Source organism: Oncorhynchus nerka, linkage group LG12 (assembly GCF_034236695.1).
Source record: "Oncorhynchus nerka isolate Pitt River linkage group LG12, Oner_Uvic_2.0, whole genome shotgun sequence".
Classification (NCBI taxonomy): domain Eukaryota; kingdom Metazoa; phylum Chordata; class Actinopteri; order Salmoniformes; family Salmonidae; genus Oncorhynchus; species Oncorhynchus nerka.
The window spans coordinates 32,576,672-32,648,760 of record NC_088407.1 but is presented as its reverse complement, the minus strand read 5'-3'; the positions used below and the strand labels follow the sequence as shown (position 1 = coordinate 32,648,760).

General features: G+C 43.3%; 1 protein-coding gene and 2 long non-coding RNA genes across 4 annotated transcripts in view; 1 reads left to right on the top strand and 2 right to left on the bottom strand.

Annotated features, from left to right (window-relative positions):
* The first annotated feature begins 16,923 nt into the window (after positions 1–16,923).
* On the top strand, positions 16,924–28,619 carry LOC135574171 (uncharacterized). 2 transcript variants are annotated; one of them, XR_010465195.1, is made up of 3 exons: positions 16,924–17,014; positions 17,211–17,282; positions 28,325–28,619. It is a non-coding gene; the product is annotated as an uncharacterized LOC135574171 (long non-coding RNA). The 2 variants fall into 2 exon arrangements; XR_010465194.1 differs by having other exon boundaries at positions 16,924–17,069.
* A 3,148-nt stretch (positions 28,620–31,767) lies between these two features.
* Positions 31,768–34,108, bottom strand: LOC115138904 (alpha-2 adrenergic receptor-like). The gene has a single exon (XM_029676090.2). It carries the CDS (start codon positions 33,964–33,966, stop codon positions 32,668–32,670), a length of 1,299 nt encoding a protein of 432 aa, XP_029531950.1. The 5' UTR covers positions 33,967–34,108; the 3' UTR covers positions 31,768–32,667.
* A 23,973-nt stretch (positions 34,109–58,081) lies between these two features.
* The window catches only part of LOC115138902 (uncharacterized), a 21,941-nt gene continuing 7,933 nt past the window's right edge, over positions 58,082–72,089 (bottom strand). Inside the window, exons 2-3 of the long non-coding RNA XR_003865021.2 lie at positions 63,764–63,802; positions 58,082–58,212 (exon numbers count right to left, since the gene is read on the bottom strand). This is a non-coding gene — a long non-coding RNA (uncharacterized LOC115138902). The remainder of the gene's footprint in view (positions 58,213–63,763; positions 63,803–72,089) is intronic.

Below are 72,089 nucleotides of genomic sequence, written 5' to 3'. Positions count from 1 at the left end.
GACGCAACATCTCAGTCAGGAAGTTAAAGCTTGGTCGCAAATTGGTCTTCCAAATGGACAATGACCCCAAGCATACTTCCAAAGTTGTGGCAAATGGCTTAAGGACAACAAAGTCAAGGTATTGGAGTGGCCATCACAAAGCCCTGACCTCAATCCTATAGAAAATTTGTGTGCAGAACTGAAAAAGCGTGTGCAAGCAAGGAGGCCTACAAACCTGACTCGGTTGCAACAGCTCTGTCAGGAGGAATGTGCCAAAATTCACCTAACTTATTGTGGGAAGCTTGTGGAAGGCTACCCGAAATGTGTTGACCCAAGTTAAACAATTTAAAGGCAATGCTACCAAATACTAATTTGAGTGTCTATAAACTTCTGACCCACTCGGAATGTGATGAAAGAAATAAAAGCTGAAATAGATAATTCTCTCTACTATTATTCTGACATTTCACATTCTTAAAATAAAGTGGTGCTTGTAACTGACCTAAGACAGGGAATTGTTACTAGGATTAAATCTCAGGAATTTACAAGTATTTGGTTAAGGTGTATGTAAACTTCCGACTTCAACTGTATACAAAAGTATGTGGAAACCCCTTCAAATGAGTGGAGTTGCCTATTTCAGCTCACCCGTTGCTGACAGGTTTATAAAATCAAGCACACAGGCATGCAATCTCCATAGACGAAAAAAGGCAGTAGAATGACCTTAATGAAACGCTCAGTGACTTTCAACGTGGCACCGTAAGTTTGTCCAATTTCTGCTCTGCTAGAGCTGCCCCAGTCAACTGTAAGTGCTGTTATTGTGAATTGGAAACGTCTAGGAGCAACAAGGGCTCAGCCACAAAGTGGTAGGCCACACAAGCTCACAGAACAGGACCGCCGAGTGCTGAGTCGCGTAAAAATCGTCTGTCCTCGGTTGCAACACTCACTCCCGTGTTCCAAACTGCCTCAGAAAGCAACTTCAGCAGAAGAACTGGGAGCTTCGTGAAATGGGTTTCCATGGCCGAGCAGCCGCACACAAACCTAAGATCACCATGCACAATGTCTAGCGTTGGCTGGAGTGGTGTAAACTCGTCGCCATTGGACTCTGGAGCAGTGGAAATTCATTCTCTGGTGATGAATCACATTTCACCATCTAGCAGTCCGACGGACAAATCTTGGTTTGGCGGATGACAGGACAACACTACCTTTCATGGTTCGGGCTAGGCCCCTTAGTTCCAGTGAAAGGATATCTTAACGGTACAGCATACAATGACATTCTAGATGATTCTGTGCTTCCAACTTTGTGGCAACAGTTTGGGGAAGGCCCATTACTGTTTCAGCTTGACAATGACCCCACCCCGTGCACAAAGTGAGGTCCATATAGAAATAGTTTGTCGAGATCGGTGTGGAAGAACTTGACTGGCCTGCACAGCGCTCTGACCTCAACCCCATCAAACACTTTTGGGGTGAATTGGAGCGCCGACTGCGAGCCAGGCCTAATCGCCCAACATCTGTGCCCGACCTCACGAATGCTCTTGTGTCTGAATGGAAGCAAGTCCCCGTATCAATTTTCCAACATCTAGCGGAAAGCCTTCCCAGAAGAGTGGAGGCTGTTATAGCAGCAAAGGTGGGATCAACTCTATATTAATGCCCATGATTTTGGAATGATATTTTCGAAGAGCAGGTGTCCACATACTTTTGGCCATGTAGTGTATCCGAATGGAAGTTATTTCCCAGCCCTTTGAGTCTCTTCATTGTTCCCCAGTGCAGGCTCTCTCTCTATATAGGTAGTCTTTAAGTAGGCATATTTCATAACTGCAAAACCTATACGCAACTAATATCAGGCTGTGCTCCATTGATTTCCCTGTGCGCCTGGACTGCTGATATGAAAAATAATATTACATTTGCCCCGGAGCAGTTGTTTCAGTGTGGCAATAATTCCTAATGGAAGACTAACACTTAGAAGCTGTGTGCTGCTGGATGAAGACTAGGTACCCCATTAACCAAAAATCCCTGGACCACTCAGGCACAGATTTCCCATTAAAGCAAAGAGCACTGAATTGGCAAAAACGCTATATCAATAATTCTGCTATATTCACACCTGGTTCCTGACCCCTCTGCACTCCATTTCATCAGCAGTTAATTTAGCCTTATCTCAATGGTATTAAAAGCGAGGGTTCAAGCTATGCAATTTTCTCAGGTGAAACTCAAATTGAAAAAGCTAAATCAGAGGAGAAGAATTAACACTAGGTCAGTGGCGGTTTTAGCTTGTACGTCTCCCTGGGCGAACCCCCCCCCCCAATAAAAACACAAATACATAATCAAAACATTTAAAACTATATAAATATACAAATATACGACTCATAAATATCAAAGAGTAGTAACAAAGACAAATAGAAAATATTTGATTTGGCACTCCAGCATTAATACATTACCCATCCCCCAACACTGTTGACCAAGAGTCAAGACTAAACCAATTCCACTTGGTGGTGGGCAGACTGGTTTTATATTATTCTTAACGATTTCGCACAAACCATTAAAAGAATGCAACAATATGTCTGTGAAACTATATATTCACAGTATTATGAATGAATTGTGGTTTATTTGGTAGCATTTCATAGTGTGACTGATTTTACTAATTGCATCAGTACTGTACAAAGTTAGAGGTGTGCTATTTGATAGATTCCCCCGCTCCCCCTACTTCGGGCTTCCAGTGGGGAGACCTAAGGTCAACCTGCCCCCTCCCCATCTCGTACTTCTGAGTGGGAGACCTTCCCAGGCAGTAGCCTGCCTAGCTCACAAACTAGAATCAGGGCGCCCACTCCGACAAGGTTAATTGACCCACAGTCCCACACGGTGACATGATATCATTGACGTGACGTGCAGATGAGCGATAGAAAACCGCTCGCACAAAACGTCACCAATCCCCCCAAAATTATGCGGGCACCCCCCCCCCCCCCCGGCAAGATGCCGCCCTGGGCGGCTGCCCTTGTCGCCTATACCTAAATCCTCCACTGCACTAGTTGCACAAAAGGAGGTCAACATTGGATTAGAAAATGGGAAAGAAAAGATGGCAATAATTGACATGAACTTACAATCAGTGACATTTCCTTTAGGAGACATAAAGGTCAACATTCGGGGAAAGATTGCATCCTGCCAGACTACTGAGACAAACGAGCAGACTAGAGCATACTTTTATGGGAGAAAGTATAATTATCCTGTTTAGAAAAGAATAGACTATAACCACTGGGGCACCAAGGACCTCTCTTAATTCCAGTCCCATAGGCCTACTGTACAACAGCTTGTCCTAAATCCGTCATTTTACTTAGGTGTCAATGATTCGGATGTCTACATGTCTGCTATTTCTCAAGTCGACACATTGTTCCAGCGCTGCAGTCGGCATTCCAATTCATCCCAAAGATGTTCGACTCATCCCAAAGGTGTTCAATGGGGTTGAGGTCAGGGCTCTGTGCAGGGCAGTCAAGTTCTTCCACATCGATCTCGGCAAACCATTTCTGAATGGACGTCACTTTGTGCACGGGGGCATTGTCATACTGAAACAGTAATGGGCCTCCCCAAACTATTACCACAACTTTGGAAGCACAGAATTGTCTAGAATGTCATTGTCTGCTGTAGCGTTAAGATTTCCCAAACCATGAAAAACAGCCCCAGATCGTTATTCATCCTCCACCAAACTTTACAGTTGGCACTATACATTGGGGCAGGTAGCGTTGTCCTGTCATTTGCCAGATGGTGAAGCGTGATTCATTACTCCAAAGAACGTGTTTCCACTGCTCCAGAGTCCAACGGCGGCCAGTTTTACACCACTCCAGCCAACACTTTGTGCATGGTATTTGGTATTTATTAGGATACCCATTAGCCGCTGCAAAAGCATCTGCTACTTTTCCTGGGGTCCACATGAAACATGTCATGGTAAAGAATATTATTAGTCAAGGACTGAAATACATAAATTTCAAACAACACACATAGCCGACATATAAGTACATATACACAACATCTAGGTCTAATGCATAGTACAGTACAAATTACAATACAATATATTTTAAATGGCTGTCTCTTCACAGTCCCCTTTGTGCAGTATAGTGTTCTTTTATGTTTTTTTAAACTGTTTTTATTGCTAGCTTGAGTTACCTTGGATGGCAGAGAGTTTCATGTAGTCATGGCTCTATTTAATACTGTACGTTTCCCAGCCTCTGTTCTGGACCTGGGGACTGTGAAGACACCTCTGGTTGCATGACTTGTGCTGTACCGATGAGTTGTCCGAAATGTGTGCCAACTGCTTCAACATACATTTTGGTACCTTCAACACATCAATACCTCGCACAAAGACGAATAGTGATGCAGTCAATCTCTCCTCAACTTTGAGCGAAGAGAAACTGACATGCATGTTACTGATACTTTCCCTGTGCAATACCTGCTGCTTTGTTCTGGACCAACTGCAATTTACCTATGTCCTTCTTTGCCGCACATGACCACACAGCTAGGCAGTAGTCCAGGTGTGACAAAACTAGGGCCTGTAGGACCTGTCTGGTTGACTGAGATTTTAAGAAGGCAGAGAAACGCCCTATCATAGACAAACCTCTTCCCATTTTAACAACCATTTGACCATGAAAGCTTTCTATCTAGGGTTACACCCAGCAGTTTAGTCTCCTCAAATGACTTAATAGCCACATGATTAAATCATGGATCTAAATTAGGTTTAGCATTGAGCTAGGGATTTGTCCCAAAAATTCAGCACCAGCCTATATTTAGCACCAGCCTATTGCTAGTTACCCATTCTAAAACGGACTGGAGCTCTATGTTGTGTCTCAGTTATTTACTTTAGTGTTGCAGCCGATGTGTATACTGTTGAGTTGTCAGCTTACATAGACACACAGGTTTTATTCAAGGTCAGTGGAAGGTCATTTGTAAAAACAGAAAACAATAATAGCCCTAGCCGACTGCCCTGCGGCACACCACACTCCACACTTGCATGAGAGAGGCTTCCATTACCGAAAAACTCTGTGTTCTATTAGACAGGTAACTGTCAATCCATAATAAGGCAGAGGATGAAAATCGTTTATGATCAATTACATCAAAAGCTGCATGGAAGTCTAACAAAACAGCTCCCACAATCTTCTTACTATTAATTTCTTTCAGCCAAACATCAGTCATTTGTGTCAGTGCTGAGCATGTTGAGTGCCCCTCCCTATAAGCATGATGAAAGTCTGTTGTTAATTAGTTTTCTGTCAAATAAATTTGTGTTTGATCAAACAAAATGTTTTCCAAAAGTTTGCCAAGCACTTGTAACGGGCTAATTGATCGTCTGTCTGTACCATTAAAGGGTGCTCTGATATTCTTGGGTTGCAGAATGATGGTGTGTGCCCTTCATGTCTGAGGAGGCCATCTTCTAGGCTTAAATTGAAGATGTGGCAAACAGGAGTCACAATCTATTCCGCTACCAACCTAAGGAATTTACCATCCATGTTCTCGGTACCAGGTGGTTTGTCCATTGGTTAGCAAAAAATAATCACCTCTTCCACACCCACTTTGTGGACTCAAAACTACAGTGCTTGTCTTTCATTATTTGGACCATTATGCATGAATATGAAGGCTCAACATTTGTTGTTTGCATTTCATACCTAAGTTTGCTAATCTTGTTAACAAAAAAGTTATAAAAGTAGTTGGCAATATCAAAGGGTGTTGTTATGAACAAGCCATCTGGCTCAATGAAAGATGGAGCCGAGTTTGCTTTCTGGCCTAGGATTTAATTGAAAATATTCCAGAGCTTTTTTACTGTCATTCTTCATATAATTTATCTTTGTTCAATAGTATAGTTTCTTCTTCTTTATTTTTTGTTTCGTTACATTATTTCTCTATTTGCTCTATGTTTGCCAGTCTGCTGTGTTGTCAGACTTATTTGCAATTTCCTTTGCCTCATCCCTCTCAGCCATACAGTTTTCCTATTAATCATCTATCCATGGTTGACTTGGCAGTTCTAACAGCCCGTTTCTTGATGGGAGCCTATCAGTAACCAGAAGAAGCAGTTTTATTAATGCTTCAAGTGCAGCATCCGGATGTTCCACATTACACACATCAGACCAACAAATACTTTTCACATCTTCGACATACAAATCATTGCAAAACCTCTTGTATGATCGTTTATACACTATTTTAGGTCCAGTCTTTGGAACTTTGTTTTTTTCTAGATATGCCTATTATATTATGATCACTACATCCGAAGGGTGTGGACACTGCTTTAGAGCAGAAGTCTGCAACATTAGTAAAGATGTGATCAATACAAGTGGATCATTTAGTTCCTGCTCTGTTTGTAAATAACCTGGTAGGTTGACTGACGACTTGAACCAGACTGCAGGCCCTGGCTACAGCTTGGAGCTTCTTTTTGAGTGGGCAGCTTGATGACAACCAATCCATATTTAGGCCACCCAGAATACATACCTCTCTTGATATCACATATATTATCCAACATTTCACACATACAGTATAGTCCAAATACGGACTTTTAGCACTTGGTGGTCTATAGCAACTTCCTATGAGAGTAGGCTTTATGTGAGGCAGAACCTGTAGCCATATTACTTCCACATCATCTAACATGAGATCCTCTTTCAGCCTAACAGGAATATGACATTTTACATTACATTTAAGTCATTTAGCAGACGCTCTTATCCAGAGCGACTTACAAATTGGTGCGTTCACCTTATGACATCCAGTGGAACAGCCACTTTACAATAGTGCATCTAAATCTTTTAAGGGGGGGTGAGAAGGATTACTTTATCCTATCCTAGGTATTCCTTAAAGAGGTGGGGTTTCAGGTGTCTCCGGAAGGTGGTGATTGACTCCGCTGTCCTGGCGTCGTGAGGGAGTTTGTTCCACCATTGGGGGGCCAGAGCAGCGAACAGTTTTGACTGGGCTGAGCGGGAACTGAACTTCCTCAGTGGTAGGGAGGCGAGCAGGCCAGAGGTGGATGAACGCAGTGCCCTTGTTTGGGTGTAGGGCCTGATCAGAGCCTGGAGGTACTGAGGTGCCGTTCCCCTCACAGCTCCTGTAGGCAAGCACCATGGTCTTGTAGCGGATGCGAGCTTCAACTGGAAGCCAGTGGAGGGAGCGGAGGAGCGGGGTGACGTGAGAGAACTTGGGAAGGTTGAACACCAGACGGGCTGCGGCGTTCTGGATGAGTTGTAGGGGTTTAATGGCACAGGCAGGGAGCCCAGCCAACAGCGAGTTGCAGTAATCCAGACGGGAGATGACAAGTGCCTGGATTAGGACCTGCGCCGCTTCCTGTGTGAGGCAGGGTCGTACTCTGCGGATGTTGTAGAGCATGAACCTACAGGAACGGGCCACCACCTTGATGTTGGCTGAGAACGACAGGGTGTTGTCCAGGATCACGCCAAGGTTCTTAGCGCTCTGGGAGGAGGACACAATGGAGTTGTCAACCGTGATGGCGAGATCATGGAACGGGCAGTCCTTCCCCGGGAGGAAGAGCAGCTCCGTCTTGCCGAGGTTCAGCTTGAGGTGGTGATTCGTCATCCACACTGATATGTCTGCCAGACATGCAGAGATGCGATTCGCCACCTGGTCATCAGAAGGGGGAAAGGAGAAGATTAATTGTGTGTCGTCTGCATAGCAATGATAGGAGAGAATAGCACGAGCATGACTCTGGACATACATGGCAACACCTCTCCATTTGCATTTCTATCTTTCCTATATATTCTATAACCATGTATAGTTACTACTGCATCGTCAAATGAATTATCTAAGTGTGTTTCAGAGATACCCAGAATATTAATATTTTCTGATGTTAATAAGTTGTCAATTTCATGAACCTTATTTCTCAGGCTACATATGTTAATATGGGCTATTTTTAGTCCTTTTCTGGGTTGCTTGTTTGTTTTTCGTGCTATTCTGAGAGGCTGATCTGAGGTAGACATGTTAGTGACATTTACATTTGAGTCAATGGTACTGAGTGGGCTTCCCACAGTGGGCTTCTTCCTCAGGCAGACAGTTTCAGTGCAAACAGCGGAATTAAATTCTATGTGCATATGATTATTGCAGATAATACCCTCGGAGCTAACAGTTAAAGGAAAATAGATTACATTAACTGTACTTTTTCTCTGGGGTGCTACCAAACTTTGACCGTTAGTCTCTTAAGCAGTTCACTATGTTGATGGAGATAATCCTGGAACCCCTGCGGCTAGGGTGAATCCCATCTTTTTAAAAGAGTGTTGGTTGCTCCCACAGGAAGTCACAATTGTCACATGAGGAGACATTCCTGTCTTTGCAGAGTTTCTTCAGGAACTTGTTTAGGGCAGTGAGGCGGTTGTAACGTTCCAAACCTCTTATATAGCACGGCAGGGGGCTGTTCTCTTCCCTGTGCAAACAAAGGTGCTCAAAATAATGTTATAAAGCCCTTCATCAGTTCTTCAGCTTGCCTAAGTTCAATGTTGTTAAATCCAACATGAGTGACAACGCTACCAATATTAAAGTAGTTGGCTAGAACTGTGGGCAGGAGGGAGTTTATAGCTTGGACACGGGAGCCTGGGTGACAGTGGACCGTGGTCGGCACACAGGCAGGCCAAAATCTCTCACCATCAGGCTTCCCACGACGATGGTGGTTGTGATGGAATCCGATGGGGAAGGAAGAGGGGGTACAGAACTGGCCTGCCTTGGGCAGGAGGGGAAGAGGTGGGCTTCGACTCATACCAGCATGACTCACCGCACATGTACCAGTAGCAGTGGATGGCGTCGGAATCCTCTGAGCGATGGAGGAGGGCCCAATACCTTGTTTTCTTTAGTCAGCGACCAGCTGAGCTGTGGAGGGTACCCCTGAACGGCAGCTGGCTGTTGGTGTACTCGCAGGATCAGAGCTGACTCCCGGGTCAGGTATGTCTGCCTCCTGCGAGGCAAAGGTATTTAATAGCTGGATCTGATCTTCTAGGACATATGGAGGCTGACCAGACTGCCTCCCACCCGACGTCCTTTGCCTTGCCCGTGTTTAGTCTCCCACTGGCTGCGGAGTTGAGCTTATCATCTGTAGAGTGGATTGTAACAGGTCAGTACTGCCTGACTCATCAACCCCTTGGCTGTAGGAAGCATTCAGAAGTGAAATTATGTGTGCCTGGGCTGCATCAAAGTTCTTAGAACGCACATCTTGTTTCTCCCCGCAGCTGAGCTAGTCTCTTCCCTATGGTGATCTTAGGCTTGTGTGCGGCTGCTCGGCCATGAAAACCCATTTCATGAAGCTCCCAACGAAAGGTATTACGCTGATGTTGCTTTCAGAGGCAGTTTGGAACTCTGTAGTGAGTGTTGCAACCAAAGACAGACGATTTTTACACGCTACGCGCTTCAACACTCGGCGGTCCCATTCTGTGAGCTTGTGTGGCCTACCACTTCTCGGCTGAGTCGTTGTTGTCCGTAGACATTTCGACTTCACAATAACAACACTTACAGTTGACCGGGACAGCTTTAGCAGGGCAGAAATTTGAAAAACCGACTTGTTGGAAAGATGGCATCCTATGACAGTGCCAAGGTGAAAGTCACTGAGCTCTTCAGTAAGGCCATTCCACTGCCAATGTTTGTCTATGGAGATTGTATGGCTGTGTGCTCGATTTTATACACCTGTCAGCAACGGGTGAGGCTGAAATACCCGAATCAACTCATTTAAATTTTGAATATATAGCGTATGCTCGGTAGGACACTAGATACTCTAGTGCAGGGATTGGCAACTTTGGGTGGGGGTCACAAAAGATTTGAACTTATCATGAGGGGCTGTCACGCCCTGATCTGTTTCCCCTGTCCTTGTGCTTGTGTCCACCCCCTCCAGGTGTCGCCCATCTTCCCCACTTACCCTCTGGATATTTATACCTTTGCTCTCTGTCTGTCTGTGCCAGTTTGTCTTGTTTGTCAAGCTTACCAGAGTTCGTACCGTCAGCTCCTGTCTTATCCCAGCCTCTTTTTCTCATCCTCCTTGTTTTTGACCCTTGTCTGTCCTGATCCTGAACCCGCAAGCCTGACCACTCTGCCTGTCCCTGAGTCTGCCTGCCGTCCTATACCTTTGGTCCACCTCTGGATTACTGAACTCTGCGTGTCCCTGACAGCCTGCCTGCCGTCCTGTACCTTTGCTCCTACTCTGGATTATCGACCCCTGCCTGCCTTGACCTGTCGTTTGCCTGCCCTTGTGGTTACAATAAACATTTTTACTTAACACACTTGGGTTTACCTTGATTCCTGATAGGGACTGCAGTGGCTCGGGGGTCTGTGTAGCACACATGCAGTCAGAGCTGGCCCTAGGCTTTTGGGGGCCCTACGCGAAACGTTGTTGTTTTACAGCGAATTTCCTGCAATTCTACACATTTTGCCATAGGGTGGAGAGAAATGTTGGCCGTTTTTAATATGATATCTCAGTGAGAGTGACTAAGAGATAGCTGGCCGCTAGACTCAATCATTCACAGTTATTTATAAAACCCTTTTTACATCAGCAGGTGTCACAAAGTGCTTATACAGAAACCCAGCCTAAAACCCCAAAGAGCAAGCAATGCAGAAGCACGCACCGTGGTTAGGAAAAACTCCCTAGAAAAGTAGGTCGTCCTCCACCCAGTACCCTGCCCTGAACTTAGTCACTGTCACTAATCGGTTACTCAAACATGCAACTTAGAAGCTGCTGCTCTATGTACATAGATATGGAATGATGCACACTTCAATAATATAACAGTGGTCAATTTAATCATTTTTACATACTGTTGTACCCATTTCATATATATATATATATATATATATATATATATATAGTACCAGTCAAAAGCTTGGAAACACCTACTCTTTCCAGGGTTTTTCTTTTGTTGTACTATTTTTTACATTGTAGAATAATAGTAAAGACAAAAACTTTGAAATAACATATGGAATCATGTAGTAACCAAAAAAGTGTTAAACAAATCAAAATATATATTTGATTCTTCAAATTAGTGGTATTTAAAGCATGAGCTGGCGCACATCCAGAGAAAATCATTTTATGTAGAGGTGCTAAGCAACGGCGAATAAACTATAAGCTATGAAAATAAAAATAGTCGCACACTCTATATATAAACTCCCAGTAATTTATTGTGTAAATCACCAAAGCATGGGCATCTGTCACGATCGTCGTATTGAGGAGACCAAAGCGCAGCATGATGTGAATACATCCTTTTAATGATAGATGAAAACAAACATGAAGTACACTGAACAAACAAAATATCAAAACGAATGTGACCGCTATAAATACTGAGTGCAAACATGCAACATCACATAGACAATAATCCACAATGCAAAACAGGCTACCTAAATATGGTTCCCAATCAGAGACAACGACAAACACCTGCCACTGATTGAGAACCATATCAGGCCAAAACACATAGAAACAGACTAACTAGACATGCAACATAGAATGCCCACTCATATCACACCCTGACCAAACAAAACATAGAAACAAACAACTCAAATAATGGTCAGAGTGTGACAGCATCACTGTGCCTTCTTCTGGCTGCCCAATAAATTCTGCGTAGTTTATATATAGGGACTATCTTTATTTTTAGAGATTCTACAAAGTAGACACCCTTTGCCTTGATGACATTGCACACACTTGGCATTCTCTTAACCAGCTTTATCTGGAATGCTTTTCCAACAGTCTTGAAGGAGTTCCCACATATGCTGAGCACTTGTTGCCTGCATTTCCTTCACTCTGCGGTTCAACTCATCCCTAACCATCTCAATTGGATTGAGGTCGGGTGATTGTGGAGGCCAGGTCATTTGATGCAGCACTCCATTACTCTCCTTCTTGGTCAAATAGCCTTTACACAGCCTGGAGGTGTGTTGGGTCATTTTCCTTTTGAAAAACAAATGATAGTCTCACTAAGCGCAAACCAGATGGGATGGCGTATTGCTGCAGAATGCTGTGGTAGCCATGCTGTTTAAGTGTGCCTTGAATTCTACAAAAATCACAGTCCGTGTCACCAGCAAAGCATCCCACACCATCACACCTCCTCCATGCTTCACGGTTAGAACAACACATGCAGAGATAATCCATTCACATACTCTGTGTCTCACAAAGACACGGCGGTTGGAACCAAAAATCTCACATTTGGACTCATTAGACCAAAGGACAGATTTCCATCAGTTTAATGTCCATTGCTCGTGTTTCTTGGCCCAAGCAAGTCTCTTCTTCTTATTGGTGTCCTATAGTAGTGGTTTCTTTGCAACAATTCGACCATGAAGGCCTTTTTCAAGCAGTCTCTTCTGAACAGTTGATGTTGAGATGTGTCTGTTACTTGAACTCTGTGCCATTAATACAGGTAACGAGAGGAGGACAGAGGAGCCTCTTAAAGACGAAGTTACAGGTCTGTGAGAGCCAGAAATCTTGCTTGTTTGTAGGTGACCAAATACTTATTTTCCACCATAATTTGCAAATAAATTCATTAAAAATCCTACAATGTGATTTTCTGGATTTTTTTTTCTCATTTTGTCTGTCATAGTTGAAGTGTACCTATGATGAAAATTACAGGCCTCTCTCATCTTTTTAAGTGGGAGAACCTGCACAATTGGTGGCTGACTAAATACTTTTTTGCCCCACTGTATGTATATGTATGTTTTTGTTTTTGTTTTACCGCAACCTACAGGCAATAACCTAAATGAAAAATCGAAAACAGGGTTTTTAGAAATATTTGCAAATTTATAATATATGTATTTTTTAAATACCTTATTCCATAAGAGTTCAGACCGTTTGCTATGAGAATCGAAATTGAGCTCAGGTGCATCCTGTTTACATTGATCATCCTTGAGATGTTTGTACAACTTGATTGGAGTCTACGTGTGGTAGATTCAATTGATTTGACATAATTTGGAAAGGCACACACCTGTCTATATAAGGTCCCACAGTTGACAATGCATGTCAGAGCAAAAACCGAGCAATGAGGTCGATGGAATTGTTCGTAGAGCTCCGAGACAGGATTGTGTTGAGGCACAGATCTGGGGAAGGGTACCAAAACATTTTAGCAGCATTGAAGGTCCGGAAGAACACAGCGGCCTCCATCATTCTTAAATGAAAGAGGTTTGGAACCACCAAGACTCTTCCTAGAGCTGGCAGCACAGCCAAACTGAGCAATCGGGGGAGAAGGGTCTTGGTCAGGGAGGTGACCAAGAACCCGATAGTCACTCTGATAGAGCTCTAGAGTTCCTCTGTGGAAATGGGAGAACCTCCTCTGCAGCACTCCACCAATCAGGCCTTTATGGTAGAGTGGCCAAATGGAAGCCACTCCTCAGTAAAAGGCACATGACAGCCCGCTTGTAGTTTTTCAAAAGGCACCTAAAGACTTTCAGACTATGAGAAACAAGATTTTCTGGTCTGATGAAACCAAGATTGAACTCTGGCCTGAATGTCAAGTGTCATGTCTGGAGGAAACCTGCACCATACCTATGGTGAAGCATGGTGGTGGCAGCATCATGCTGTGGGGATGTTTTTCAGTAGTAAGAGCTCAGAGACTTGTCAGGACAAGGGAAAGATGAATGGAGCAAAGTACAAAGAGATCCTTGATGAAAACCTGCTCCAGAGCGCTCAGGACCTCAGACTGGGGTGAACGTTCACCTTCCAATAGGACAATGACCTTAAGCACACAGCCAAGACAATGCAAGGGTGGCTTCGGGACAAGTCACTGAATGTCCTTAAGTGGCCCAGCCAGAGCCCGGACTTGAACCTGATTGAACATCTCTGGAGAGACTCTCCTCATCCAACCTGACAGAGCTTGAGAGGATCTGCAGAGAAGAATGGGAATAACTCCCCAAATACAGGTGTGCCAAGCTTGTAGCATCATACCCAAAAAGACTCAAGGCTGTAATCACTTCCAAACGTGCTTCAACAAAGGATTGGGTAAGGGGTCTGAACACTTATGTAAATGTGATATTTGAGTTTTTTTTTTGTAATAAATGTGCAAACAAAATATCTACATTTTTTTGCTTTGTCATTATGGGGCATTGTGTGTAGACGATGAGAGGAAAAAAACAATTGTATCAATTTTACAATCAGGCTGTAACGTAACAAAATGTGGAAAAAGTCAAGGGGTCTGAATACTTTCTGAATGCACTGTATACTGTATTCTAGTCAAGGCCATCATATTCAGTTATTGCTGTACATATGCTATTCTATCCCAACGTATTCTTCAGTTAAACTACGCTGGAATGATGAACCACCCTTGCTGTCTTTGCATTTGCACTTATACTAAACTCCTAAGGCATAAAAGTTAATTCATGAAAATTACAATTGAACAGGTACAGAGTTAACTTAGAAAAAAATACACATACATCTTTTTAATGTAGAATTAGTCATAATGAGTGTGGCTGTAGATTGCAAGAAAAGGCTCTTTCGGGTGTTTGCTTCCGAAGTATTGAATGTGATTGTGTTTCCACATAAATGAACGCTCAAGATATCCAAGACTTTTACGGTGACAAAAATACTATTCTACAAAGTAAGGTGTTCGTAGTTTTAAGAGGAACATCAATGCGTATTTTTAAAGGAAACAGACTTTTATTTTAAGCCTAAATAGTTCATCACAGAAGTTAAAACCAGTCAGAACATCTCATTGACTGTCAGTACCAGTGCTATGATTGCAGTAGAGACAACTGTGTTTTTAATATCTTAGACCACTATAGTTGGGTACATGGTCAGTAAATTAGTTTTTAGCGCCTTTCCCAGCCAGCATGTCACTCCTGTTTGTTGTTCGGAAATTACATTAAAATGGGACAAATCTAAAATAATGGATTTCTTGAATCTTGGCCGATCTGGCTCCAACCCGTTTAGCCATCAATTTCTTTTAGGGAGTGGGAAGTTCGGACAGTAATTTTACTTGCACTTTTTTGTGGACTGGCAAGGAGTCGACATTTCAGAACTGAGCTCTCAGCCGGTGTGCGAAAAAAACTCACGTGTGAGATGCATTCAAATACGCCACAGGACGATTAAAAAGGACGATTAAAAGGAACGATCAAGCTGACCCGTGAGGGTGACTAGGGGGCTCGGACTACAAAGATATGACGCGTGCCTACAGGTGGCGGCGGTTGTGGCTTTGAAAGCAAAGCTGTGCCAGCGATGCCAGCGATTGACCTCACGCTTCATCCTGTGTGCACCACGGCTTCCCAACAGCAGATGACAATGGAATGTATTATACCCACACCCACCTCATCCGCCCCTTTCACAACGACAAGCCATTTAAGCCGCAGGAGCTCTATGATAGGATGCGCGTCAACGCTCTCGGTAGCAGGTCCATTGTTCGCGGACGAGCTGAGGAATAGCAGCATAGCAGGTGGTTTGGAATTTATTGTCACGATTCAAAACTGGCAAAAGGGAATGTTAGTGTAGGCAGAGAGTTGTGAGTAATGTATCCTCCCTCGTAAGTTAGTCATCCACAGCTACACAATGCATTGCTAGTGCAGCAGGTTGGCACATTTGTATTTGATTGTGTGAAATCCAACTTCATCTCAGACAATCATACTTTATACTCTTCCTAAAATCAATATAACACATACATACTGTACATACACTGGTTCCATATAGAATATATACATTATAGGCCAGGGCTGTTCAATTCTGGTCCTGGAGGGCCGAAACACATCTGTTTCTACCTGGTAGTCCATTGCACTCACCTGGTGTCCCAGGTCTGAATCATTCACTGATTAGAAGGAGAGGATGAACACCTGAAGGGTTTCGGCCCTCCAGGACCAATATTGAACAGCCCTGATCTAAGCTATCAACTTGATCTCCAATTAGATTGTACCTAAGGTTTACAGCATCGTTGGACACTGTTGCCGTGGCGAATAACTCATTACACTTTTCGGTTCAACGGTTGTCTGATTGGATTTGGCCTTCCAGCTCTAACCTGTTTTGGAATGGATTTGTGATGCAAAGCAGCCGGTCATAGCATCGATGTTCATTGTTTTTCACAACATGGCCTCCCCCCAGGCCTTGTAATCACATCACTCTGAAGAAAACAGAACAATAAAGTTGACTTAAGGGTATTTGAAGGGGCGGCTGCTCCCAGTACCTGAGTCGAACCTGGTGTGATGTTCATGTTAAATGAGTTATACACCTTTGCGAGCGCAGAGAGGTGAATTCACTCATGCACAGCATAGCAAATCTAAGCAAAACGTTTTGCAAATGAAATTGTTTTGCAACAAAAACAAGAGTTTGTTATTTGAAAAATTTCAGGGTGTTGGCCTGTTTTCTACTGTGCACCTTAACAGAGTGACTCGGCAAGAGATATAAACACACACACGCAATCGTATGTGTGAACTTAAACACGACCCTCAAGAAAGCATCCCCATAACAACATATCCAGATTTATTTCTTCGAAAGAGCCCATGTATCTGTTCTAGAGAATAGATGGTGTTTTGTGCCCGCTGTGGAGTACATTGCAACCTCCAAGGCCTTGAGTTTCTCTCACTTTTCGGGAAGGTCAGATGCACACAGCCTCACTTCCTCACTATGACGCAGCCAAGGTCATGCTACGGTACAGTACAGTAGGACCTCACTGTGCAATTCAATGAGTGCACCGTTCAAGTGGAGATGAACAGGTGACGGGAAGGAACAGAGGTCAAGCTAATAGTAGCTAGCAATGCTATTAGGAAGAAAATACCTTAGCACTCGTGAGTCACTGATTGTCGGGCATCACTGTGAGCTGAGGTCTAAAAGCTGCGCCAGTCTCGTCCACCTCCTTATTATGTGCACTGTGGTTCACTGTGACAATCTGATTGTTGTACTCGCGTATAGGCTGCGTCCCTTTAACAGTGCAAACAAGCACCTACTGCACTTGCAGTGGGCCATGAAAGGTATGCCCCCCCCTTTTTGTCTCTTGACTTGTTTTCCCGACTTACCTACTCACCTGTAACTGTTGCTATGACAGCGATTTCAGAGTTCGAGCAGCTATGCAGTGTGCCCAAGGATTTGTTTTTGAGGCAATGGCAGTGGTGATAAACACAACCAAAGAAGACAGTAGAGAACAAGTGGACGGTAAGCTATGAAGAACAAGTATATACCATGAAGAGTTCAGAGTTTTTCTTTCTCGGTGAGGTTCCGGCGCTCTCTTTTTCACTGGAGCTATTTGATGTATGGACGAGGAGATTGAGGTCACTAATTCATAGTGCATGGAAGAGTACACTGTAGTGCATTGAACAAATGGATAATTGGTGTTTCTTTCTTCATACAGCACATTGCGTACATCTAGACTGGACTGGAATTCAATGAAACCCACAATGTGGGAAAATGAGCTGTTGCTACGGTATGTAACAGTAAGTTATTACAATGGTGTTACTGTGTAATAACACATGTATGAGAGTAACACGTAGGCATGAAATTGTACTGATTGGCGAAAGTACTTATTGGTGATGTTACCCGAGATAGCAATGTTTTCATGTACCTCCCCCTTTACTTATGCCTTTGCAGAGACACTCTATGGAGAGTTAGCACATTCCTTAAAAGCTTTGAAAATCCTGGCTTTGGGGCATCAAAGAAAGGTTGAAACTCATGGACATTTTGCCAAAGCAAGGCTCAACTTTATACATTTTATACAGATGGATAGTTTGGAGGCAATTTCAGTTGAAGAGTTTCGCTGAAGGGCTCAACGGCTGGAATAACCCACCTGGAATTGCTCTAGCTACCTATTGGTTACTGCCACATTTCTCATTCCCCACTAGGCCTGACTGCTGTCTGTAAAAGGAACCCAGTGGAATGTGAAGAAGAGCCACAACCTCTGTATGCATCCAGTTAGCTCCCTTTCACAAATGATCGAGCCAAGAAGCCAACCATTTCCCTCCAGGATTTGTCCCTGGATAAAACTAAAGAATTGAAGAGGAAGCCTATAATATTAGTGTGTGTGTGTGTGTGTGTGTGTGTGTGTGTGTGTGTGTGTGTGTGTGTGTGTGTGTGTGTGTGTGTGTGTGTGTGTGTGTGTGTGTGTATGTGTGTGTGTGTGTGTGTGTGTGTGTGTGTGTGTGTGTATACGAGATCAGATTTTGAATGTGATGATTTTATGAATGTGGATGATTTTATATTTTCCAGTATTGATATTAATGACATTCTGTGGTGCTGTGGCTGCACTCCTGCAGGTGGTTCATCTAGTGGTATTGAACACTGCTCATACCTCAACTATTGACTCGTTTATAATAGAAGCAGACAGTGGGTCGATGAGGAAAAATGCCTGAAGGAGACAGTGCTTATGGAGGACTTTTCACTCACTGTAATGAGGAGTGACTGAAACGACCACAATACTATCTGCGATACCTTCCCCTCTTTAGAATGACTATCCAGTTCTTGGAGAGCTAGCTATCATCAGGTCTTAGGCACTCTAATGTAATTGTTTCTTTCTGCAGTGAGCCAAGGCTTGATCTTCTCATCGAATGACTTATCAAGACATGAATCTCAACTACACCCAAAGCAAATTTAGCTTGTGATCCAAGCCTGATAAAACCTTGTTAGCCCATTGATATCCCTCACATTACATTACATTAGGAATTGGCCCAATATCGCACAATGAGCTTAGTCAAGTTCAAGTGGAACTATTCCTCATTTGCACTTTGGTGGAGTTTTCTTAAGACGCCTAAAAAGAGTTTAGGATTAATTCATTTCTAGACAACTGGAGGTATACCTTGTATACTATATACTGGGGTATTTGGAAATACCCACTGGAGGGTTTTCAATGTTGTTGAAACTATTTCTTTAATATATTTGAATATTTCTAGCTACTTTTTCAGTAAATACCTGCAGTCAACTTGTGCAACACGTTAGGAGATAAAGCAGGCTGTGTTCACTTCACCTGTCATTCATTTACGTCATGAACCTTGCCATAGATGAGTTATCTGTAACGCTGCCACTGACATCTCTCCATTCTCCTCTCTGCTCTGAGCAGACATGGCTCGTGGCTACCACCACCATGCTTCACCGTAGGGATGGTGCCAGATTTCTTCCAGACGGGACGTTTGAGATTATTCTTGGTTTCATCAGACCAGAGAATCTTGTTTCTCATGGTCTGAGAGTCTTTATGTGTCTTTTGGCTGAGAGGTGGCTTACATCTGGCCACTCTACCATAAAGGCCTGATTGATAGAGTGCTGCAGAGATGTCAAATCAAATCAAATGTATTTATATAGCCCTTCGTACATCAGCTGATATCTCAAAGTGCTGTACAGAAACCCAGCCTAAAACCCCAAACAGCAAGCAATGCAGGTGTAGAAGCACGGTGGCTAGGAAAAACTCCCTAGAAAGGCCAAAACCTAGGAAGAAACCTAGAGAGGAACCAGGCTATGTGGGGTGGCCAGTCCTCTTCTGGCTGTGCCGGGTGGAGATTATAACAGAACATGACCAAGATGTTCAAATGTTCATAAATGACCAGCATGGTCAAATAATAATAATCACAGGCAGAACAGTTGAAACTGGAGCAGCAGCACGGCCAGGTGGACTGGGGACAGCAAGGAGTCATGTCAGGTAGTCCTGAGGCATGGTCCTAGGGCTCAGGTCCTCCGAGAGAGAGAAAGAAAGAGAGAGAGAATTAGAGAGAGCATACTTACATTCACACAGGACACCGGATAGGACAGGAGAAGTACTCCAGATATAACAAACTGACCCTAGACCCCCGACACATAAACTACTGCAGTATAAATACTGGAGGCTGAGACAGGAGGGGTCAGGAGACACTGTGGCCCCATCCGGTGACACCCCCGGACAGGACCAAACAGGAAGGATATAACCCCACCCACTTTGCCAAAGCACAGCCCCCACACCACTAGAGGGATATCTTCAACCACCAACTTAACATCCTGAGACAAGGCCGAGTATAGCGCACAAAGATCTTCGCCACGGCACAACCCAAGGGGGGGTGCCAACCCAGACAGGAAGATCACATCAGTGACTCAACCCACTCCTAGGGACGGTATGAAAGAGCCCTAGTAAGCCAGTGACTCAGCCCCTGTAATAGGGTTAGAGGCAGAGAATCTCAGTGGAAAGAGGGGAACCGGCCAGGCAGAGACAGCAAGGGCGGTTTGTTGCTCCAGAGCCTTTCCGTTCACCTTCACACTCCGGGGCCAGACTACACTCAATCATATGACCCATTACATTTACATTTACATTTAAGTCATTTAGCAGACGCTCTTATCCAGAGCGACTTACAAATTGGTGCTTTCACCTTATGACATCCAGTGGAACAGCCACTTTACAATAGTGCATCTAGGTCTTTTAAGGGGGGGGGGGATGAGAAGGATTACTTTATCCTATCCTAGGTATTCCTTAAAGAGGTGGGGTTTCAGGTGTCTCCGGAAGGTGGTGATTGACTCCGCTGTCCTGGCGTCGTGAGGGAGTTTGTTCCACCATTGGGGGGCCAGAGCAGCGAACAGTTTTGACTGGGCTGAGCGATGAGGTTGACCCACTGAAGAGATGAGTCTTCAGTAAAGACTTAAAGGTTGAGACCGACTTTGCGTCTTTCACATGGGTAGGCAGACCATTCCATAAAAATTGAGCTCTATATGAGAAAGCCCTGCCTCCAGCTGCTTGCTTAGAAATTCTAGGGACAATTAGGAGGCCTGCGTCTTGTGACCGTAGCGTACGTGTAGGTATGTACGGCAGGACCAAATCAGAGAGATAGGTAGGAGCAAGCCCATGTAATGCTTTGTAGGTTAGCAGTAAAACCTTGAAATCAGCCCTTGCCTTGACAGGAAGCCAGTGTAGGGAGGCTAGCACTAGAGTAATATGATCAAATATTTTGGTTCTAGTCAGGATTCTAGCAGCCGTATTTAGCACTAACAGGTTTATTTAGTGCTTTATCCGGGTAACCGGAAAGTAGAGCATTGCAGTAGTCTAACCTAGAAGTGACAAAAGCATGGATACATTTTTCTGCATAATTTTTGGACAGAAAGTTTCTGTTTGTCCTTCTGGACAGTATTCTAGTCATCAATGTTCCCTCTCATTTTTACTGGCACTGAGCAAATGTCAGGTCTGCAGAGAGTAACCTTGAACATGAACATTCTGTGCAACTTCCAGCAAGTGTTTCCTGTGAACACTGAGGCTGTGCCCGCTTTAAGTTACAGTTTCAGACAGTGGTCAAGTAGGCTACTGTGGCTACTTGATCATGCCGGCCTACCAGATTGGCCTGCCATCAAAAACAATGGAGAAAATGCATCCCATAACATTCTAACATGGAAATAGCTGTTCTATCATTCAGCCTAACAGTATCAGCCAATGTGTGGTGTTCAATGTAGGCCTACATTCCATGAGACTTTTGAAAAAAACATGCAGGGCTTGACATTAACCTGCTTATCCACTTGTCCTTCAGACAAGGAGGTGACTGAAAATGTTGTTGTGTTGTTTTGTGCTAGAAACCATTTTACAAAATAAAATGCATTATTATTCCCAAACCATGATCAGAGAGAATCAAGTATGCTACCCTCTGCCTACTGGCTACTTAGCTTATTCAAGATTTCCTCAAAATACAACACTGTCCCTTTAAGACAAAAAAAGCTCTTTACCCAAACTCACTTTTCAAAGATGTCTAGAAATGTACACGTTTTGTGCTCTTGTAGGAAGCAACCACTCCCCTATTGCTGACTAGAAATTATCTATAACTGGGCTGATAACTCACTAACTAGCAAAGAATATGAACAAATGTGCAGACGTGGCTTCATGCAGAAATCACTTTGATCTCAAAACAAGCACACCTACTCACAACCACTCATGCTTTACAGTCCACTTCAAAGTGAATGGCACAAATCCATATTTGGCAATGGTCTATTTGCATATCAGCCTACTGCAGTTCTGATTGGTTATGCAGTACTAGTCTGTGTAGAGTAGGGGCTGAGTCATAAGTGTCAATGCAAAAGAATACTAATCCGATGTGTTCTACCTACAACAACATCTCTTGCATAGTTCATTTTGGTTCGGTATGTTGCATTGAAAGTGGCTAATATTGCGTTGATTCGATCAGACACGGATAGTGTTAACTAAAGGGGAAAACTCTAGAAAGTTGAGTGCACAGGCTGATATTTCTTCTGCATGGCAGTCCCTGGGAGCTGAGTGCAGTTTAGAGTGAACATTGGTTCCGGTCCAAACATTTAAAAGACACACCCTCATCCACTTACCCTCGCCTTATGCCCTTGGGGGAATCCCCGTCGCCATCTTGGAGGGCGGCCCAAATGATTAGCCAAGCAAGGGAAGTGTGCAACTTAGCCCTCATTTTTAGTCGAGTTTGCGAGTGTACAATTATATTTACTCTGAGACCAGACACTCCCCGTAATTCCATTTGTGACGACTGTACATCCGCTAAGAACAATCAGCGAAAACCTACAAATCACATCAATGGAGAAGTCAACATACAAGTGTAAGTAAAAACGAATGCAAATAAGTTAGAAATTGTGCTACTAATGCACATTACAGCACGAAGACATCTCGTAAAAAGTAAATATGTTTTTGTTTGGTTATCTTTTGGAAATTGTAGAAATCAAACATGTTCCTTCTATACAGAAGTTCCAGCTTGGCAGGCGAACGTTAATTAGCTAATTAATTTGCTAGCTATCATACAGTAGGCATATATTTAATTACATTATACATTTATTATAAGTAGACATGCACTCATAATTGACTGTAGCGCATATAAAGCAACCACAAGCTACCGGTGGCTGAATACACAATCATTGCGGAATGAACAAGTGATGAATTTCCTGCCAAGGGTGGTCCATTTGAAAATCGTTCCTACCTCCCTCGCCCCTTGCCCTGCAAGTGTATACCTTTGACAGCTTGGGGATTCGATCTAGCAACCTTTCGGCTACTGGCCCAAGGCTCTAACCACTAGGCTACCTGCCACCCCAGATGTGCTTGCTTGGGAGTCCATTCATTCCATTTTCCATTTTCATCAGCAGGATTTTCCAGACTGTTAGCCTTTACAGACACAGGGGAAATAAATATAAAGATACAGCAAAGACTGTTACACTGCTCTTGTATAGAACGTTTTCAGGGAAACAAACAAGAAAAGTGAGACAGCCATCCGAAGCTATTGTTTAACCTATTATCTGTGGCAGCAGACATCCAACTTCTCAAACCTGTTAGATTCACAGATTGAATGCAACAAATAATATTCACGGATACAAGCTTTTCTCTCCATTATTTACCCCCCCCCAAAGTCAATACTTTGTAGAGACACCTTTTGCAGCAATTACAGCTGCAAGTCTCTTGGAGTATGTCTCTATAAGCTTGGCACATCTAGCAACTGGTATTTTTTCCCATTCTTCAAGGCAAAACTGCTCCAGCTCCTTCAAGTTGTTCGTATCTTCTGAGATCCCCAAAGATTGGAAATCTGCCGTGGTCATCCACCTCTTCAAAGGGGGAGACACTTTAGACCCAAACTGTTATAGACCTAAACTCAGCAAAAAAATAAACGTCCCTTTTTCAGGACCCTGTCTTTCAAAGATAATTTGTAAAAATCCAAATAACTTCACAGATCTTCATCGTAAAGGGTTTAAACACCGTTTCCCATGCTTGTTCAATGAACCATAAACAATTAATGAACATGCACGGTCGTTAAGACACTAACAGCTTACAGACGGTAGGCAATTAAGGTCACAGTTATGAAAACTTAGTGTAACCTTCTCACCAGGCTCGAACTTGACTCTCACGATATGACCTTAATTAGAATATCTCAACAGCATGGGATGTCAGGTGAGAAGGACATCTCCAAGAAGAATCCCCATTGTAAACTATCTAGGGTGATGACAACTAGGGTATTAACTTCAGATAGAATGATTATAGATTTTTGTTATTGTATAAGGATATGTTTTCCTATGTATTAAATGAAATTGAAACAGTAACCTCAAGGCTGTCAAATACCTCCACGATGAGACGGTAGCTTCAGTCTTTATTAAGTCTTTCTTAACAAAATGATATTAACTCTCTCATAAAATAGAATCTGTATTTCCCTTCAAAACTCGGTAGTTATGGGTTTTGACCTATTTTTATCATCTTTTATCATTTTCCTTCACCAACGGTCATAATGTAATGTCCATCCTTTTCTCAACGTCTCTCTTTTTCTCTCTTTTTCCCCAGGCCTCCCGTTAACCAGGTCAACTCCCATTGGTCACAGCTTAACAAGCGACATTATTGGTCAAAACTTAAACTTAAAAGTAAACCAACCTATTAACTTGTACATGACCAATTAATTATAACAAATACATTTAATACTTGGTTCAAACAAGGCTATTACAATAGGACACTAAAGAGGCCTTTCTACTGACTCTGAAAAACACCAAAAGAAAGATGCTCAGGGTCCCTGCTCATCTGCATGAACGTGCCTTAGGCATGCTGCAAGGAGGCATGAGGACTACAGATGTGGCTAGGGCAATAAATTGCAATGTCTGTACTGTGAGATGCCTAAGACAGCGCTACAGGGAGACAGGATGGACAGCTGATCATCCTCGCAGTGGCAGACCAAGTGTAACAACACCTGCACAGGATCAGTATGTCCGAACATCACACCTGCGGGACAGGTACAGGATGACAACAACAGCTGCCCAAGTTACACCAGGAATGCACAAACCCTCCAGTGCTTAGACTGTCCGCAATAGGCTGAGAGAGGCTGGACCGAGGGCTTGTAGGCCTGTTGTAAGGCAGGTCCTCATCAGACATCACCAGCAACAACATCGCCTATGGGCACAAACCCACAGTTGCTGGACCAGACAGGACTGGCAAAAAGTGCTCTTCACTGACGAGTCGCGGTTTTGTCTCACCAGGGGTGATGGTTGGATTCACATTTATTGTGGAAGGAATGAGCGTTACACCGAGGCCTGTACTCTGGAGCTGGATCGATTTGGAGGTGGAGGGTCCGTCATGGTCTGGGGCGGTGTGTCACAGCATCATCGGACTGAGCTTGTTGTTATTGCAGGCAATCTCAACACCTTGTTTTACAGGGAAGACAACCTCCTCCCTCATGTTGTACTCTTCCTGCAGGCTCATCCTGACATTACCCTCCAGCATGACAATGCCACCAGCCATACTGTTCGTTCTGTGCGTGATTTTCTGCAAGACAGGAATGTCAGTGTTCTGCCATGACCAGCGAAGAGCCTGGATCTCAATCCCATTGAGCACATCTGGAACCTGTTGGATCGGAGGATGCGGGCTAGGGCCATTCCCCCCAAAAATGTCTGGGAGCTTGCAGGTGCCTTGGTGGAAGAGTGAGGTAACATCTCACAGCAAGAACTGGCAAATGTGGTGCTGTCCATGAGGAGGAGATGCACTGCAGTACTTAATGCAGCTGGTGGCCACACCAGATACTGACTGTTACTTTTGATTTTGATCCCCCCCTCCTTTGTTCAGGGACACATTATTCCATTTCTGTTAGTCACATGTCTGTGGAACTTGTTCAGTTTATGTCTAATGTTGAATCTTGTTATGTTCATACAAATATTTACACGTTAAGTTAGCTGAAAATAAACTCAATTGACAGTGAGAGGACGTTTCTTTTTTTGCTGAGTTTATATCCATCCTGCCCTGCCTTTCTAAAATCTTCGAAAGCCATGTTAATAATTGGATCACCGACCATTTCGAATCCCACCATACCTTCTCCACTATGCCATCTGTTTTCCGAGCTTGTCATGTGTGCACCTTAGCCACGCTCAAGGTCCTAAACAATATCATAACCACCATCGATAAAAGACAGCACTGTGCAACTGTCTTCATCGACCTGGCCAAGACTTTAGAGTCTGTCAATCACTGCATTCTCATCGACAGACTCAATAGCCTTGGCTTATCAAATGACTGCCTCGCCTGGTTCACCAACTATCTCTCAGATAGAGTTAGTGTGTCAAATTGGAGGGCCTGTTGTCCGGACCTCTGGCAGTCTCTATGGGGGTGCCACAGGGTTCAATTCTTGGGCCGACTCTTTTCTCTGTATATATCAATGATGTCGCTCTTGCTGCTGGTGATTCTCTGATCCACTTCTACGCAGATGACACCATTCTGTATACATCTGGCCCTTCTTTGGACCCTGTGCTAACAAACCTCCAAATGAGCTTCAACACCATCAAATGCTAGTAAAACTAAGTGCACGCTCTTCAACCGATTGCTGCCCGCACCCTCCCGCCCGACTAGCATCACTACTTTGGATGGTTCTTACCTAGAATATGTGGACAACTACAAATATCTAGGTGTCTGGTTAGACTGTAAACTCTCTTTCCAGACTCACATTAAGAATCTCCAATCCAATATTACATCTAGAATCGGCTTCCTTTTTCACAACAAAGCCTCCTTCACTCATGCTGCCAAACATACTCTCGTAAAACTGACTATCATACCGATCCTTGACTTCAGCGATGTCATTTACAAAATAGCCCCCAAACACTCAGCAAACTGGATGTAGTCTATCACAGTGCCATCCGTTTTATCACCAAAGCCCCATATACTACCCACCACTGCGACCTGTATGCTCTCGGTGGCTGGCCCTCACTACATATCCGTCGCCAAACCCACTGGCTTCAGGTCATCTATAAGTCTTTGATAGGTAAAGCCCCCCCTTATCTCAGCTCACTGATCACCATAGCAACATCCACCCATAGCACTCGCTCCAGCAGGTATATTGCACTGGTCATCCTCAAAGCCAACACTTCCTTTGTCTGCCTTTCCTTTCAGTTCTCTGCTGCCAATGACTGGAACGAATTGCAAAATTCTCTGAAGCTGGAGTCTTATATCTCCCTCTCTAACTTTAAGCATCAGCTGTCAGAGCAGCTTACCGATCACTGTACCTGTACACAGCCAATCTGTAAATAGCACACCCGACTACCTCCTCCCCATATTATTACTTACCCCCTTGCTCTTTTGCACCACAGTATCTCTACTTACATCATCATCTGCACATCTATCCCTCCAGTATTAATACTAAATTGTAATTATTTTTGCCTCTAGGACGTATTTATTACCTACCTACCTCCCTACTCTTCCACATTTGCACACACTATACATAGATTTTTCTATTTTTCTTTTCTTTTGTGTTGTTGACTGTACGTTTGTTTATGTGTAACTCTGTGTTGTTTTTGTCGCACTGCTTTGCTTTATCTTGGCCAGGTCGCAGTTGTAAATGAGAAGTTGTTCTCAACTGGCCTACCTGGTTAAATAAAGGTGAAATCAAAAATAGTAAATAAAAGTTGGATGGGTTCCGCTGATGTACAGCAATTTTAAGTCATACCATAGATTCTCAATTGGATTGAGGTCTGGGCTTTGACTAGGCCATTACAATACATTTAAATGTGTCCCCTTAAACCACTCGAGTGTTACTTTAGCAGTGTCCTGTGGGCCATTGTCCTGCTGGAAGGTGAACCTCCGTCCCAGTCTCAAATCTCTGGAAGACTGAAACAGGTTTCCCTCAGGACATTCCCTGTATTTAGTGCCATCCATCATTTCTTCAATTCTGAACAGTTTCCCACATCCCCACAGCATGATTCTGCCACCACCATGCTTCACTGTGGGGGTGGTGTTCTCGGGGTAATGAGAGGTGTTGGGTTTGCGTCAGACATAGCGTTTTCTTTGATGGCCAAAAAGCTAAGTTTTAGTCTCATCTGACCAGAGTACCTTCTTATTTTTTTTCTTTAAGCAATGGCTTTTTTCTGTCCACTCTTCCATAAAGCCCAGCTCTGTGGAGTGTACGACTTAAAGTGGTCCTATGGACAGATACTTCAATCTTCACTGTGCGGCTTCGCAGCTCCTTCAGGATTATCTTTGGTCTCTTTGTTGCCTCTGATTAATGCCCTCCTTGCCTGGTCCGTGGGTTTTGGTGGGCGGCCCTCTCTTGGCAGGTTTGTTGTGGTGCCATATTCTTAAAACATTTTAATAATGGATTTAATGGTCCTTCGTGGGATGTTCAAAGTTTCTGATATTTTTTTATAACCCAATCCTGATCTGTACTTCTCCACAACTTTGTCCCTGAACTGTTTGGAGAGCTCCTTGGTCTTCATGGTGCCGCTTGCTTGGTGGTGCCCCTTGCTTAGTGGTGTTGCAGACTCTGGGGCCTTTCAGGTGTATATATACTGAGATCATGTGACAGATATTGTGACACATAGATTGCACACAGGTGGACTTTATTTAACTCATTATGTGACTTCCGAAGGTAATTGGTTGCACCAGGTCTTATTTAGGGGCTTCATAGCAAAGGGGGTGAATACATATGCATGCACCACTTTTCCTTTTGTTTATTTATTGAATTTTTTTAAACAAGTTATTTTTTTCATTTCACTTCACCGATTTGAACTATTTTGTGTATGTCCATTGCATGAAATCCAAATAAAAATCCATTTAAATTACAGGTTGTATGTCACGACTTCCGCCAAAGTTGAACCCTCTCCTTGTTCGGGCGGCGTTCAGCAGTTGAAGTCGCCGACCTTCTAGCCATCGCTGATCCACTTTTCATTTCCCATTGGTTTTGTCTTGTCTTCCATCACACCTGGTTCCAATTCCATCAATTACATGTTGTGTATTTAACCCTCTGTTACCCCTCATGTCCTTGTCGTTAATTGTTTCTTGTAGTGCTTATTCACGGTATGCTGGTATTTACCCGGGTTTTGTTGGACCCATTTCTTGTATTGTTCTGTTGACGGTGGTTTATGGATATTAAACGACACCGTTGTAAATCAGTTTTCGCTCTACATTTATTTTTACAATCTCAAAGTTCCGTCTGCGCAAACACCTTTTAACTTGGACCTATAATGTTCTATTTGCAATCCAATTACACAATGCTGGGTTGTGCATAAAAAATAATTGTATTTAAGGTCATATACTTATTGAGTCATGAAAGAGGAAGACATCACAAAACAGTTCTTAGATCTGGGACATCTCAAAACTATTCATTTTGCAGGTAGAACCTTACAGTCTCAAATCCTTGATTATTCATATCATAGGTTCTGGTCCTTTTTGAATTACATTTTTTCAACACTTTTTCAGAAGAATGGCCATATCTTAAGCTGTTTGTGGTAAAAACAAATAAATACAGGTGCCTTAGAGGTGTTGCTGTTTTTGTCTTGTACGAAAACCTCAATGGAAGGGGTATTTCACAAAAATTACAAACTTACCACATTTTATTGATACCTAGCTAGGAGTTCACAGACTTTGGGTGTCAGAGACCAGACAAATATATCAGTTTACTCATCCAGAGCTAAACCTTTTAGTTATCCATAGGATATAGTGTGTTTGTCATTTTAGGGAAATATCACTTTTAAGCTGCACAATGCAGAAATCGCTTGCCATTTCCTGGCTGCTAAAACTCTAATTGTTAGCCTAATTTCAATTTATGTGACAAAATAAAATGGTACAGTGTAGAGAATCATTGTACCATCTAAACCGCTGTGAGCAAAACTCAGCAAAACTTAAGAACGGGTAGCATAGAAATAGAGCACATCCATCAGATCTACCCGTTCTTAGACTTGCTTTGGATTAGAATGATAGATTTATAACTCACATTTCTATGTGCATTTGGTCAGGTCGCCCAAAAAGTTACATATTACTACTTTAACAAATGAACATTAATTTATATATTTGATGATGTGATTGGAAAGATATATTCTCTTTATCTAATCATTAAAGGTCTGTACTTTTCTATTTAAATTGAAATAATTGTAACATTCTGTGACTGATAGAACCTTTGTTTTATTTGTAATTGCACCCCCTTGAAAAAATATTTGCAAATGTCTTAGGATTTTGGTGCTCTGCCCTTTAAGTATCTTTTAAGGCTAGGACCTTAATGGGTTATGAAAGAAGAATTCACTATAAAAATGGTTCTGAGGTCCAGGATGTGAAAACTTTCATGCTAAATATCTCAGAACTAAGCTTTGCACAGATAGAACCGTATAGTCCCAAAGTCTCGTAATGTCAAATTCACTCAGGGTGAATCACAAATAATTTAAGTCACACTGTCTCGGTCCTGTGTTTTAAGTGCTTTCTCCTTTTTATTTGACACAATGTTAGTACTACCCAAATATGCCAATAAATTGCCAAAGGAACCCTGGAGGGTGGCGTTGAAATAAAAATCTGTCTGACCTTTATAAAGCAAGCGATTGAATAACTGTTTACTCTGAGCTCTGACACCAGTGGAACATTAAATGGCACTTTGATATTTGACAGAGTGAGATGCAATGACAAAGCAGGTTTTCTAATGCATTAGAGATCAAACAGGAACTGAACTGGGTGCATGCTGTTGGTTGTACTCCCTTGTAACAGTCCTCTGCATCATAGATGGGCATGTTGCCTAGTAGCTTCCCTCGTGGTTATGTGGGGAAACCCATCCTTTACACAGGAAGTCAATGTGTCCACTGCACTCACACTGCTAGACTGATCAAAATGGAAAATCTACAAAGGAAATTATGTTAAAGAGCTAACATAATTCCTTTAAAATGCCTACAGTATATCAACATCTATGTAACTGTTTTTTTTTACTGCTAATAAACAAAGCAACCCTTGAAACGTCTATGTCTACACATGTTGACATGTACTATTACACTATATGGTAACTGGAACAAACACAAAAGATGTAGACCATTTCAAAGAGCATTTACATTGGCACCCAAAAACACAGAAGCAGTTTAACATGGAGTAAAGATCCACAACAAGAGTTAGTTGGATTCAGTTTCACCTCGCTGATGAAAGAGGCGGTGGGGAATATTGGCTTATCTCCTCTCAGCCACAAGTGACACCAAACCTTTTTGTGCTAAAAGGTCACATACTGTACACCCTGGTACTGACATGGCCAGTCTTTGCCAGGAGGACAAATCCTTTGGTTGAACCCATCACTGCAGCTTTGATCAATTTCACAGTTGAATTCAGAAAGTGTTGCCAATAAACTTACCAGGGATATTTGGGGCTACTTAGTAAAACAAACACGCTGTGTCACAATACTCTTGAATACGTTCTTGTTTCATTCCCTTTGTGAAAGGATACTAATCTGAATGTTATGGATTGATAAAGGGAAACATAGGTTAGCATCCCAATTCTCCAAACTTCTCCCAAATTGTGCACTCGCACACTCGCTCTAATGGATTGTAGATCTACTGTATGACTGGAAGTGTGCAAGAGCACAATTTGGGAGAAGGGTGGATAATCGGTACGCAGACATGGTGAGAACAACTCCAAGCCAGTCAGTGGGATGGGTGGGATTTCGGACGTGATAGAAAGTCTTGATCAGGATTGCCACAATGGAATTGCTTCCCATTGAAGAAAATGTTTAGGCAGCTAAGTAGCTACAGATGATATTTTTCCAGGAAGCTTCTGCAGGGCTATTTTTAACAATTTACCCTTTGGCATTCCCTAACTATATTTGACATGAATTTTAAATAATTTGACAATGGCCAAATGATTGTCTATAAATAAAAATGACTGTGTAAATGCATGGTTGTCCTTGAGCTGCTCCTTTGACATGTTCAAAACGTAAAAAATCCTGTTTGAAATACCATCTGAGGGACAAATGGGTTGCCTGACATCTTAGAGAGTGCACTTTGGACAGTGATTGGTGGTGGCAGTGCAGACTATCTCCAAATCCCTTAATCACTCAAGCAAAAGCACATGTGCATCCTTGTCAGAGTGCTCCACTGTGTATATGTCAGAACTCCAACATTACAATAGAGGTTACATAATATTTCTTCAGCGTTTATTTTGCATGACAGCCCACTAATTTAAGCATACGAAACTGCACCACTTGCAAAAAAAAAATACAAAATATGCTAAATAATTACACAGAAACAGTCCACAGGGGAGGTAGTGTATTAAAATAAACACTTTATGTTTTATTCTTAAATATTTATTAGTCAGCATCCAAGGTGAAAAATAAAGAGGCTTTCTTACTATTACGTATAAATAACAGGTCCAACCGTAGCCCATATTTTAAAAATGTATAGAGCAGGGCTCTCCAACCCTGTACCTGGAGAGCTACCATCCTGTAGATTTTCGCTTCAACCCTAATCTACTGTAGCACACCTGATTCTAATAATTAGCTTGTTGATAAAAAAATGAATCAGGTTAGTTACAACTGGGCTTGGAGCAAAAAAACAAAGCAAGGTGTAGTTATCCAGGAACAGGGTTGGACAGCCCTGGTATAGTCACCCCTCAACACCTCAACCACTTGTAATCTGTAGGGAAAGCATTACCCATGAAAACATGCAGTATTTTGGATTAAACTGCAGATGCGCCAGGCTAGCTCCCCTGTGTTTTTTGCATTAGCATGATCAACCTGGAAATGCTACCTGCTGCCACTTTGTTTGTAAAGGACTCAGGAGTACTGGATATCTAACATGACATTGAGCTAAAGCCTTGCGACACACTTCAGTACATCTAATTCTGGGAACCACTAAGCACACACTAAACGTGGATGGAAAACATGAAGGCCGGTAAGAGAAACAAGTAGGTTAAAAGCACTAGAGAGTTGCCTGTGAGGGGATATGAAGACGTAGTTCAGTATTATGCTCTGACTCAATTGAGTTACAGCATGACAATGTGTCTGTCCACTGTAAGTACAGTATGCACATTGCATTGTTCCATGGGACAAATAAAGAAAAATGTCTACTTTCACATTGATATTCCATGGTAAATTTCATACGTTTATGCTATTGATATTGTCACCTCAAGGGATATTTAGTCCTGGCTTGTCCCTCTTGTTATTACATATCTAGAAGGATTTTTTCCAAGACTTGCAAAGGATTTTCTGAAAGGCGCGCCGGAAATCCTGGTTGAAGATAGTGTAGATGGCGGGGTTGAGGGAGCTGTTACAGTAACCGATCCAGAAGAAGAACTTAAAGAGGGGATCGGGGATCTTACAGGGGTCCCCGCACACTCCGTGCAGGCAGTAGCTGAAGAAGAATGGGAACCAGCACACCACAAACACTCCCATGACCACCGCCAGCACAAAGGTGAATCTCTTCTCCCTGGCCTGGGATACCTTTTTCCTGGACGCAGAGCTCCTCCTCCTCTTCTTCCTCCTGGAAGCGAACAGGTCCATGGATTTGTTGCTGGCTCTGGAGATTCGGCTGGAGTGTTTGGAGATGGCGCTGTTCTTCCGGCTGGCTCTTTTGGCCCTCTTATGGTTCAGGTCCTGAGGTTTGGGGTGACCTTTGCCCTCTGAGGAGGAGCTCTCCTCCAGGTCCACCTCGTCTTGGACCCCTGTTGTCCTCATGCTGGTGGGCGTGGAAGGGCACTGCCAGTGTCCGTTCTCTTTGTCCCCGTTGATTTTGCACGAGGTGGCTTTGCTTAACCCATTCTCAGTCATTGTAGGTTCACCAGGACCATTTTTTTTCTCTGACATGCCCCTGGTCCTTGTCTTGGCCACTTGGTATATTCTAATATATACTAATATCATGATTAGGCAAGGAGCAAAGAATGACGCAATGCTAGAGGAAAGGATGTACCAAGTGTCATTGTTCAGCTCACATCCTGGGTACTGAGAGTTATCATTGTTCTTGTCTATTGATATTAACGGAGGAGAAGATATCATCGCAGATATAAGCCATACAATGACGATAATACATTTCACTCGCTTAGGAGTCCGTTTGAGATTGTATTCAACAGCTTGCGTAACGGACCAGTAACGGTCCAAACTGATTGCACACAGATGGACAATGGACGAAGTGCAAAATAAGACATCTAAAGCAAGGTAAATTCCACACCAAACTTTCCCGAAATACCAATAGCCCATAAGTTCGTTTGCCAGAGAAAAAGGCATCACCAAAGTGGCGACCAGAATGTCTGCTGTGGCTAAGGAAACCAAAAACAGGTTCTGGGGTGCTTTCAGTGCCCGGCTTGTTAACACCGCAATTACAACCAGGACGTTACCGACCACTGTAAACAAAATAAGACAACTTACAAGTGCTGCAAGACTCGCAATAGTAGCCAAAGTATATGGACTTTCTGATGAGGAATTTAAATTGAAAACTGGGAACGCGTCAACTCCGCTTGAATTAAACGATCCCATCCCGTCTATGTGGTTAGTGTTATTCCAGAATGGTCGATTCAAGGAGAAGTAATCATTTTATGCATATAGAGTCCATCAGAAAATATCAGGTCCAAGATAAATAGGCAGTATTGACATTGCCAAAATGAAAATGCGCACAATGGTGAAGGAATGGATTAAATGCCATCTCCTGAATTATATGCCAAATAAGACTTCTTCAAAGAGAAAATCACCAAACATATATCTGGTTAATTGACTAAACGAAGATGCCACCTTGCCTTGTACATGCACACTGTTATAGCATGACAGGCAACCCTTCTCCATCGGCTGCTGCCTCCCTCTCAGCGCTCCGCGACATCAGAAAGCTGTCTCAGTCAGTGCCCATGTGTTGTTCACTTACAACTAAATTATTTCTGCCCCGCCCCAACACAGTGCATGATTTTCTTGGTAACTGTTACCTCATTGAATTACAGTATGCAATACTTTTGTATTTGTTATATCAGTTCAATAAGCTATTTTGTGAAAGACGACTAGGCTATATTGAAATAAGTCGTCTGACATTATATGATCATATGATGTATTGATTATAACTTATGCCAATACGCTAGATAACGGAACTCAAATTAAGGTAATTATGAAATGAGGGAGAACATTTTATTTGCGAACACATCTATTGTCACCTGAAATATATATTGTAACTGATTATTATAATCACTCCTTTACATATTACAAAAAAACCAGGCTAAAACATGAAAAATGCCAGTGATGAAGCTGGAATCAAATGCACTTGTTTTTTTTATTCTGCTCTTTGGGTGTTTTGAGCTCATCAGCCAAGCTGACATCGACATGATGTCATAGGAAAACGTCATCCTGGCACGTTTATGCAAAAAATGTCAAATGTTATCAGTCGATGGGAAAAGGTGAGTGTTGCAGGGTTGATGTTTTTCTCAATATATTGCAGTCAATGGGAAAAGATTAGTTTCACAGGGTTGACTCTTTTCTCAGTACCTTGCAGTCAATGGGAAAAGATGAGTGTCAGAGGGTTGACGTTTTTCTCATTTATCCCATGTTTCTCTCTCTCTATCTTCCTCTACCTCCTCGTTACCTCCCTCATTCTCCTCTCCCTCACCCTCTCCACCTCTCTCTCACCTCTCACCCCTCCCTTACTCTTCCCCTTCTCTCTTTCTCCCTTTTCCCTCTCCCTCCTTCAACTCTCCCTCCTCCCTCCCTTCCCTCACTGTCCCGTTCTCTCTCTACCTCCTCCTTCCTCCATTCTCTCCCCTCCTTCTTTCCCTGCCTCCTCCTCCTCTCATCTCTCTCCTACTCCCACCTGTCTGTATGTTGGCCCTCTCCCCTCCTTCCTCTCTCTCCCCCTCCCTCCTTCACTCTCCCCCTTCTTTCTTTCTCTCTCTCTCTCCTCCCCCTTCCATTCTCTTTTCCGCCTTTCCCTTCAGGGTGCCAGTGTGTCCTTAAAACGTTTTAAATTGTCTTAAATTCAGTTTTCAATGGTCTTAAAAAATGCACCCGGAGATGACTTCAGTGTTTTCGCTATGTTGTGCAGCTGCTTAATTGTTGCCACCATGGCAAAATCTGTAAAAATACTAATAAAATAAAAAACATCAAATGATAACCTACTCCTGAGGCGCATTTTCAAGATACTTGAGAACTCCACGTGTAGCCTAAGACTCTTTGTGTGTGTGTGATGTGCGTGTGCCACTGCAAGTCAGACATTGCCAGATGAGAGAGCACAGGAAGTAAGGTAGGCTACAAAATAGATAGCCAATTCGAAGCATTGCTTGTAGCTTGGCTAGTTAGCGCACTCGTTAACTAGCTAGTTAACTATTTAGCTATTAAATGATTTGTTCAAACAGTAAAGTGCATTATCTTCATAATCAGCGGTGTGCAGGAATATATTTTTTATTTCTCAGCTGTCTATTTTACAACCCAGATATTGATACACTCTAAACATTAGGGTTCTTCTAAGATCCTCAAAGTTCTTTGAAGAACCTTAAGGTTCTTGGCACTGAAAATTGCCCCCAAAAGGTCCTTCCAAGAACCCCATAGGAGGTGGGGTTCATCGAGGAACCTCCTTAGTTGGTGGGGGTTCTTGCAGAAACCTAACGGCCCAACTGAAACATTTGTATTTGAAAGGACAGCAGGTGCCGGCACTTAACTGAAACATTTAAAGATCTCTTCAATTTAAGGTAAGGTTTGTGTTACATCCATCGTTAGATGAATGAGACCAAAGCGCAGCATGGAAAGTGTTCATGATTTTTAATATTGAACTCAGACAAAACAACAAAATACAAAACCGAACGTATCGTTCTGCAGGGCTAACCATACTAGGCCAACAAAGAAATAGAAACATAGATTATTGCCCACCCAAGTCACCCCCTCCCTAACCAAATAGAGAATAAACAAGGCTCTCTAAGGTCAGGGCGTGACAGTTGGTCCCTTGGATGATCTACATTAATATTGTTTTCTGATGATATCATCTATCTTTTCATATTTGTGCAAATCTTTCTAAAAGAGAAAATGGATACAATTCAATGGATATCAATAAACAAAGAGGTAATAATTATGTGCTGTAGGCTATAAGAATATGTTAGCTGTATTGGGTGCAGGCTAGCTGTATTGGGTGCAGATGACTGAACTGCTCAATTTTGTGTCTGTGTCTGCAGGTATACAGATGAGGAGACATACAAAGTTATGCCAATTGGTATTGGTATGTTATGCAGATCAGATTTACCATCCTCCTCCCTTACCTCTTCAATAAATATCCCATAGGCCTCTACATTATGGACAAGGTATGTCCATAATACATTTTTTTTCATTTGCATTTACCACAAACACGAAGGTATGAATACTGTTGTGTGCATGTTTGGTTAATCATCTGTATAACTACTATTTTTGGGATTCACAGACTTCACCCTCCCTACACCTCTGATAAATATAACAGGAAACCTATTCCATCACCATGCACTGCAAAATCGTTCTGGCTATGAATACGGAGAACATCAACACATTAACATCAACAGGCCAGAGGACTTGGAGCTCTGCTGGGAGTTTACCTCATGTTTTTTTATTTTTTATTCTGCTCTGCCACTAAAATCTAAATAAACATTGAAAGCTAAAATATTGTGTTGTTGTTGTTATTGTTATTGTTATGTGTAGTTAAAACATTTACCACAAAAGGTTCGTCAAAAGGTTATTTGAGGATCAATTAAAAGGGGTTCTTCAAAAAACGTATAGGGGTTCCCTGATTTGAAGAACCCCTAACAAATACTTCGGGGACATTTTCTTTTCAGAGTGTATGGATTTGAGATACGGAGCGAGTGAAAGCGCATCAGCCTCTGCGAGAACATCGGTCTCATTGGGTATTAGGCTATGATAGCAACAAAAAAATTGGACATTCATAATTACTTTACTGTTATATTAAAACATGGCTACTTCCAGTGAAAATTACATTTAGAGGTCGTGATCTAGCTACTGTGTTTTGAGTTTCCACTTACCCAGCTGGTGAATTAGCACCAAATATATTAGTCTATGATATTCGTGCCATTAGGAGATGATTAGCCTACATATTTTTTCTATTGGTGATTGCATTAAAAAAAATATGGAAATATTAGCAGGTTTGTGGTGTACGCAGACCTCAAAATTGGTATTAAATTGTATTTCAAGTGGCATTAAAAAGGTCTTAAAAAGTCTTACATTTAACTTGATGGAACCTGCAGATATCCTGTCCTTTTTTCCCCCTCCTCTCTCTCTCTCTCTCTCTCTCTCTCTCTCTCTCTCTCTCTCTCTCTCTCTCTCTCTCTCTCTCTCTCTCTCTCTCTCTCTCTCTCTCCCCTTCCTCCTCTCTCCCCCTTCCTCCTCTCTCTCCCCATCTCTCCTTCACCCTCTCCTTCTCTCTCCCCTTCCCTCACTCTCCCCCTTTTCTCTCTCTCCTCCCCCTCCATTCTGCCGCCCTCTTTCTTTCCTTGCCTCCCCCTCCTCTCATCTCTCTCCCTCTCCCTCCTTTCTCCCTCCTCTCTCCCACAGAAAGGCCGACTGACAGACAGACAGGCAGACACAGACAAACAGAAACAGACTGCAGGCAGCCAGGCAGGCTGATAGATAGACCTGAAGGCAAGCAGGCAGACAGTTAGGCAAGCAGACAGTTTCAAGTTTAAAGTAAATCTACAAACAAATTGATCAATATCCTCTTCAAAATTATTTCAGGAATTCATAACAAGGCTCGGAGTTTACATAACTGCAAGACCATTGTGTCCAATGGACGTCAAAAATGCTTTTGTGTCGATTGTCTTCAAATGTCCTACTCCCAGTATGTATATGCATAATTTGGGAAGATTAAACCTTCCCAAAGCTAGGGTAAGGTTTAGGGTTGAGTTTAGAGTTTGTCTTCCTGCCTACCTCTCTGCTTGTCTCTTTCTCTGTCTGTGAGTTTATGTCTGCCTGCCTGTATGTCTGTTAGTGGATGTGTCTGTCTGTCTGTCTGAGTCTTTCACCAATTAACCCATTGCTGCTCGATCACAAACTTTTTTTCCTGTAATGCGATGTGTTGACTTATGCGCCAATCCCTTTGATGCATATTTATGCGTCAATATCCTGTCTGTGGAGGTGAGAAAGGGGAGAGAGAGGTGGGCGAAATAGGAGGGACAGAGAGGAGGGACAGAGAAATAGATCAGAGGGAGGGGGAAAGAAGGAGCACTCTAAAAATAAATGGTTCTTGGAGTATCCTTTAGGGGTTTCTTCAAATTGAAACTGTGGAGGAACCCCTGTAAGTTCTTCAAAGAACCCCTCTTAATGGATCCTCGAAGAACCTTTTGAAAAAACCTTTTGGCGTACATTTTTTAACTCCCTCTGCCCCCTATTATTCATAATAATACGCATAACCATAACACAATATTTTAGTTGTCAGTGTTTATTTAGATTTGAGTTGCAACGCAGAATAAAAAAAATGTAAATGTGAGGTAAACTCCCAGCAGAGCTCCAAGTCCAATGGGTTTATCCTCTGGCTGTTGATGTTAATGTGTTGATGTTCTCCGTATTCATAGCCAGAACGATTTTGCAGTGCATGGTGATTGAGCAGGTTTCCTGTTACATTCATCAGAGGTGTAGGGAGGGTGAAGTCTGTGAATCCCAAAAGTAGTAATTATACAGATGTTTAACAAAACATGCACACAACGGCATTCATACCTTGGTTTGTGTGGTAAATATGAATGAAAAAAAAATGTTTTGATGGTTTTGAAACACATAAAGTTGAAGTCAGAAGTTTACATACACTTAGGTTGGAGTCATTAAAACTTGTTTTTCAACCACTCCACAAATTTCTTGTTAACAAACTATCGTTTTGGCAAGTCGGTTAAGACATCTACCGTGTGCATGACACAAGTAATTTTTCCAACAATTGTTTACAGACAGATTATTTCACTTATAATTCACTGCATCACAATTCCAGTGGGTCAGAAGTTTACACACACTAAGTTGACTGTGCCTTTAAACAGCTTGGAAAATTCCAGAATATGATATCACGGCTTTAGAAGCTTCTGATAGGCTAATTGATTAAAACATCATCTGAGTCAATTGGAGGTGGTGTACCTGTGGATTTCTTTCAAGGCCTACCTTCAAACTCAGTGCCTCTTAGCTTGACCTTTTGGGAAAATCCAAAGAAATCAGCCAAGACCTCAGAAAAAAAATTGCAGACCTCCACAAGTCTGGTTCCTTCTTCAGAGCAATTTCCCAACGCCTGAAGTTATCACATTCATCTGTACAAAAAAATAGTTTGCAAGTATAAACACCATGGGACCACGCAGCCGTCATACCGCTCAGGAAGGAGACACGTTCTGTCTCCTAGAGATGAATGTAATTATGTGTAAAAAGTGAAAATCAATCCCAGAACAACAGCAAAGAACCTTGTGAAAATGCTGGAGGAAACAGGTACAAAAGTATCTATATCCACAGTAAACCGAGTCCTATATCGACATAACCTGAAAGGCAGCTCAGCAAGGAAGAAGCCACTGCTCCAAAATCGACATAAAAAAGCCATATTATGATTTGCAACTGCACATGGGGACAAAGATCGTATTTTTTTGAGAAATGTCCTCTGTTCTGATGAAACAAAAATAGAACTGTTTGGCCATAATGACAATCGTTATGTTTGAAGGAAAAGGGGAGAGGCTTGCAAGCTGAAGAACCACATCCCAACTGTGAAGCATGAAGGTAGCAGCATCATGTTGTGGGGGTGCTTTGCTGCAGGAGGGACTGGTGCACTTCACAAAATAGATGGCTTCATGAGAAAGGAAAATTATGTGGATATTTTTAAGCAACATCTCAAGACATCAGTCAGGAAGTTAAAGATTGGTCGCAAATGGGTCTTCCAAATGGACAATGACCCCAAGCATACCTCCAAAGTTGTGGCAAAATAGCTTAAGGACAACAAAGTCAAGGTATTGGAGTGGCCATGACAAAGCCCTGACCTCAATCCTATAGAAAATTGGTGGGCAGAACTGAAAAAGCGTGTGCGAGCAAGGAGGCCTACAAACCTGACTCAGTTACACCAACTCTGTCAGGAGGAATGGGCCAAAATTCACCCAACTTATTATGGGAAGCTTATGGAAAGTTACCCGAAATGTTTGACCCAAGTTAAACAATTTAAAGGCAATGCTACCACATACTAATTTAGTGCATGTAAACTTCTGACCCACTGGGAATGCGATGAAAGAAATAAAAGCTGAAATAAATCATTCTCTCTACTATTATTCAGACATTTCACATTCTTAAAATAAAGTGGTGATCCTAACTGACCTAAGACTGTGAAATTTTATTAGGATTAAATGTCAGGAAATGTGAAAAATTGAGTTTAAATGTATTTGGCTAAGGTGTGTGTAAACTTCTGACTTCAACAGTACCTTGTCCATGGGATTTTCATGGAAGAGTTAAGGAAGGATGATGGTATGTGTGATCTGCATAACATACCAATAGACATTCCTTTGTATGCCTCATCATCTGCATACATGCAGACACAGACACAAAATTGAGCAGTTCAGTCATCGGCACCCAATACAGCTAGCCTTCAACATATTCGTATAGCCTACAGTACATATTCTTACCTATTTGTTGATTGATATCCATTGAATTGTGTCCATTTTCTGTTTTAGAAAGATTTGCACAAATATTAAAAGATAGATGATATCATCAAACAACAATATACATTTAGATCATATAAGAGACACACACCTTACCTTAAATTGAGGAGAACTTTACATTTTACAGTTAAGTGCCTGCACCTGCTGTCCTTTCAAATTCAAATCCAAATGTTTCAGTTGGACAGTTAGGTTCCTGCAAGAACCCACCAACTAAGGAGATTCCTCGATTAACCACACATCCTATGTGGTTCTTGGAAGAACCTTTTGGGGGCTATTTTCAGTGCCAAGAACCCTAAGGTTCTTCAAAGAACTTTGAGGATCTTAGAAGAACCATTGTTGAACCCCTAATTTTTAGAGCGAGGGAGATAAAATGGAGGGGGGAGGAGGGAGAGACTGAAGGAAGGAGGGGGGAAAGAGAGAGAGGGGGGAGAAAGAAGAGAGAGAGGGACGGAGAGCGAGAGGAAGGTGTCATGTCAGTGATGCCTTTTTCTATGTGTCCATATTTTGATGCTAATCTTCCCCCATTGAATGCAATGTATTGGCATAAGTATCAACCCTGTGACACTCATCTTTTCCTATTGACATAATCATCAACACTGTCCTATTTCCTATGTAGTCCTATTTTCCCATTGACTGCAAATTATTGACATAAGATCAAATTGGTCGACTCGTATGTTTTCACATTGACCACAATGTATTGACATCAACATCCACCCTGTGACATTCATCTTTTGCCTATGAACCCAATGTATTGAGATAAACATAAACCCTGTGACACTTAGGGCTGTGGTAGTCATGAAATTTTGTCAGCCGGTGATTGTCATTCAAATAACTGCTGGTCTCATGGTAATTGACCGTTAATTAACATAAACACATTTAGCATCTCATGCTTCAAGCAGACCTTTGGAACATCTACATTTGAAAAAGTCTAATGAATCAATTGAATGTAGCCTACCCCATCCCAATAATCCTTTATTTATTTTAGGTAGGTCTAACAAAATGTATTTAATGTTTTTTTTTCCCTCATCAATCTACACACAATACCCCATAATGACAAAAGGAAAAAATAGAAATACCTTGGGAGTGAATAATTACAATTTAGCAGATTAACACTGGAGTGATAATGCCAATGTAACGGAATTCCTCTTCTTCAGAGGAGGAGTTGCAAGGATCAGACCAATGTGCAGCGTGGTAAGTGTCCATAATGATATATTTAATAAATCAACAGAACACTGAACAAAATAACAAAAGTACAAACAAACAACCGAAAACAGTCCCGTCTGGTGAAAACACTAACACAGGATACAACCACCCACAAAACACAATAGAAAACAGGCTACCTAAATATGGCTCCCAATCAGAGACAACGACTGACACCTGCCTCTGATTGAAAACCATACTAGGCCAAACACATAGAAATATAACAACAGAACAAAACATATAAAAACAACATAGAATGCCCGCCCCAACTCACGCCCTGACCAAGTAAAATAAAGACATAAAAAAGGAACTAAGGTCAGAACATGACAGCCAAAAGGTACCTATAAAGACTCTCAGACCATGAGAAACAAGATTCTCTGGTATGATGAAACCAACATAGAACTCTTGGCCTGAATGCCAAGCGTCACGTCTGGAGGAAACTGTTAAAGGAATATAACAATTCCTATGTGTTCATTATCCAATTCAATTTAAATCACTCTGTTTCTAAGAATTTGTAAGATCCTTATTTGCATAAAATAGACAGAGACCAGTCTACCAAAATTAGCCAATAGCATTTATTCTCGAGAGCGCTGGTCATAATACAATGTACATTGGTTTATATACCTCACATTTTGTCATAAATGTCTCTCCTCCTCTCAGATACAATGGCAATATAGTTCACAAGCCTTCCCGCATTGTCTACCACCTGTTAAACAATCTACTACAAGCCCAAGGTCTCTCCCCTCCCTGGGTAGAGACAGGATGTCCTGTAAGGAACACAGTATTCCAGCCGGTCTGACGATAGCTCCATTCTTTTCTAACACGGAACAGAAAGTCCTTGTTCTAATTCTTGACTAAAACTACACACATTATATTCAGTATTATGATTATAATAAGATTCATACATTCATACAGTAACATAGTAGTATTCTGTTTAGTTATAGTTCTAAGTTAAATGTATACATAATTTAGTCATTATTCATAAAAATCCCATAACAGAAACCTAGCACCATCCCTACAGTGAAGCATTGTGGTGGCAGCATCATGCTGTGGGGAAGTTTTTCAGCGGCAGGGACTGGGAGACTTGTCAGGATCGAGGGAAAGATGAACGGAGCAAAGTACAGAAAGATCCATATTGAAAACCTGCTCCAGAGCAGGTTTTGGAAGGTGAAATGGTGCAATTGCGCCTTCTTCACCACACTGCCTGTGTGGGTGGACCATTTCAGTTTGTTAGTGATGTGTATGCCAAGGAACTTAAAACTTTCCACCTTCTCCACTGCTGTCCCGTCGATGTGGATAGGGGGTGTTCCCTCTGCTGTTTCCTGAAGTCCACGATCATCTCCTTTGTTTTGTTGACGTTGAGTGAGAGATTATTTTCCTGGCACCACACTCCCAGAGCCTTCACCTCCTCCCTGTAGGCTGTCTCTTTGTTGTTGGTAATCAAGCCTACAACTGTTGTGTCGTCTGCAAACTTGATGATTGAGTTGGAGGCCTGGGATAGGGAGAGATTAAATATGTCCATAAACACACCAGCCAGCTGGTCTGCGCATGCTCTGAGGATGCGGCTAGGGATACGAGGGTTAACACATTTAAATGTCTTTCTCATGTCGGCCACGGAGAAAGAGAGCCCACAGTCCTTGGTAGCGGGCCACATCGGTGGCACTGTGTTATCCTCAATGCAAGCAGAGAAGGTGTTTAGCTTGTCCGGAAGCAAGACGTCGGTGTCCGCGACATGGCTGGTTTTCCTTTTTCAGTCCGTGATTGTCTGGAGAACCTGCCACATACGTCTCATGGCTTAGCCGTTGAATTGCGACTCCACTTTGTCTCTATACTGACGTTTTGCCTGTTTGATTGCCTTGCGGAGGGATTGACTACTCTGTTTGTGTTCTGCAATATTTCCAGTCACCGTGCCATGGTTAAATGCGGTGGTTCGCGCTTTCAAACTGTTGCCTTTCTATCCACGATTTCTGGTTAGGGTAGGTTTTAATTGTCATAGTGTGTACAACATCTCCTATACATTAACTGATAAACTCAGTCACCATCTCAGTGTATTTGCCAATATTATTCTCAGAGGCTACCCGGAACATATCCCAGTCAGCGTGATCAAAACAATCTTGAAGCGTGGATTCCGATTGGTCAGACCAGCGTTGAATATTCCTTTGCATGGGTACTTCCTGTTTGAGTTTCTGCCTATAGGAAGGGAGGAGCAAAATTAAGTCATGGTCAGATTTTCAGAAAGGAGGGTGGGGGAGGGTCTATTATGCATCCCGGAAGTTGGAGTAACTGTGGTCGAGTGTTTTAGCAGCGCGATTACTACAGTCGATATGCTGATATAATTTAGGCAGCCTTTTCCTAAAATTTGCTTTGTTAAAATCCCCAGCTACAATAAATGCAGCCTCAGGATATATGCTTTCCAGTTTGCATAAAGTCAAGTGAAGTTCCTTGAGGGCCATCGTGGTATCGGTATGAGGGGGGATATACATGGCCGTGACTATAACCAAGAAAATGATCTTGGGAGATAATACGGCCGGCATTTGATTGTGAGGTATTCTAGGTCGGATGAACAAAAGGACTTGAGTTCCTATATGTTACCACAATTACACCATGAGTCGTTAATCATAAAACATACACCCCTGCCCTTCTTCTTCCCTTGAGAGATGTTTATTCCTGACGGCGCGATGAACTGAGAATCCAGATGGCTGGACCGACAGTATATCCCGAGAGAGCCATGTTTCCTTGAAACAGAGTATGTTACAACCCCTGATGTCTCTCTGGAAAGAAACCCTTGCCCTGAGCTCATCAACTTTATTATGCAGGGAGTGAACATTAGCGAGTAATATACTCGGAAGCCGTGGGTGGTGTGTGTGCCTCCTCAGTCGGACTAGAAGACTGCTCCGAGTACCTCTCCTTCGCCGACATTGTTTTCGGTCGGCCTCTGGAATCAGTTCAATTGTGTAGTGCTAACACAGGATCCGCTTCGGAATAGTCGTATTCCTGGTCGTAATGCTGGTAGTGCTAGTGATATACCACCGCTCTGATATCCAATAGTTCTTCCCGGCTATATGTAAGAGCACATACAATTTTCTGGGCTAACAATGTTAGAAATAATACATAGAAAAACAAAATACTGCAGAGTTTCCTAAGAACTAGAAGCGAGGCAGCCCTCTCTGTTGGCGCCATCTTACTCAGTCTATAGGCTATATGTTTTAATTTCTAATACATTCTATGGCTGCATGATGGGACAAATGATGCATTGAAAAAAGTAACATGAAAGGAAGACACTCTGCTCTATTTCTTGCTCAGGCTGCACACACTTCGTCAGCCTCTCATTCACAATTTGACAAGCACTTGATAATTATGCTCATGCAGTATTGCACATTTTATCTGGTCTTTACATACAGCCTACTAAGATATGTGTAAAATTATGTTTTATTTAGAAATTGCCCACAATATATATATATAACCATCTCATAGCTTGCACTTGAATAGTGTATGGAGGTTACTTGCAGTTGCTTTTTTAATATGCCAGGTAGGCTACATCGTTTGTTAAGTGAGATTAATGTGCTTTGATCAATAATTATAGCAGCACAAATTAAGAATTGAGCAATAAATATAGCAGCATGAGAAAGCTGGGATCCGCTTTGATTATATAGTGGTCAGTATCACACACGATTGCACAATGACTAGTCTTATACGTTTAAATACATTTGTCAAAGTTATGGATATACTACAGTCTGTTCAGATAGAAATGAAATAATTCAGCATAGCCTACTGCACCATGAGAAGGCCTATAATTTAACCACAGAGGATCAATAATGTAAAAAAAAAGCCTAGCTGTGGATTGTGTTTAGCCCAATAACATGGCATAGCCTACAATTGGAAACACACAGCAAATCTGTCAGTGAACTGCATGCAGACAAAACAGGCCTTTCGCAATATTTAAAATCCAATCGCGGGAAAACAGGTTGGAAAGCAAATGTCTCCTGATGAAAAGAGAAGACAAATTTGTTTCAATTTCCAAATATTGTTTTACAAAGGAAAACTAGAGAGAGATAGGCTTTTGGCACGATTGCATCGGTCAAGTGAGCTGCACATCATTGGGTGAATCAGTGAAACTGAAAAGCATGTTTAGGACTATAATTTCCTCCTCATATTGTAGCCTACAATATGTCTCCACACACCTAGGCCAAGGCTATTGATGGATTGAAGTTAATGTCGTTTTTATTGATCTTAGATTGTCAGTTTGTCAGTGTCAAAGTAGTCTGTCCTTTCAATCATTTAAGCAGTATTAAATTTATAAAAGAACACATTTTCCCAGGATCCTAGGTAACTAAATATTTGTGTGCAACTTCTGTAAGTGCCTCAACTTTACTGATCTCAGCCACTGCGCAAATGCAATGATATGCATGCAATGCTTAATTATAAGAGGTGTTTTCTTTTCTCATGCATTCTGGTACCTCAAAGCTCCCCAGGTCACCCCTCTCTCTCTCTCTCGCTCACTTTCTGTTACGGCAACTCACGATTTACAAATTAAGCACTGGTATTTACATATACTAAATAATATGTGTGAAATTAGTTTTGATTTAGAATGGGCCATTATCATGCACCTGTCGGAACAGAGCAGAGTAAAAAAAGACCTCATCTGCTTTTCTTGCGGTTTATTTACATGTCAGCCAGGTAGGCTACTCCGGTTGTAAAGCGAAACAACACTGAGGAAAAATTTAAATGCAACATGTAAAGTATTGGTACCATGTTTCATGAGTTGAAATTAAAAGATCCCAGAAATGTTCCATATGCACAACAAGCTTATTTCTCTCAAATGTTGTGCACAAATTTGTTTACATCCCTGTTAGTGAGCATTTCTCCTTTGTCAAGATAATCCATCCACCTGACAAGTGTGCCATATCAAGAAGTTGATTAAACGGCATGATTATTACACAGGTGCACCTTGTACTGGGGACTATAAAAGGCCACTCAAAGATGTACAGTTTTGTCACACAACACAAGGTGCACCTGTGTAATAATCATGCTGTTTAATCAGCTTCTTGATACACCACACTTGTCAGGTGGATGGATTATCTTGGCAAAGGATAAATGATCACTAACAGGGATGTGTGCAATTGGAATGCTGACTGCAGGAATGTCCACCAGAGTGGTTGCCAGACAATTGAATGTTCATTTCTCTAGCATAAGCGTCCTCCAACGGAGTTTTAGAGAATTTGGCAGTACATCCAACCAGCCTCACAACCGCAGACCACGTGTAACCACGCCACCCCAGGACCTTCACACCCGGCTTCTTCAGCTGTGGGATAGTCTGAGACTTGCCACCTGGAAAATTGATGAAACTGAGGAGTATTTATGTCTGTAATAAAGCCCTTTGTGGGGAAAAACTAATTCCAGGTGGGTGGGCCTATGCCCTCCCAAGGCCCACCCATGGCTGTGCCCCTGCCCATTCATGTGAAGTCCATAGGTTAGGGCCGAATTAATTTATTTCAATTGACTGATTTCTTTATATTAACTGTAACTCAGCAAAATCGTAGAAATTATTGTATGTTGCGTTTATATTTTTGTTCAGTATATATGTGTTTTTTTAGCTAACAGTGCCTTCAGAAAGTATTCATACCCCTTGACATATTCCACGTGTTACAAGAATTCAAAAGTATTCAATCTTTTTTTCATACCCATCTACACACAATACCCCATAATGACAAAGTTAATCTATTGAAAATGAAATATCTCGTTTACATAAGTATTCAATACTTTGTAGAAGCACCTTTGGCAGCGTTTACAGCTGTGAGTGTTTCTGGGTAAGTCTCTAAGAGCTTTCCACACCTGGATTCTGCAACATTTTCCCATTATTCTTTTAAAGATTCTTCAAGCTCTGTCAAATTGGTTGTTGATCATTGCTAGACAACCATATTCGCTGTCTTCTTGCTGAGCAACTCCAGTGTAGATTTGGCCTTGTGTTTTAGGTTATTGTCCTACTGAAAGGTGAAGTAGTCTCCCAGTTTCTGGTGGAAAGTCGACTGAACTAGGTTTTCCTCTAGAATTTTGCCTATGCTTAGCTCCATTCCTTTTTTATCCTGAAAAACTCCCCAGTCCTTAATGATTACAAGCATACCCATAACATGATGCAGCCACCACTATGCTTGAAAATATGGAGAGTAACTACAATGTTGATCCATCCTCAGTTAACTCCTATCACAGCCATTCAACTTTAACTGTTTTAAAGTCACCATTGGCCTCATGGTGAAATCCCTGAGAGGTATCCTTCCTCTCTGGGCAACTGAGTTAATTAGGATGGCTGAATCTTTGTAGTGAGTGGGTGTATTGATACGCCACCCAAAGTGTAAATAACTCCACCATGCTCAAAAGGATATTCAATGTATGCTTCTTTTTTTCTTTATTTTACCCATCTACCAATAGGTGCCCTTCTTTGCGAGGCATGGGGAAGCCCCTCTGGTCTTTGTGGTTGAAATTCACTACTCAACTAAGAGACTTTACAGATAATTATATGTGTGGGGTACAGAGATGAGACAGTCATTAAAAAATATATGTTAAACACTTATTGCACACAGAGTGAATCCATGTAACTTGTGACTTGTTAAGCAAATATGATTTATTTAGGCTTGCCATAACAAAAGGGGTTGAATAGTTTCAACCCCTTTTGTGGTTTACGTTCGAAAAACATAATTCCACTTTGACATTATGAGGTATGTGGTATTGCCTGTGACAAAAATCTCAATTGAATCAATTTTAAATTCAGGCTAACAGAACATGTGTAAAAAGTCAAGGGGGGTGTGAATACGTTTTGAAGTCCCTGTATATCTGTATATATTTCCATAGACAGTAACAGAGAGCTATGGTAATTTGGAAGCAGTTGTGAATATGGAATTTAAAAAAAAACTTTATAACCTGGTGTTGATGTCATTTCACATTCTTTCATAACACATTATAAAATGCATATTATTAAAACAGACATTATTAAATTAAGCATACTTCATATCTCCAAAAAGGCCATTAGCTACAGTACACTTGATAGGTGACAGCACTACACTGTTCCATCAGAAAGCAGCATAACGAACCATCGCACTCTCAATGGACTTTGTTCTTCTCAGGAATGCAGATTGTAATTCCTCATGTCCCCTCTCCTTTGCCCCTTCTCAAAATTCGAGAAGATTCCAGGTTCCTGCCCTTTGTCATGTCCTGACTAGCATTAACGTGATTATTCTGTAAAATAACAGTCAATTACATACCACGTTAAGTTATTATGCGATTAAATTACTCATGTAACAATTCATTAGTCATCTGGGGCACCACAGAAAAAGTTCTCCCAACTAAACTCTAAATATAAAAATCTCTTACATCAGTCACAGTCAATTCATTCATTCTTATTTACCTTCAGTCTCATTCTGAATGTCGCAAATATGTGTCCTTGGCTATCTGCACGAACTCTAGTATAAATGATGAATCAGAGATGTACAAATTGGCTTAATTATTTATTCACTAACTAAATCACACAGAATGACAAACACACAAACAATAATAGTTTACACATTGATTACTACATATTTACATTTACATTTAAGTCATTTAGCAGACGCTCTTATCCAGAGCGACTTACAAATTGGTGCATTCACCTTATGACCTCCAGTGGAACAGTAGTGCATCTAAATCTTTTCAGGGGGAGGGGGGGTGAGAGGGATTACTTTATCCTATCCTAGGTATTCCTTAAAGAGGTGGGGTTTCAGGTGTCTCCGGAAGGTGGTGATTGACTCCGCTGTCCTGGCGTCGTGAGGGAGTTTGTTCCACCATTGGGGGCCAGAGCAGCGAACAGTTTTGACTGGGCTGAGCGGGAACTGTACTTCCTCAGTGGTAGGGAGGCGAGCAGGCCAGAGGTGGATGAACGCAGTGCCCTTGTTTGGGTGTAGGGCCTGATCAGAGCCTGGAGGTACTGAGGTGCCGTTCCCCTCACAGCTCCGTAGGCAAGCACCATGGTCTTGTAGCGGATGCGAGCTTCAACTGGAAGCCAGTGGAGGGAGCGGAGGAGCGGGGTGACGTGAGAGAACTTGGGAAGGTTGAACACCAGACGGGCTGCGGCGTTCTGGATGAGTTGTAGGGTTTAATGGCACAGGCAGGGAGCCCAGCCAACAGCGAGTTGCAGTAATCCAGACGGGAGATGACAAGTGCCTGGATTAGGACCTGCGCCGCTTCCTGTGTGAGGCAGGGTCGTACTCTGCGGATGTTGTAGAGCATGAACCTACAGGAACGGGCCACCGCCTTGATGTTAGTTGAGAACGACAGGGTGTTGTCCAGGATCACGCCAAGGTTCTTAGCGCTCTGGGAGGAGGACACAATGGAGTTGTCAACCGTGATGGCGAGATCATGGAACGGGCAGTCCTTCCCGGGAGGAAGAGCAGCTCCGTCTTGCCGAGGTTCAGCTTGAGGTGGTGATCCGTCATCCACACGGATATGTCTGCCAGACATGCAGAGATGCGATTCGCCACCTGGTCATCAGAAGGGGAAAGGAGAAGATTAATTGTGTGTCGTCTGCATAGCAATGATAGGAGAGACCATGTGAGGTTATGACAGAGCCAAGTGACTTGGTGTATAGCGAGAATAGGAGAGGGCCTAGAACAGAGCCCTGGGGGACACCAGTGGTGAGAGCACGTGGTGTGGAGACGGATTCTCGCCACGCCACCTGGTAGGAGCGACCTGTCAGGTAGGACGCAATCCAAGCGTGGGCCGCGCCGGAGATGCCCAACTCGGAGAGGGTGGAGAGGAGGATCTGATGGTTCACAGTATCGAAGGCAGCCGATAGGTCTAGAAGGATGAGAGCAGAGGAGAGAGAGTTAGCTTTAGCAGTGCGGAGCGCCTCCGTGATACAGAGAAGAGCAGTCTCAGTTGAATGACTAGTCTTGAAACCTGACTGATTAGGATCAAGAAGGTCATTCTGAGAGAGATAGCGGGAGAGCTGGCCAAGGACGGCACGTTCAAGAGTTTTGGAGAGAAAAGAAAGAAGGGATACTGGTCTGTAGTTGTTGACATCGGAGGGATCGAGTGTAGGTTTTTTCAGAAGGGGTGCAACTCTCGCTCTCTTGAAGACGGAAGGGACGTAGCCAGCGGTCAGGGATGAGTTGATGAGCGAGGTGAGGTAAGGGAGAAGGTCTCCGGAAATGGTCTGGAGAAGAGAGGAGGGGATAGGGTCAAGCGGGCAGGTTGTTGGGCGGCCGGCCGTCACAAGACGCGAGATTTCATCTGGAGAGAGAGGGGAGAAAGAGGTCAGAGCACAGGGTAGGGCAGTGTGAGCAGAACCAGCGGTGTCGTTTGACTTAGCAAACGAGGATCGGATGTCGTCGACCTTCTTTTCAAAATGGTTGACGAAGTCATCTGCAGAGAGGGAGGAGGGGGGGGGGGAGGATTCAGGAGGGAGGAGAAGGTTGCAAAGAGCTTCCTAGGGTTAGAGGCAGATGCTTGGAATTTAGAGTGGTAGAAAGTGGCTTTAGCAGCAGAGAGAGAAGAGGAAAATGTAGAGAGGAGGGAGTGAAAGGATGTCAGGTCCGCAGGGAGGCGAGTTTTCCTCCATTTCCGCTCGGCTGCCCGGAGCCCTGTTCTGTGAGCTCGCAATGAGTCGTCGAGCCACGGAGCGGGAGGGGAGGACCGAGCCGGCCTGGAGGATAGGGGACATAGAGAGTCAAAGGATGCAGAAAGGGAGGAGAGGAGGGTTGAGGAGGCAGAATCAGGAGATAGGTTGGAGAAGGTTTGAGCAGAGGGAAGAGATGATAGGATGGAAGAGGAGAGAGTAGCGGGGGAGAGAGAGCGAAGGTTGGGACGGCGCGATACCATCCGAGTAGGGGCAGTGTGGGAAGTGTTGGATGAGAGCGAGAGGAAAAGGATACAAGGTAGTGGTCGGAGACTTGGAGGGAGTTGCAACGAGGTTAGTGGAAGAACAGCATCTAGTAAAGATGAGGTCGAGCGTATTTCCTGCCTTGTGAGTAGGGGGAAGGTGAGAGGGTGAGGTCAAAAGAGGAGAGGAGTGGAAAGAAGGAGGCAGAGAGGAATGAGTCAAAGGTAGGCGTGGGGAGGTTAAAGTCGCCCAGAACTGTGAGAGGTGAGCCGTCCTCAGGAAAGGAGCTTATCAAGGCATCAAGCTCATTGATGAACTCTCCGAGGGAACCTGGAGGGCGATAAATGATAAGGATGTTAAGCTTGAAAGGGCTGGTAACTGTGACAGCATGGAATTCAAAGGAGGCGATAGACAGATGGGTAAGGGGAGAAAGAGAGAATGACCACTTGGGAGAGATGAGGATCCCGGTGCCACCACCCCGCTGACCAGAAGCTCTCGGGGTGTGCGAGAACACGTGGGCGGACGAAGAGAGAGCAGTAGGAGTAGCAGTGTTGTCTGTGGTGATCCATGTTTCCGTCAGTGCCAAGAAGTCGAGGGACTGGAGGGAGACATAGGCGGAGATGAACTCTGCCTTGTTGGCCGCAGATCGGCAGTTCCAGAGGCTACCGGAGACCTGGAACTCCACGTGGGTCGTGCGCTGGGACCACCAGATTAGGGTGGCCGCGGCCACGCGGTGTGGAGCGTTTGTATGGTCTGTGCAGAGAGGAGAGAACAGGGATAGACAGACACATAGTTGACAGGCTACACAAGAGGCTACGCTAATGCAAAGGAAGTTGGAATGACAAGTGGACTACACGTCACGAGTGTTCAGAAAGTTAAGCTTACGTAGCAAGAATCTTATTGACTAAAATGATTAAAATGATACAGTACTGCTGAAGTAGGCTAGCTGGCAGAGGCTGCGTTGTTGACTATGTAGGCTAGCTGGCATTGGCTGCGTTGTTGACACTACACTAATCAAGTCGTTCCGTTGAGTGTAATAGTTTCTACTGTGCTGCTATTCGGGGCTAGCTGGCTAGCTAGCAGTGTTGATTACGTTACGTTGCGTTAAAAGAACGACAATAGCTGGCTAGCTAACCTAGGAAATCGCTCTAGACTACACAATTATCTTTGATACAAAGACGGCTATGTAGCTAGCTATGTAGCTAGCTACGATCAAACAAATCAAGCCGTTGTACTGTAATGAAATGAAAAATGTGATACTACCTGTGGAGCGAAGCGAAATGCGACCGGAATGTTGAGTGCAGAAGTTCTGTTCGGTAGACGTTGGCTAGCTGTTGGCTAGCTAGCAGAGTCTCGTGTGGAGCGAAGCGAAATGCGACCGGAATGTTGAGTGCAGAAGTTCTGTTCGGTAGACGTTGGCTAGCTGTTGGCTAGCTAGCAGAGTCTCCTATGTTAAGGACGACATAAAACTACACACTCTAAACTACACAATTATCTTGGGTACGAAGACAGCAAAGACAACTATGTAGCTAGCTAACACTACACTAATCAAGTCGTTCAGTTGAGTGTAATAGTTGTGCTGCTAATCGGTAGACGGTGGACTAGCTAACGGTGGACGTTAGCTAGCTGGCTAGCTGCAGGGCAGTGTAGACTGCGTTAGGACGACGAAATACGATAATTACGCAATTATCTATGATACAAAGACGGCTATGTAGCTAGCTAAGAAGAAATTGCTAAGATTAGACAAATCAAACCGTTGTACTATAATGAAATGTAATGAAATGTAATACTACCTGCGGACCGAGTGCAGATGCGACCGCTCGGTCCGCATAATGCAACTAAACTGGTATGGCGGGTTGATCCACAAAATGGTGGATTCAAAAGAGAGGGAAAGGGAGGGGCATGAAAGAAAGAGCGGGAGAAGAAACAAATAACTTCCCTACGCACATACAGCTGATAACTATGCTCATGAAAATGTGAATACTTTGCACATGAACGGCTGCTCATTCGAAAATAATTGCAATGTACATATTTACGTGTGTATGTCTTGTCTCTGTTGAAATCGCCAGTCCATCTGGAGAGTAATTCAACAAAAAGTCTCTGGTATGTCCACCAGAGATCAAAATCTTTCGTAGTTGTAGCTGTTATAATGTGTACGTCAGACGTACCAATGGTCGTCTAGAATGGATCTTTCAGAGTACCACTCCTGTTTACTAGACTAAAGTACTTAAACAGCCTCAGACTGAATGTTCCTGTGTAGTCTTCATCTTCTGGGTACAGCTAAGACCACTTTCCACACCAGCAGCAACCCGCCATGTTTTGGTCTAATCGATTAGAACTATTTGTGATGTCCACTTCACACTGTCCGCCTGCTTGGTCTCTAGTTTTAATCCATTTCTCAGCCATGTAGCCACCGCGTCACACTTTCTGGTCTTTGTAAATTTTCTTAGAAGTGGGTTTTATACTCTCTGGGAAAAGGAGGCGTTCCATAACGCCGACGTAATGTCTGTGCACACGTGGGTGTGGTCAATGACTAGTTAAGGCTTTATATGAAAAACAATTCTCTCATTTACAAGGCTAACATCACATTTCATCTTCTCACAAATAGTTTCATATTTAATCACAAGTTCCAACATTTGGATATAACTCTGACAACTGGGAAATATACACATTCAGAGATAGGACAGTATAACTGTTCGACAGGATTGTTCTTTAAGTACCCACGGACCATTCCAACTGCTTGGATTACAGAAATATTGTTTCATTATTCAATCTTTTTATGTTACCGTTTTGGCGGGAGGAATCTCCTTGTGACAAAGAAGAGGCTTCTTTCCCCTCAATCCTGCCAAACACAAAGGCAGAGATTCTACAAGGTATTTATGAGGCGGGGGGAATCTGGCGCCTATGATCTTCACCCTTCTCAACCAATGCATTTCTGGAAGGACACAAGGAAATGGACACATGGGATCAAGGACAGACAAATTGAGATCCACCACCTGTGTTCTTGGGAGGCGCGTGGGCGTGTGGGAGAGGGGTGGGCCCTCGCAGGCTAAACGTGTCTCCACTGGATGAGTATCAAGACGGGGCCTTCCCACACACCAGAGAAGGCTCCACCTCCGATCTCCATGGCTCGCTTGTAGAGCTTTGCTTCTTTCTCAAAGTCCCCTTCCTCATAGCTGGGGAAAAGAGAGGGAGGAGGATGGACAGAGACAAAACAAGGTTGATGACGATGTTCAGCTCATAGTACTGTGTGTGTGTGTGTGTGTAACCGCTCTAGTAGCACAAAAATGAAAATAACATTGAGGATAAAGTCTGGAATGTGTACTACATCAAAAGACCTGCATCACTATACTGAGAGCGTTTCAGTTTCTAAAAGTATATATTTGGGTCTTTTTGGAGCCTTTGTTCATGTTTTCGGCACCCCCATACTGCACAATGAGGATGAGGAAGTGCTTCTTCTGTCAGACACAATAACACACAGACAGAATATGAGAGAAACACTCTAAATTTCCATTTGAAATCTAATTAAGCTGGGAATCCAATTAAAATCAAACCACACACAGCTGTCCCTAGTATGCATGCAGCAGACCAGGGGTTCAAATATATGAAAAATCATTTCAAACACGGTTGTGCCTGTTCCAGCTTGCCTGGCTTAATAAACCAATAGAAGAGTCCCAAAACTGCAACCCCCACACATCTGGCACTCCAGGCAGACTCAACCAAACGATCATCTATTTGAAAGGATTTTTAAACTCCAATCTGGTATGCAGTGAACTGTAAGCAGTATTGGTCCTCTCACCAGTTTGCTGTAGAATACAGCCAGGTTGACCAATACTGTGGACATACTGGGGTGTTTAAGTCCGAAACTCATCTCCCTGATGTCCAGAGCCAGCTCATACAGGAGCAGCCTTCTCCAGCTTCCCCTGGGCATCCCACATATCCTCTGTCAGCGTCACAAATCAGGATTACACAACCTACAACCCAATAGAACTTGAGTTGAGTGAGGAATAAGAACTCAAGGTTCCTAAGCTAACTTTCAAAACAGAAACGTTATAGAAGAGAATACTTTTGCGATTTCCCTTGGTTTAGAGAAACTTTCCCCACCAGCGTTACACTTCCTCATTGCTCGTTCTGCATTATGGGGGCCGTGGGTAAACATGAACAAAGGCTCCAAAAATACCCAAATACGTCCTTCAGAAACGGCAAAGCTCTCAGTATTAGGGATGCAGGTCTTTAGATGTTGTATACAAGAAATACTGTCAATCAAAACTTCAGAAGTGATACCTCTGTCCATTCTAGCAGCAGGCTACACGGAGAATAGAACAGCTGGATAGGGGAAACCGCTCAATCGCACAAAATGGAATAACTTTGCAGATAAAGTTCAGAATGACACAATGTCATATGTACAAAATCTAAAGACCTTCATCACAACAATGAGTGTTTCCATTTCTAAGAGGACATACGTTTTGAGAGTTCATGTTTTTTGTGTCCCCACACATCTATAACATGTCATTTACATCCAAAATACAGAATTGGTTGTAAAGAAAAGAGTGAACTTCTCCTGGTCTAGGACTTGGTTTAATGGGATTATATGCAACAGCCCTGTGGTGGCTTGGTTGGAAACATCCCATCTCCTCAACCTACCCTGTGTTTGTAGAGCATTCCCAGGGGTTTGGGGGTGTAGGCCAGGGAGGAGTGGTCAGGGGACAGGGCTCTCATCCTGATATCCGGGGCTCTCTCGTACATTTCCTCTGCATTGTCATACTCCCTCCTCTCAGTGTGGCGGGCAGGTTGGTTGTTGAGGGACTGGGCACAGTCCGAGCAGACTGGCCCCAACACACTCTGTCCCATCTCCAGACGAGTCAAGAGCTCAAGAACACTTTGGCTGCCCTGGAATACACTGTAGGGAGTGACACAGAACGTTAAAATGGTTCTGGACCATTCTGACCAACATTTTTGTGTACAGATCGCTCTGTGAACTGTGCAACATCAATTCCTGTGCACCCCGTGACACCTCTGGTTGTCCCGCATCGTATGCCTTTCCTCATCTGAGATGCAGTATGTGAAATCTGAAATCTAATTTGCATTGGGAGCGAAGCATCACATTCTCTTTTCATCAAGACAAGATCGAACTTCGCAGCTCTTCTCAACATGAAAAAGATACTAAATAGAATTCTTAGAATTTAAACAAGACAACTTTTGTACTGTCACTAAGCATTTACTTCATAGTTAGAAGAATAGTGAAATATAGTTTGACTGTTACTATATTTAGAAAGCATTTCAATCATTTCAAGCTTTATTCCCCGACTTTTGTTGAATAGAAAACATATATAATATATATACTGTGTATAGAGCTTGTGTCCTCAAAAGTGACTACAAATCAGCAATTTATAACTATTTTTTATTTCTGGCAGTATAAGCAATACTAGGTATTGTTTATGGCCCTCATCATTTAACAGGTTAACGCCACAACATGATCAAAACCATTAGATGTAGCAAGTGAAATTAATATATATATATTTTTTAAATTTGTTTTACCTTTATTTAACTAGGCAAGTCAGTTAAGAACAAGTTCTTATTTTCAATGACGGCCTAGGAACAGTGGGTTAACTGCCCAGAACGACAGATTTTTACCTTGTCAGCTCGGGGATTCGATCTTGCAAAAACAGCACATCATGTGGTAAAAAACATTGGTGACACTTTCCATGGAGCTTCTGTCATGTGTGCTTTACATTTGATTGTCATAGGCCACAACACCGTCAATTACAACTGTACTTAGTCATATACATCCCCTCACACACCTTAGGTCATGATGGGAGAGGTAGAGAGAGAAACAGAGAGGAGATAGAGACAAACAGGAAGAGAGAGAGAGAAAAAAAAACACAGCGACCACCAGAGACAGAAAGTGAGAGCGAGAGGAAGGAGCCTTCTTTACCTTATAGCTGTCCTGCTGTTTTCTGCAGTGGCGGTCATCACACGTGGGGTTGGCCTGCAGTGGCCATAGTGGAAAAGAAGTCCTGCATAGTGTTGTAGCCCAGGTAGGGTCTGACAGTGCCAAACTTCAACAGGTACCTGTAAGAGAACCACAAACCATTGTTAGGGGCTACGATCAGGGTTGGTATTCATTAGGGCAAACTGTTGTAAAACATTTCACAACAGGAAAAAATGTGTTTCCTATTGGACAAGTTCAGGTAGTGTCTCCCTGTTTTAGTAAATGTTCTTTCCGTTTGGTTCCTAATGAATATTGGGGACCCAAACAAATGTCATTCAGATCTTACTTCAGGACATTTTGGTATTGGGTTGGCTGGCAGCACACCCCCCTATCTTATCATCAATGTTAGCCGCCACCACCAGGGGAGGAGCGCACTGTCACAGGGACAAAGAGATTACACTGCACAGCACTGAAAACCCACTAACATCTTTTTAATCTCTATAGCAGTAACTTGTGTTATGTATACATATGAACAAAAATATAAAATGCAACATGTAAAGTGTTGGTCCCATGTTTCATGAGCTGAAATAAAAGATCCCAAAAATTGTCCATATGCAAAAAAAGCTTAGTTCTCTCAAATGTGTTTACCAGTGGAGGCTTGTCAGAGGAGGAAGGGGAGAACCATCCTCCTCAGTGAATTACATAAAAATAGTGAAATATAAAGTTATCATTTTTAGATACTAAATATATTAATGTCACTAAATAATTGGTTAAAACACACCGTTTTGCAATGAAAGTCTACAGTAGCACTCTTTAGGGTAGCACCATGGTGTAGCTGGAGGACAGGTAACTTCTGTCTTCCTCTGGGTACATTCACTTCAATACTAAACCTAGGAGGCTCATGGTTCTCACCCCCTTCCATAGACTTACACAGTAATTATAACAACCTCCAGAGGACGTCCTCTAACCTATCAGAGCTCTTGCAGCATGAACTGACATGTCCATCCAATCAAAGGATCAGAGAATGAATCTAGTACTGAAAGAATAAGCTACAGCTAGCTAGCACTGCAGTGCATAAAAATGTGGTGAGTAGTTGACTCAGAGAGACAATAGTTGAACAGTTTAACAAATTAATTTATTCAAAAATGAAGGAGAACAGGCCTCCCGAGTGGCGCAGTGGTCTAAGGCACTTCCTCGCAGTGCTAGCTGTGCCACTAGAGATTCTGGGTTCTAGTCCAGGCTCTGTCGCAGCCGGCCGCGACCGGGACGCCCATGGGGCGGCGCACAATCGGCCCAGCGTTGTCCGGGTTAGGCCGGCAGGGATATCCTTGTCTCATCGCGCACTAGCGACTCCTGTGGCGGGCCGGGCGCAGTGCACGCTGACAAGGTCGCCAGGTGTTAGGTGTTTCCTCCGACACATTGGTGCGGCTGGCTTCCGGGTTGGATGGGAATTGTGTCAAGAACCAGTGCGGCTTGGTTGGGCTGTGTTTCAGAGGACGCATGGCTCTCGACCTTCGCCTCTCCCGAGTCCGTACAGAGATGAGAAGACTAACTATTACCAGTTGGATACCATGAAATTGGGGCGAAAAAAGGGGTGAAAATACACTAAATAAAAATGAAGGAGAACCAATGGTCATGGGCAGGCATAAGTTACAGACAACAAATACAATTGCATTTTATTGATGGAAATTTGAATACACAAAGATACCGTGAGGAGATCCTGAGGATCATTGTTGTGCCATTCATCCGCCACCATCACCTCATGTTTCAGCATGATAATGCACGGCCCAACGTCGCAAGGTTCTGTAATCAATTCCTGGAAGCAGTTCTTCCATGGCCTGCATACTCACCAGACAGGTCACCCAATGGGCATGTGTGGGATGCTCTGGATCGACGTGCATGACAGCTTGTTCCAGTTCCCGGCAATATTCAGAAAGAGATATAATTGTGTTGCATGAGGCAAATGGTAAACACACCAGATTGACTGGTTTTCTGATCCATACCTTTTTTTAAGGTATCTGTGACCAACAGATACATATGTATTCCCAGTGATGTGAAATCCATCGATTAGGGCCTAATGAATTTATTGAAATTGACTGAACTGTAACTCAGTAAAATCTTTGAAATGGTTGCATTTATATTTTTGTTCAGTGTAGATTAAATAGGAACAAAAATGTATAGTGTAAGTGTGTGTTGTGACACTGCGAAGCAGTCAGTCTCCCTGGTATGATGAGCTGTATGTTTCCAGACTAGGGGTGGGGGGGTGTACCGGTATAAATGTGAATACCGGTATGACATTGTGCCATGATATGGATTTAGCCATATTGTGCAGATCTTGATCAATTTAATAAATGTATTAAATAAGACATTTTTGTTTTGTTCAAAATTTCAAATCGAGTGATGTGGGCTAGTTCAAAATGTGTATTTGACTAAAAACTGCCTTTTTTAGCAAAGAAAAAAACTAGAAGCATAGATGTTACACGCTATCTGCCTGACAATCAAAGTCAAAACAAGCATGCGCAACAGCAGAGTAAGAGAACATTTAGTGAAGTAAACTCCTTTTGTTAGTGAAAGTGTCCGAAAATCAAGTGCCAATCTGTAAGCAAGCATTGAGGATGACTGAACACGAGGAAAATAACGCTATTGAGGTTGATTTGCAGGACGACAAAGAATTGGTAAAAAAAAAGCTTGCCTCCTCTGCCATTTGGAACTGGTTTGGCGTGAAGATATCCGACCTCGACCAAAAAAAACAGTACTGTAAATTGTGTCGACGCATTGTGCTAGCCAAAAGGTGGAAACTACAGCAATCTTTTTCACCACCTGAAAACCCTGCATGTGCGCGTATATGAAGAATCTACCAGAATGCGAGCAACAAATCCCCAGAGCAAGTCCCAAGACATCTTCAAACCAGGCCTGCACTCAGCTGTCACTCAAGGCATCATTCGGTAGTGGTACTCCATATGACAAGACGAGCAAGAAGTGGAATGAGAACGAGTACAATTACGTATCACAGAGCGAAAGACATGAAACCAATTCAAACTGTGGAGAAGGACGGTTTCAGAAAGTCGATTCGAACTCTAGACCCAAGATACGAGACCCTGAGTCAAATACTTCAGCATGTCTACCAGAACTCTACCCAAAATGTTGGGACAGAGTTGCCAACGAAATTCGTAACGCTGCATTCTTCTCTACCACTGTCGACTTATGGTCAAGCAGGACCACAAAGCCCTACATTAGCCTCCCGATTCATTACATTGATGACAACTGGAAGCTGCAAATCAAAAGCATTCAGACCTCTTATTTCCCAGACAACCACACTAGAGAAATAATTGCAGTTGGGCTGAGGGGTGCATTTTCATCCTGGGGCTTGAAAGAGTCTCGTCAAGTATGTATGACTACTGACAGCGGATCGAACATGATCAAAGCATTAGAGCTGAACAAATGGACAAGACTAGGGTGTTTCAGACACAGGCTACACATTGCCATTGCTAAGTTTCAACATCCAAAACACAGAGCTAGTTAGAAAAACAACTGAACTTAAAAACAATATAACTTAAAATGCAGAATAACTATTGCACTCTTAATTTCCTCTGTTTAAAGTTATAGTTGATTACACTGCCTGATCCTTCTTATAAGTTAAGCCAAATATATACAGCTATATAAATATATAGTATTTGTAAGTGTGTGCAATATCCAAACATTGTTTTTATTTATACATTAGCCTATGGTTTCAATATATGAATCTATCCTCGCAATAAATAGCCTACTCAATAAATGATCCCGTTTTCTAAAGCAACATAGCTCTCTTAATCACAACAGTTGTATGTAAATCTATAGATGGATTACATTTGTAATCATGTCCAGAGTCCATGCTGTAAATTGCTGTAATTACAGCAGATGCAATGTTATTGTTATTGAATAAAAGTTGATTCAAATGTAATTATTTTTACTTTTTCCAAAGAGAAGTGTCCAAAACGAACCTCGGGTTTCCCGGGCCACAGAAGTGTGCAAGAAAGTAGTCAGCACATTTTCCTATAGTTGGAAGAAGCAGAAGGTCCTGACAAAGTGCACAGGATAAACTGAGCCTCCCCCTCCACAAGCTCATCACGGAATCCCCGACAAGGTGGGGATCTCACCTGCAGATGATTGAAAGAGTCCTGGAGGCAGAGAAAAACAAAACACGGCACCTTGCACCCTCCTGGCAAGGCATTGAGGTCTTTGAATCTATCACGGCAGCACTTAAGCCCCTCCAGGATTTCACAGATGCCCTGTCAGGAGAGACATACGCGAGTGTGTCCTATCTGAAGCCCGTCATCCATTTGTTCAAGGCGGAGGTTCTGAAATCAAATGAGGGCGAAGCCAAACTGACCCGAAAGATTAAGATGAGGGTCCGAGATTACCTGAATGACAAATACACCGACCCTAAAACAGATGAGCTGCTCACCATAGCTACCTTTTTGGACCCACGGTTCAAGACCACCTACATCACCACTGAGAAGCTGGTGGAGGTGAAGGTGAAAGCTGCCTCAGAGACAGAAGCCCTCCTGGTAGGGAACACAGACGTTGGAGACTTCTCTCTTGAAGAAGACCAGAGTGAGAGAGAAAGAAGCTGCCACTGCTCCACAATCAGTAAAGAAGTCCAAAAAGAGCCTTGGGAGCTTTTTTAAGAAAACCAGTAGTGTACCGGCCTTAAGAACCCAGAGACAGGTCATCGAGCAAGAGCTGGACAGCTACACTCTGATGGTGGCAGCAGACAGTGAGGCTGATCCTTTGGATTGGTAGCGAGTTCACGCATTCAACTTCCCACAAGTGAGTTGTCTGACAACTCTATCTGAAATACTTAGGCATCCCTGCCACAAGTTCACCCTCAGAGAGCATTTAGCACTAGGGGCAATGTGGTCACATGCCACAGAGCAACTTTGAAGCCAGAATCTGTCAATAGGCTGGTGTTCCTGGCACAGAACTTGTGAAGAGGGAGCCAGTGAATTGTTACATGGTAAACTGAGAAACACACACACTGTCTGGTTAATGCTTGAAGAAGTTAGTTTGAAAAGGTTTACAACTTGAATTCAAAATGACTGGTGTTATGCTGAAAAAAGACTGCACTTATATTTAGCAGGAAAAAGTAAGCCATTTGTAGCCATTCTCTTTACATCCCAAGTACTTTAAATATTTGTTTATTGAATTTTACTACATATTTGTTTTCGTATACTTTAAAGTTTCATGTTTGCACAGGATTACGCAGAAGTAAAAAAATAAAATAAAGTGCAATGCCCCTTTCTGTTTCTATAACGTTAAAAGCAATATTTTGTCATTTATTAACTTTGAAGGGCTCATAACATGTTTTTTTTTTAAACAATAAAAAAAACAAAAAAAACAAATGGTACAGTATATATATGTTATCGTCCGGACAGTGGAAAGTATTGTGATATTAATTTTTGTTCATATCGTCAACCCCTAGTCCAGACGGCATTCTCACTCACACCTGACTCCAGCTCATTACACGCCTAGGAACAAAAAGAGGATCTTGGTGAGGATCTTATGATGCATGTTTTACAGTCAGGAAATAAGTGATGTTAGTAGTAAAGTCAGAGTTTATTTGAAGGGGTGGGTATAATTTGTGGAACGTTCCAACAGGAATCTGCAGAATAAGATACCGCAGTGTGCAATTTAATTATGTTTTTCACTCACCACGTTTATTCCGAAAATGTCGCTCCTCACTCTGGTAACCTATGGACAAACATTAAGAATAAGTTAAGTGGTGAGGTTATGCCTATTCGGCAGCTAGTAAGCTAAGCAAATTGATCTTGCTACTCTGTATGCGTTGTTTGTTGGCATCCTTGTACTTTACGAAGTTTTGGAATAGATTCCTATTGGAACGTTCCACAAATTATACCCAGTCTATTTGAAGTGCATTTCACATGCGTCTCGAGTACACACTTTACATCCTTAAAAAAGTGAATAAAAGAATATCGGAAAATGGGGAAAGAGGAATATGAAGTACTGACTGATGACCAGGGCTGCGTTTCAAACTCATTAAATACACACCCTCGTCCACTTACAGCAGCCATATTTGTCGTCGGTCCAAATGATTAGTCAAGCAAGGGAAGTTTTCAACGTAAGCCCCTCAGCCCTCGTTTTAAATAGAGTTTGCGAGTGTACAATTATGTTCCCTTTTTTAATAGAGTTTGCGAGTGTACAATTATGTTCCCTTCGTGGCCTAAAATGCCCCATAATTCAATTCACGATTATTGTAGTTCCACTAAGAAAAGTAAAACCTCAACGTTAATAGGGAGTCAACATACAAGTGCAAGTAAAAACGAATGTAAATGAGTTAAATTGTGCTACTAATGCACAAACACATCTAGTTTGTTTGGGTTAGCTTTTGGAAATTGTAGAAATAAAACATTTTCCTTCTTCAGAAGTTCCAGCTAGACAGGCTAACATTAGTTAGCTAATTAATTTGCTAGCTATCATACAATCCTAATTGACTGTCGCTCATATAAAGCACCCACAAGCTGAAAACACAATCATTGCAGGATGAACAAGTGACGAATTCCAAACACGAATTTCCGGGCAAGGCAGTTGTAAAGAAATGCTATTTCTTATGCAGGTGACCAGCCTACTGCTAATACATGGCTACAACTCACTGTAAAGCCTGTGGGGTCCCCTACAGGATAGCTCCCACATTACACACTAACTGCCAAACCAGCGCACACACATAATCTCCTTTCTAGCCAAACATTGTGTGCCCGAAGAGGATTCTACGATGACGGACAGACAACTGAGCCAATGGCGGAAGACTACAGACTACACCCCAGCTTGAACCAATCCAAAGATCTGATCTTCTAGAATCAACCTACTTTCTGTTCTGTATATTAGGGGTGTACTGAATGTTAACGGTCTCTTGCCTGCTGTTCTATGCGAGCTAACGGAAGAGCCGTAATTACGCTGTACCAGATATCTTCACTCTGAATAAACGCTTGTCATACAATTTACCACTTTGTCTGAATCGATCCTTGACCGGCTCACCCTTCTACATATCTAATTATTAACAGAACTTGGTAAGCAGAGGATAGTTAACTAACGGTCCAGTCGAAGTGAGCTGATTGGGTGTGGGAAAGGGGGTGAGCGGGTGAAAGGACGATTCACGAAGGGCGAGTGAAGACTTTTCGGGGGTGGACAACAATTCTGCTCAACTCGGGAAACTGATCTAAAGGTGCACCATAAATAAGGTAAGCAAAACCTGTTAAATCAAACTTTGCATATTGTCGTATAGTCTGTCTAAATTTTGATCAGTATTTCCGAGTAAGTATGAATTCTTGTGTAAATTTATAATTTGCTGACGAGTCAAAGACAGTGAAGTGAACATATGTGGTAACAAACCGGCGACGGCCGGAGTGATATAAATCATTGATGAGATATCAGTAAGGGGATAGTTAATTACTATTCATTAAATCTGGCGCCGAGGGGATAAATTGTAATTTTGTCCCGCGACCCGGTCAGCACAGTCTGATAGCTTTCAACTGATGAGAGATCACTTTAAGGCCTGGATAGTTCCGATAGGGGTCAGGAATAGAGATCAGTAAGGGGATAGTTAACTACTATTCATTAAACCTAGCGCCGAGGGGAGAAATTGTAATTTTGTCCCGTGACCCGGTCGAGGCTAGTCTGATAGAGGTTCACTGATAGGGGTCGGACATGTGTAATAATTCTGATAGGGGTCAGCTCGATAGGGGTCGGGAATATAGATCAGTAAGGGGATAGTTAACTACTATTCATTAAACCTAGCGCCGAGGGGAGAAATTGTAATTTTGTCCCGTGACCCGGTCGAGGCTAGTCTGATAGAGATTCACCGATAGGGGTCGGCTTTCAGGGGTCAGAGAGATAACGTGTATTTTAATTCTGATAGGGGTCAGTTCGATAGGGGTCAGTAGGGGATAGAATTGGATTCTATCCAGGATAGAGTTGAATTTTATCCAGTAAATCCGCTTAGTCCGGTCTGATAGTGGTCGACTGATAGAGGTCAGAGATATAACATGTATTTGTATGTTTTGCCTTGTTTTGTCTATTTGTAACTGTTTATATTAAAATGCAATGTGGTTGTAATTGTTTCCATTAAGATTGTTGGTGGTTAGATAGAGAGAGAGAGATAGAATTATAATAAGGGTTATTGGATAAATCCGAAACTTCTATGTTGTATGTACCTATGACTTCTGTGTTAAATGTATAATCAGGAACAAAATGACTGATGTATAATTGAAATAATATCTGAATATAATATTTAAATATTGAGACTAAATAGTCGAATAGATCCCTTGGTTGTGCGCTCCACAAATGCTATACCAACCCATTCGTTTTTTCTCGAACTAAAACATACTAAGGAGAAGCTCAGAGATAAGACAGAGCACGAGCAGCAGTGTCTCTTCGAATACATTGTGGGTATTAATCAACGTCGGGCGAAGTATATGCTAACTATATTCAGATAGAAGGAGAGAATTCCGATTAAAACTACGATTAAATTCCGAATTAAATTAAATTACGATTAAAGCAAATTCACAATGGCGACCCCCAATACTCCAAAGCTGAGGTTTAATGAGTTCCTAGAACAAAAAATAGAATATAGATCAGGGGGAAAGGAACAATGGAAGCACATGAAGAAAGTTTGGGAGGGATTAAAGCTAAAATGGACACAAGAAGGTTATTTAGGAGGGGGACCGTCATCCGGAGTTCAGCTGAAAACAATGGAATGTGGGTTAAGAGAGACGCTGCAGGAAGCTAGAGAGAAAGAGGCAGAAAAGAACAAAAATCACGTATTTAAGAAAGAAGGGACTAAACAGAGAGAAAGGGCAGGAACTGAAGATAGGAACTTGGGCCATCGAAGAGGCGCTAAGAGCACAACTGAATAAAAAAACGGAAATGATGGGGGTGGCCACTCCCTCAGAAGGGGAAGATGAGCAGACGGGCCACCACCAGGAGATGTCGCCAAATCCATCTCCCTCTGCCCCGCCAACACATGTGCCCTCAACGACCCGACCCCTTTACCCGGTCCTATCAAATTTGCCTCCACCTTATACTGATAAGGGGAAAAGGGCCGGGCCCGCGTCAACACAGGCCCCTGTGTTCCTTGTAAAAGAAGGAGTACTCCGAGGGGATACGTTGATCAAAGGGGGCCACCTGCAGTGTGAAGAATTAAAGCCTGGCCCACAGGGTTACTCCACACCAGGGGGTGCACAAAGGTGCACACCAGGGCCATCTGACATGCATGCCCCTCGATCTATGCGAGAACAGCTCCACCCCAGTGGCCACACGAGGAATCCATTCATAGATGGAGCAGGGGGCAACGGGAGCAGCTTGAAGTCAGAGGGGAGGGGAACCCCCACCTCCTGCACATCCAGTGTGTACAGAGAACATAGAGGGGAACCAAGGAGCGATATTAGTAAGGAGTATTTCACAAGTGGCCGCCGACAAGAAGAAAATTTAATGACTTTCAGCGAACCGGAAGAACAGGGAGGAGATGATATGGAACCACAAGAGGAGACAGAGGAAGACGTTCCCCTCACGGCTGCAGGTGTATGGGAGGCAAAAAGCCAACTGAAACTCATGGAAGAAGTCGCAGCAGAAACGGGTGAAATAGTCCTGATACAAGGAGTTTTTAAGGGAAAATCAACCCCTGTTGAAACGGCAGTAAGACGGTCGAAGCGCATCATAGCCAGACAAAGGAGAGAAGAAGAAGAAGAAGCCCAAAGACGACATGGGCTGTATCAAATGCCACTCAGGATGGACGACACAACGCACCGAGAGGAATACGTTGCCTGGAAGATGCAAGATTTGACGGCCCTGATGGAACAGCTCCCGAGCTTACATGGGGGTGCCTCAGCTTGGCTGCTTCAGCTTCAGTCCCTAACTTCTGGGGTCCGGCTTGCCTTGGGGGACATGAAGGCCTTATTGGCTAGGTCAACCGACTACACGACCATGAATGCCCTAATAAACACAGCAGGACTGGGAACATTGGGGTCAGCAACAGAACCTGAGAAATACAGAGTATCACTGTGGAATAAGCTCAGAAGGGCATATCCCACCGAGAAAAATTATGCAACCCTTACCTCTTTTGCCATGGAAGACGGGGAGCAGGCAGCTCAATACCTAGATAGGGCCAAGACCACCTGGAGGTCAGTCCACATTGAACCCCATGACCAGAGCGGAACCACTCTCAGCATGTGGAAGGAGATGGTGGTGAATGGGACACCCACAGAAGTGAAAACCAAGCTTAGGGCCACAGTGGGGCTGATGGCCTTGCCCACTGCCCAATTCAACTCCCATGTCCACCATCACATCTCTCAATACAACAAAGACAAGGGCACGGCTGATTCACAAGTTCAGTCGCTGCAACTCCAGTTGCTCAAATTACAATTGAATGAGGCCCAAAAGACCGCAAAGCCTAAAAAGCAAATGGTGGAGGAGGAACCCACTGATATAGCCAAGATTGTGACTCAGACCATGAACCAGATGTTGGTGGCCGCTCCAGCACCACCGACCCCCGCACAGGCACCGGTCGTATACGCCGCCCCTCCAAATCCAGGAGCCAGCTACGGATATGGAGGTTATGCCCAGCCGAGTTTCTCCAACCACCCAGGACCAGCATGGGGGGGGGGGGGCACCACAAACAGGGGGGGGGGACCGCCACAAGCAAGACCCATTCATTGCTACAACTGTAACCACGAAGGCCATTACGCCAGAGACTGCCCCGCTCCCCTCTCACAGCAGCGCCAGTCATACTTGGCCTACAGGGGGAGGAGAGGTGGACAACGGGGAAGAGGGGCCCCAAGGTACCCAGCCCCTGCCCAGGGATATCAACCAGCCTACAACCCAGCGCCCCCTACCGGTCCCACCTTCCAGGGGATGTCCGAGGGATACCCCCCATGGGAATGAGGCTGCCCACCACCACCAGTCGGGTTAGATGGCCAACAATTCTCTGTCCACACGGAACCCACTATTACATGCGTAGTACAAGGGGTCACCCACAGGTTCCTTGTGGACACTGGATGTACATATTCCGCCATCAATTCTCATCAACCCCTCACTTCAGACAAGATAAAGGTGGTGGGGGTTTCAGGAAATCCTGAAGATCAATACAAAACTACTCCACTATTGTTCCAGTGGGGCCCTTCCAGTTTGAAACACCAATTCCTATATTGTCCAAATTGCCCAATCAACCTACTAGGTCGAGACCTACTCTGTAAGTTAGGATGCGCAATCTACCTAACTGAGTCAGGTGTGGAGGTCGCGCTCGATCCACCGCCAAGGGCCTGAATCCTGATGCTCCCAATTCTGCCCGCACCTGCTCTATCCACCACACAGGAGGTTTACTGGCTCAAATGCCTACCATCTGGACCTGGAACTCCTGCCATCCAATTTCAATTCAACCAATGGAGGAAGCTAATATACACCTTTCATCCCTATAAGACACCACAGGCTGAGTTGCACTGCACTCTCAACGTCACTGACGACGAAGACACGCCGTACACACAAGATTGGGATGAAAACATGATGCATCTTACCCCAAACATACGCTGCCTTACCATCGTGTGCGGCCCTGAGGGGGTGGCAGCCCCAGTCATACTCCCACACCATATTAAACCTTGGTATCAACTGGGACCCGACTCTGCTCCACACGTGACCCTCGCAGTAGGGAATGGACACGAGGCCCGAAGCCTGGGTCCAATGATAAAAAGGGCCTCGAAACTCACTTGGGAAGCGACTAGAACACCAGGCCTGTTGAAGGCAACCACCGAAGAGATGTGGCGTCTGACTATGGTGGACACTGAAGAACAGTGCCAGCCTGAGCGCCTCACTCTCCCCAGGCATCACGGGAAACCATATTCTGATCACCCTTCCTCCCCTGCTGTCTTGGACTCCATAGACAAGGCAATATGGACAACCACACCATTTGACGTGGGAAAGTTACAGGTCCAACCAGTGTGCATTACCCTAACCAATCCGGCACAGGTACCAATATTTCGAACCCAATATCGACTGAAGCATGAACAGACAGAGGGGATCAGATCCACTATCGAAGGCCTCCTTGGAGCTGGGTGCATATACAGGACTCGGTCACCCTGGAACACCCCCATACTTCCTGTTCTGAAGGCAGGAGGAGAAACATACCGGATGGTGCAGGATTTCCGGGCTGTAAATGAAGTTACCACACCCATCGATCTCCCTGTTCCAGACCCACACATCATACTGAGCAACCTGTCACCCAAACATCGGTATTTCACCGTAGTGGACTTGGCCAATGCCTTTTTCAGCATCCCATTGGATGAGGCTTCCCAGCCACTTTTTGCCTTTACCTACGAGAATCAGCAATTTACCTATTCCGTACTTCCCCAAGGTTACACTTCTTCCCCTGGAATCTTCAATTATATTCTGAAGACTCACCTGGCAGAACTGAAAATCCCAGAAGGAGTGATACTCATACAATACGTAGACGACCTGTTGCTGGGGGCTCCCACCTCAGACCTCTGTCTAGAAATGACTAAAACCCTGTTAGACTTTCTGTCAGTCAAAGGCTACAAAGTCAAGATGTCAAAAGTCCAATCATGCAGACGAACCGTTCTGTTCCTGGGAAGGGAAATCTCAAGCGAGGGGGCCGGCCTCTCAAAATCACACCGAGACTCAATCCTACATCATCCCAGGCCCATTACTGTTTCAGGAATGCTCTCTTTCCTGGGGTTGACGGGATACAGCCGTACTCACATCCCAGACTATACTGAAAGAACTGAACCTCTGAGAGAAATTGTTCGAGAAGCTGGCCCAAGAAACCTACAGGCCCCACTTACATGGACTCCTGAAGCTTCAACGGCGTTTGGGCTCCTGAAGACTGACCTGTCTGTGGCTGCTGCTCTCACGGCACCTGACTACGGTAAAACATTTCACCTGGATGTTTCTGAAAAGGAAGGCTTTGCATCCGCCGTCCTTTTTCAGAAACATGAGGGGGAGAGAAGAGTACTCATGTACCACTCTTCAAAACTTGACCACATTGAAACCGGCCAGACCGCCTGTTCCAGATACGTTGCGGCGGTAGCCAAGGCGATTGAGAAGACAGCCCATCTGGTAATGTGCCACAAGATGCAAATACACACCCACCACGGGGTGGCAGCATACCTCATCAGCAAAGAATTTACCTTCAGTGCGGACAGAAAAACAAAATCCAGAACAAATGCACCCAGTCACACATCACTTTTGTGAACACCGACAAGAACATGGCAGATGCACTCACCGCAGAAGATGGCCTAGCACACTCCTGCCAAGAGAGGGCAGCACAAGAGCTCAAACTGAGACCAGACCTGGAAAATGAACCACTGACATCTCCAGACCTATGGCTGTACACAGACGGATGTTGCTACAAGGGAGACACAGGAAACGTAGCTGCCTATGCGGTCGTACAGCAGCTGCATGACAAAACACATGTCACGTTGGAATCAGGAATTATCCCCCAGCCAGCATCGGCACAACTTGCGGAAATTGTGGCTTTGACTCAAGCTCTAGAGAAAGCCGAAGGAAAAACTGTAAACATTTACACGGACTCGGCATACGCACACGGAGCTGTGCACATAGATGGACCACAATGGGTTAGGCGCAACTTTACCACCACAGGTAACCTACCCATCAAGCACCGAGCCCAAATGGAACGTTTGATGCATGCCGTGTCCTTACCAAAGACAGTGGCCATAATGAAATGCCGAGGCCACCAAAGACTGACCAGCAGAATCAATCAAGGAAATGATGCCGCAGACCTGGCAGCCAAGGCCGCAGGAGGATACAGCCCCCGACAGATGGTGCTCGGGATAGAACCGGCAAGGACTGAATTGACAAGCCAACACATACTAGAACTACAGGAAGAGGCAGGCCCTTACGAACATTCGGTTTGGACACAGAAGGGAGGCTCTAAGGGACCAGATGGAATATGGAGATGCCATGATGGCCGACTGGTGGCTCCGGCTAATCTCTGTCC

Coding starts and splice junctions, on each gene's coding strand:
- LOC115138904 (XM_029676090.2), bottom strand. CDS start 33,966: ATGGGATCGTTTAATTCAAGCGGAGTTGACGCGTTCCCAGTTTTCAAT.